At 46.8% G+C, this 72,089-nt stretch overlaps 1 pseudogene; it reads right to left on the bottom strand.

Moving 5' to 3' along the window:
• Positions 1-35,559: 35,559 nt before the first annotated feature.
• Positions 35,560-66,786, bottom strand: LOC147727958 (phosphatidylinositol 4-kinase beta pseudogene; annotated as a pseudogene).
• Positions 66,787-72,089: the final 5,303 nt, after the last annotated feature.

The raw sequence follows: 72,089 nt of genomic DNA, 5'->3' as shown, positions 1-72,089 counted from the left end.
TCTGACCTGCTTCCTGGTCATCCTCCTCCTTTAGTTCTTCTCCTGGTCCTCCTGTTCTTGGTCCAGAACAGGTCCTTCAGGTTTTGGTCCTGCTGGAATTCTTGGTCCTGCTACCGGTGTATTTGATCCTGGTACTTCTGGGTTTGGTTCTACTCAATGTCCTGGTGCTATTCATGGTCCTTCCAGTCCTTCACCTGGTCCACCTTGTCCTGTCCCTTCAACCTGGTCTCCATGGTCCTGATCCTATTGGCTTTTATCTTCCTGGTCTTTCTTGTCATGGTTCCTTTGGTTTTGTCTCTTTGGATATCCGGTACTAGTCCTTGTGGTCCTGATCTTCCTGGCAAGATCCTCCTAATTGTTCTGGTCCACATCATTCAGGTCTTGATTTTCCGGTACATGGACCTCCAGGTCCCATTCTCAGTCTTCCTTGCCCAGTACCTGGTCCTCCTTTGTCTGATCCTGTTCTTGCCCATTTTGCTCCTCCCAGTTCTCTTTGTCCTAATCGTTTTGATGCTGGAACTCCTGGTACTGGTTGTCCTTGGTACAAGTCCCTTTGGTCCTGTCCTCAGGGTCCTATTTCTCCCAACACTGGTCCACTTGACCCAGGTCCACCTGTTTTTCTCGCCGTAGCCCCCCAGTACACTTACTGACAGTGCCGCCCTGGTCCCTTCCCTATCCTTGGTTTTAAACCTCATGGTAATCTTGGCCTTGGACCTCCTGGCCATAATCGTATTGATCCTTATGTACTCCTGGACAGAGGTGCAACTTGAGCCAAATTTCGGAGGGGGGGCTGATAAAAGATTTCAGGGGGGGCAAATTCTTCTAGCCATAGGCAGAGTGGAGATGCAGGGGCTTTAAGAAAGGGGGGAAACAACAAAGCCTCATTAACATGCAAATGGTCTATTAAAGACCTGTGAAGTATTTGGGTGCAGCTGTGTGTGTGCCCGAGAAGTTATCTCAGCCCGGGCTGCCACACACGACGGGGGGGCTGAAACCCTTTGAGCCCGATAGGCGATGCACACCTGGTCCTTTTTGCCCTTTTATCTATTCCTCCAGGTCCTGCCCATTCCGATCTTTTTTTCTTGTAACAAACTTTATTTTGCCATTGTTCAAAGTACATTCCAGTATAACAATGATTCTTGGCATTTTCATTTTAGGTGTAATATCAACACATCTTTCTCCATAAGTGGATATACATACTCCAATCCTCGCCAACCATTATTTACATGGTTTGAAAATGACAACTCTATGAATGTAACGTGCATTATCTCGCCAATAAACCGTTTACATCTCTAATGTACCTTGACATGTATTTATACTTTTATTCCCTAACTAAGTTACTTACCCCCTCGCTCTCCCTCCCCTCTTCCTGGTCTGTCTGTGTGTCTCCAGTTATTCTGTAACATATTCTTAAACGAACTTGGATTCCAACCTACATCTCTGGCGTACCATGGGCCTTCCCTCGTCGTTTATCCTCTTTGGTGCTGGCTATGTGTTAAGTGGCTACGTAATCAGGAGATTGGATCCGGAAATGTAAGTGGGATATCCATTTGTGTGATTTCCGCTAGCATGATATCCCATTCTATGGAGATGGGAGGTTTTCTTAAACCCCTCACCTGCCTCCGCCTCATATGAGTTCCAGCAAGTGTGTCTAGAGTGTGAAATGTGGTCAGGGGCACCATCAGGGGCAAATTGACGAAGAAGTATAAGAGCTGGGGTAGCATTACCATCTTGGAGATGGCTACCCTACCCATCACGGACAGCGGCAGGGATGTCCAGAAGGAAATACTAGAGCGCAGTAAAGCTATGGTCTTCATTAAATTACCTTCTAGGAGGTCTAAATGAGCCCTGTACACGTCAATACCCAAGTACTTAAATGTATCTAATGCCATGGGAATCCGTAAGGTACCAAATGGGGGTTTGTCTGGGCGAATACCCTCTTGGAAATAAATGGCATGATACTTTCCTGCATTAATCGCCAGCCCTGATATAGTCTCAAACACGGAAAAAACACCAGGGAGCGAAACCGTCCCACCGTCTAGGTCACGTAAATATCTGAGTATGTCGTCTGCATATATGGAGACGAGGTGGGTATTATCCTGTATGGGGATTCCCAGATCTCCAGACGATCGTCTCAGAGCTATGGCCAGTGGTTCTAACGCAAGCACAAACAGGAGAGGGGAAAGCGGGCACCCCTGCCTAGGACCTCTGTGTATTGCGTATTCCGGGGCTATATACCGTCCCGTACGTGTTCTCGAAGTCGGTTAAGCATAGAGTAGGTGTATCCATCTCATAAAATCCTGGGGGAGACCATAACGCGCAGGGCTGCACACATGAACTCTCATGTTATGGAGTCAAACGTTTGACGTAAATCTAACGCCAGACATCCTGCCTTGTCATAGTCACTGGGAACAGCCCTCATTACATGGTGGAGTCTCCTAATATTGGGTGAGGTGCTACGTGCAGGAAGAAACCCACATTGATCACTGTGTATGAGAATAGAAAGAGCGGGAACCAGACGATTGGCTAATGGCTTACTAAGAACCTTGTATTCGGTAGCCAGTAACGACAGTGGTCTATATTTGGACATCTCAGTGCTGTCTCTTCCGGGCTTTGGGAACGACACCACCATAGTTTGCATCGTGGATGGCGGTAATCTACCAGCCTCCCAAGCTGTTTTATATAACTCCTCTAGTTTAGGCGTTAAAACCTCCGAATATATAGCGTAAAATTTGACGGGCAGGCCGTCTAGGCCCGGGGTTTTATTGCGGTTAAGGCCTTTGATTGCTACTTTTATTTCCTGTTGGGTGATGGGGCCTAAAAGGCTCTTCCGCGTAGTTTCTTTGAGCCTGGGAAGCTGTAAACCATCGAAGAAAGCGTCTATCAGACTCTCTTCTATTGGAGCTGGTGCTGCATACAGAGTACTGAGGTGTTTACAAAATGCTTCATTCATTTCTAATTGTGTATGGATCAGTCCCCTCTGTGGTGAGCGGATACACGTGTTCACAGGTGTTTCCAGGTTGTTTTTAAGTAATTGTGCTCGTAATGTTCCTGATTTGTCTGTGTCCGTGTGTTTCTGCTGCGTATATGCTCGGTAATCCATGAGTCGAAGTGTTTCTAGAGTCTCTGCATGTTTAATACGGGCCTTCTGAAGAGATGCCCTCTTGTCCTCATCAGTTGTCGCGACCGGCTCCAACTCTGACATCAGGGATTCTGTCTCTATAAGTCTTTTGTGTGCTTATTGGCGTACCCCTACAGTGGTACCAATCACCGAGCCCCGAACCACCACCTTGAATGCTTCCCAATCTATGAGGTTGGAGGAGGCTGTATTCCAGTTGTCTGTGAAGTAGGTATTAATAGTACCCAATAATAGGGTCCGAAAGGGGGCATCCTCTAGGAATTGGGGCCATAGTTTCCAAGTTGGAACCGGGCCGGTACCCTGCCCCATGTTGGGGTAACTTCTAGGGGATTGTGTTCTGAGAAAGTTTTGGCTCAATATATAGATGTACCTGTGTAGCTATTGTGGGAGAGCAAAGAAATCTATCAAGTCTGGTATGAAGCTGATGTACCGGGGAGTAAAAGGAATATTACTTGTGTATGGGATGAAGCATTCGCCATGCATCTATGAGTCCCCAGCCCTGCATCCAAGTGTGCAGAAATTCAGCCTGTTTATGTGTACTGGCTCCGTGTAGTGGTGGATGAGATCTGTCTAAGTCAATGTCCAGGACCGTATTGGAGTCACCCTCAGTATCCAGGGAATGGTATCCCTGCCCAGACCAGAGAGGAATTTGTCTTGATCGAAATTCGGCGCATATATACTACCAAGTATTCCTGGCAGACCATCTAAGGTGCCCTTCAAAAGTATATATTGTCATCTACACGTCGGTCCACTTCCACAAATGGGACTCCATGGTGGATCCAAATAGCCGCCCCTCTAGCAAAGGTTGAATAATTAGCAGTATACAGTCGGCCTCCCCAATTTTTCCGCCCTTTTTGCGGCTTCTGTCTCCATCAGGTGGGACTCTTGTAAAAACACTATCTGTGCTTTCCTCCTAAGAAGGTAAGCATGTATTCTGTGTTGTTTGCTTACGGCTCCTAATCCCCGTATATTCCAGGTCAGTAGGTTGTATGTGCCTAAGCCGGTTTGTTAGATCTTAGCGCCGCCTTTGACACCGTCTCGCACAGGATTCTTCTGCACCCCCACGGAGGAAGCTGGCGTCGTCGGCCCTGCTCTCCAGTGGTTCCGCTCCTTTCTTGCTGACCGATCTTTTTGCGTGGCCGTCCCGCCCCATCAGTCTAAATTCTACCCTCTGGATCTTGGGGTCCCTCAGGGATCCTCGCTGAGCCCCACGTTGTTCAATCTTTACGTGAGGCCGCTGGCTGAGGTCGTCAAGCGGTGGGGTATGACTATGGTGTCTTACGCCGACGACACTCAGCTGGCGGTCACGCTCAGCGGGGATTCAGGTTTGGATGCCCCAAGATTCCAGAATGGACTACGGGCGGTTGCCAGCTGGATGACTTCCAACTGTCTCCAGTTGAACGCAAAAAAGACGGAAATTATGATCTTCGGCAAGCAAGCGGAACTCTGGGGCGATATGTGGTGGCCTTCAGAGCTAGGTCCCACCCGACTCCGGTCTCGGAGATAAAAAATCTCGGGGTGTGGTTAGATCCTACCCTCAGCTTTGTCTGCCACACAAAGCGTACTGCTGCTTGCTGCTTCGGCATCTTGCGCGGCTTAAGACCTGTGTTAAAAAATTTTGACGCCTCGACCAGGCAGCTTGTGGTGCAGGCGACGGTGATCTCTCGGCTCGACTATGCCAGCTCCCTTCTGGTAGGGACAAATCAGGCCGAAATCACTCGTCTTCAATGCATGCAAAATGCGGCCGCCAGAGCAGTTGTGGGGTTACCCAGGTTTTGTTCCGCTGCCAACACCTTGCGCTCTCTTCATTGGCTGCCGATTAAGCAGAGGATTCAATTTAAAGTGCTCTGTTTGTCTCACAAGATCCTCAAGAGCTCTCCTGCCCAGATTCTTCTGAATCTCTTGTCTCTCTATGCTCCGGTCCGCTCTCTACGTTCATCGGACCTTGAACTTGCAGTAGTCCCCCCGGTTTAAGCGTAGCCGTGTTGGCGGCCGCTCATTTTGAGTACATGCTGCGGCTTTGTGGAATTCACTTCCTTTAGAGATACGTGCCCTTGGTGATCTGTTCTCATTTCGTAGGGCCGTTAAGACCTTTCTATTTCCTTAATTTGTCTTCTCTTTATTCTGCCCTTTTTAAGCTGTGTTATGTTGTTACCTTGTCGGGCGCCAGGACGCTCCTTTGCTGGAGCAGCTGCGCGCGTAATAAATGCTCATAACATAACATAACATAACATATGCAAGACATGTGTTGTTCTCCGTACAGCGCCGAGCCCATGGGTAAATGCAGACCAGGAAGACCCCATCCCTTGCAAACGGCACAGCCAATAAACAATGCTGAACCAAACATGAACGTAAACATACAAAAGGCATAGAACAGTGCCTGCACTTTGTGGGGGGTAAGCGCAGCACGCCGTACTGCTGATAAAATGGGTGTACATTGTGGCTCTACTGAGCCCCAGGGGGGGATCATACTTCTTAAGTCATATTCAGTAGTGCATTCTACAATAGATGTGTCCATGTTGGAGACCAGGGGGGTCCGCTATAACATGATGCCTACGAGTACCGGGTAGTGGGTACAAATACGTGGGATCACACTATTCTAGATTATCCATCAATGCATACCTAAGGAGAGACCATGTTAGAACAGTACATAATATTGGTATCATCAAATTTTTTACATGCACATATCATCAGGTTGAACAAAAAGGATACTGGTCAGCGATTGATATCATGACCGTGTCCGAGTAGTCAACTGTTCTGCGATCCTGATGTGTGAGAAAGGTCACGACCATCTCTCAATTATCCAGCAGGCCATCTCCTGTTTGTGGCGTCGCCAAGGGAAAAAGGGTAATACTGTGTTCTGAATCCGAGTGCACAGTACTGTCCTCCGAGTCCGTTGAAATCTGTTGTCCTCACGGAAGGATCCAGCCACCGCCAACGCCTCCTCTCTGTCCATCTTCTTTTGGGCCGGGGACGGGCCCAATCTTGTGGAATTCCTCGAGCCCCCTCCCCGTCCTCCGGGCAGCTGTTGTTGTGATTGTACTGGGTCTTGTCTCACCGAGATGGATAGTTTCTCTTGACTATGGTCTAGGTCCATTACCTCGAGCCATTCTTCCACATCGGTGGGGCTGTCAAAGAAATAAGATTGCTTATCATGGATGACTTTGAGCCGGGCAGGGAATAATAGGGCATATTTGAGTTGAGCCACCCGTAGTTTTTTCTTTACTGCTTGGAAAGTGGTCCGCTGCCGCTGTACCATAATCGTATAGTCCGGGTATAGTGAGATCCGCTGGTTTTCAAATTGGATGGTTGTCTTTTCCCTCACTTTCTGGAGTAACATATCTCTGTCCCTGTAGTTCAGGATTTTGACGATCAAGGGGCACGGGGCGGGCCCCCACTCTTTGTGCGCCAGTCGGTATCTGGTGCGCTCTTTCCACGCAGAAATATGGGGACAAGACTTTAGGGGCAACATGTTCTTTGAACCATGCTTCCATGAAGTCCGCTAGTCTCATTCCTTTGCTTCATTCTGGCAGACCAATAACACGGACGTTATTACGTCTGTTTGCGTCCCTCCGCGTCCTCAACCCGGTCCTGGAATCCAGTAACTTGGTGTTGCAGTTGTTTAATTTGCATCGCTTGTTCCGTGAGTTGGGGTTCTATGCTCGTCAGTGCCTTGTCATGATCCCGCACCGTTTCGGCGAGTTTACCGTGGTCTGCCCTTAATAGAGTAAGGCCAGTGATCAGGGCCCCTATTTGCTGTTCCATTATCTTCTTGGAGTCGTGGATCGCCTTCAATATTAAGTCTAGCTTCTCCATGTGGGGCTCAGTAGGGTCTGTGGTGAAAGTGCCCGGCCCCCTGTCGCTGTAGTCCTGGGGGCACCCCCTGCTGACAAGCTGGTGTCTAAAACTTTGCCCCTTGGTCTGCTCATCGCAATATCCTCTCAGCTGCAAGTGTTGATGCTGATGTTATGGGCCCCCCCACCGAGGACCGGCACTCTATTCGTCAGTGATCAGTCCTGTATCCACTCCTTCTCGCTATGTAATGCTCTGCTGTGCCCTCAAGTCTGCTGGTACTGTCTGTCCCTTGTGGATTGTCACCCTCGGTGTCACGCTGCATCCGAGTGCATTCTGCAGCCCCCGGGGGGGCCGTTGCACAGTTGGGTGTCTCACGGAGCTCCACAAAATACACACGTCCTTTAGTGCGGAGGAGAGGGGGGAGAGAAAAACACACTTATTAGCTTGTCCTCCGTCACCGCTGAGGAGCCTCTGCCTCCCCTTGCCGACAGCTCAGGCTGTCCTCTGCACTCGGCTCCCCCGCTGCGCAGCTCCTCGGGATTCCTGCAGGCCGCGTAGAGGAGACGGCAGACCGCGCACAGAATATGGAAGGCAGTGAAGGCCTACCGCTCTCAGCTCGAGTCGCTGGCACTGCATCCCCCACCACTCCGTAGTGAGATGCTAGTCCCCTCTCACTTGGCAAATGCAGGCGTGCTGATCGGTGTGGCCCACAGACACAGGCGCGCCCTCCAGAGTTCCTCCCGATCAGAGCGGCGCGGGTCTCAGTCCGGCTCAGCGCCCTCAGCTCTCACTGAATAGGCCACACTCCGTCACTGGCTTCCAAGATCGCTGTTCTGTTACCGCCACATCACTCCGGGGGTGAACACTGTATCTTGACTGCGACGGGGAGGTTCCGAAGCCCCCAGGCCTCATTGCATAGACGTGGTGCGGTGATATTCAGAATATTGTCCCCCCCAGGGTCCGGAGCTTCACTAGACTGCGACCGCCATCTTAGGCAGCTGGCCACGCCCCCAGCCCATTCCGATCTTCTTGTTCCTGGTCCTGTCATTCTTCTTGGTCCTCCTCTCAGTCCTGGTCCCTTTGTTGGTTCTTATGGTCATGCTCCTGGCAGTCTTAGTCTTTCCCTTGTTCTATGTGGTCCAAGGACCAAATGTCTTTTCTGCCACTTTGGCGTTTACCTGGTGGAATGCGGATTATCGGAGTGCTTTTAAAGTAGGATTTGCAGCCATAACCCAACTGTGCCCTCCTGGCCCAATTTTAGTTGTGGTCTCTAACAGTGTGGGGCTTGTTTGAAACCTTTTTCCAGGTTTGATTTTGGTTTCCAATACTGCCTGGTCCCCATGGTCCTGGTCCTTGACTTCTTGCCTCTTATCGTTCTGATCATTCTCATCCTGGTGTCCCTGGTCCTCCAGGTGTTGGTACTCATAGTTATAAACTAGAACTGGGAGTGGTGGGGAACCACTGACCAGTACTGGAGGGTGCAGAGGTTCTTTCACCTTTTGGGAAGGAGGGGGGATAAGTCCTCCTGAACTAAATCAGAGCAACGTGGCTTGATGGGAGAGGGCTCGCCCTAACCTGACTCCACGTCACTTGGCACAGGAAAGGAAATTCTTTTTTTTTAAATAACCCTCACACACTCTAGTAGTTTTATGCCTGATCATCGGGTACACCCTGACTCCTAAAGGTTAGAGTGGGCTCCACCTTGTTCCAGGGAGCTCTTAAAAGAAAAGTACTAAGCGGCGTAGCTACAGATTAAAAATCCCTTGATTTGCTGAGTGGTGGGGGATGATGAAACTAATTAACAAGGGGTGTTTAGGATACAAACGTTCTATAATCCTTCATTGTCCAACATGTTTCAGCTCTACTCTCAAAGGCCTAAATAACAGTAGCAGGCGGTGGTGGGAGTGCTGAAGGGTGGTGGGGCGGGGCGTGGTAGGAGCAGGGTGGGGGCAGTAAACTACAGCATACCGCCGAACAGAGGTAAGAAAACAAATACATAAATAAAAGAAATTTCATTGTGTGCGTTGCATTGCCAAATGCAATGCAGCGCGTGCAACAAAATTTGTTTTATTTATTTATTTGTTTACTTACCTTTGTTCGGCCATATTCCATAGTTGACTACCCCCCACCGCCTCACTGCCCCGCAGCACTCCCACCACCGGCCTCTACTGCTAAATTGGTTTGTGGCTTTCATCAAGGTGACATGACTCACCTCACCAGTTTTCTTTAGCTATTTGCGGTGTTCTATTTATATAAAGTATGCAATGAAGTGCATGCATAGGCAGTAAATATGCATGCCCCTTTTCTTTTGATCCGACCCGTAACAATAAAGTAGAGTATTTTAGGTTTTTATTTGACTTGTAAGGTTTCAATTTACCTTATGGCAACTTGTGAAGCACATCCTTTTTTTCTAGTTTCCCCTGGTGGGGAAACTAGCTCCAGATGTGTTCAGTGTGAGTAGTTAAGGGATGATGAAGGAAGAAATGCTTTACACCTGGAGGCTGCTGCTCATGGTGAAACACATAGTGATTTTGTGTTGGTGTCACTGAAATAAGGCACTTCTAAAGCTAACAAGTCAAAGGTTATAATGTTTAAGACTTTAAGAAACATATTTTGTATTCTGACTCAGTTTACCATATAAGATAAAAAAGTTAAAATGATCTTACCTTCTCCGCTAGAGATCACATACTTACTTCATGAGAACAGTAGACCATGATCGTCAATTGTCTGACCTAAATATGCAAAGAAAAGCACATTAGAAAATCTATGACAGAGGCAATGCAATTGCTGTATCTTCAGCGAGCATCAGCCTTAAAAAGGATGCTGTGCTATCATTTCTTCATACACATAAGTTGAATGAACCAATTTATCTGAAAGACACACGTTAGTGTTAGAATCCTTCCCTTAGAATATCCCCAGGCGTCAGACTGGATCCAGAATGTTTTCGCTAGCAGTACCTCTGTGCGTCAGTAGGTGGTGTCGTGCGGCCCCGCGTCCATCGCTGGCATCTTATGCGCCGAGATAATGTGACGGAGACTACTTAGGCGCCACCCATGCGGGCTGACGTCAGTTCTTTCTGTTTCCGCGCCAGTAAGCTCAGATACGGTTAGAGCACTTACCTTAGTCACTTTTTTACTATCTTTTTGAGACTTTTGTCTCCTGTGAGTTTACTCTGGTGCACGTAGGGATGCCTGGTTTTAAGTCTTGTGGGGCCTGCCGTTGCAATATGCCGGTGGCGGACCCCCACAATGTCTGTCTCTACTGCCTGGAGAGCAACCTGACTCCCGGTCCTGTATGGACTGTCTGGCCATGGCCCCAAAGGCCTTGAGGGTGCGGTGCCGGAAGCTGCTTGAGGTCCGCAACTCATCCCAGTGCCGTTCACGGTCCAGGGTCCGCTCCAGAGAACACTCGCGGGGCCACCATCATTGCTCCTCGGGCTCCAAGTCTTCACCCTCCGATTCGGGTAAGAGACGACACAAAAAGAAGTTGAAGAAAGGTTGTCGCTCTCCGACGTCCCCCCGTCAGTCCTCGGATGTGGACATGGGGGGCAGGGCTTCTGCCCCTGAGGCTCCTTCGGAGCCTGGGAGTCCCGTGGTCTACCCCCTTATCCGGGTCCGTCGGCAACTCCTGCACAGGTGCAAGAATTTCTTGCTACCATGGACCGCCTGTTTAGGCCTCGGGCTCCTGCCGGCACACCCTTGGGCCCCGCGGTCCTGTGTTAGGATCCTATAGGGCCGTTGGCGCTGGTGGAAGCTCCTGCGCCGCAGGATCCTGCGCCACTGGCTCCGGCCATGGCGCCCCAAGGTCCCACGCTGCCGGCTCCGCCTCCGGTGCCGTGGTGGATGCCATTTGTTCCGCCCCTGCCCAGGTTCCAGGACAATTTTGTCTCTACCTTGGATCCGGATTGGGACACGGCGCCGGTTCGACCCCATCCGGCACCGTTCCCGGTGCGGTTTGTTCCTTCCCCGGTCCCTGCCCTGCCGCCGCAGTCTGTCCCACATACAGCAGAGGATGACTGGGAGGGGTCCGAGGACCCTCTTGCTCGTCAGTGGGACTCTGAGCAGGTTTGGGTGGACGAGTTAGAGTAGGCCGGCAGCCTTGATGTCTCCACTGACCCGGGGTTTGCCTCTCCTCGGCCGACCATGGAGGAGGGCGTTTCTTACACAATGGTGCTCCGTCGGGCAGCTGAGGTCCTCAACCTTGATCTCCCTACGGTGGCCCTAATCTCCTCACTGAGGTGCTCCAGGCGGTGTCCACTTTGTTGGAGCCCCTGCTTCCATTTAATGACGCCCTCATTGACTTCCTCCTGGGCACTTGGTCACGGCGGGCTACAGGGGCCCCTGTGGATAAGAACGTCACCAGGCATCATCGCCCGGTGCCGGGTGACCCTGCCTTTCTGACCACTCATCCTACACCTGAGAGCCTGGTCATCGAAGCTTCGACGTCCCAGAGTGCCTTTCCCATGGCTCTGCCGGATAAAGACTCTAAGAAGCTGGAGGAGTTCGACAAGCGGTTGTTCTCTTCGGCCAGCTTAGGGCTGCGGTCGGTGAACACTGCATGCCTAATGGGCCGCTATTCCCACGCGGTATGGGATACAGTTGCACAGATGTTGCCTGAGTGTCCTGAAGAGACCCAAGCTGTGCTGTCTCAAGCTGGTGCCGAGGGTAAAGATGCGGCTAAGTTTACCATTCGGAGTGGTTTGGACACCGCGGACTCACTAGGTAGAGCCATTTCTACGAATGTTGCGCTTCGTCGCCACTCCTGGTTGAGATTTACCAGGTTCTCGCCAGATGTCCAAAGCTCACTCATGGACATGCCCTTTGATGGCACTCGCCTGTTTGGCGACAAAGCCGACAGTGCGCTGGAGCTTTTTAAGGACTCACGGGTCACGGCCAAGTCCTTAGGTCTTTCCACGAGAAGCCCAGCCACTCCTTGTTTTCGTTCCTTTCGTGGCCACGGAAGGGGCGCCCAGATACGTTCCTTCAGCAAGCCTGTGCAGAACCAGCCTCAGCGTGGACGCTGTCTCTGCAGGGTCGGGTCTGGGAATTAACGTGGGGGTCAGTCCACTTCTACCCCTCTGCTTCTACCTCCAAACCTTCCTGATCCGAGCTTTGTGGGGCACTCCACGCCAGTGGGTGTCAGGATCCACCATCACCTCCCCCACTGGCATGCTATTACATGTTGCAGATCGTCCATGAGGGTTAATCCCTTCACTTTCAGTCTACCACTCCAGCCATGCCACCTCAGTACCACCGCATGTAGGGGGAACACTTGGCACTTCTCCAGCAGGAAGTCACGGCCCTCTTGGCCAAGGGGCCCTTCAAGTGCATTCCTGGGCCAGAAGTAGGGAGTGGTTGTTATTCCCACTACTTTCTGGCCCCCAAGAAAGACAAAGGGGTCTGCGTCCCATCTTGGACCTCTGGAACGTAAACCGCTTCCTCCGGAAGGAGAAGTTCAAGATGTTGACTTTGGCTCAGGTCTTGTCTGCTCTCGATCCAGGAGACTGGATGGTAGCGTTAGACTTGCAGGACGCCTATTTTCATGTTCCTGTCCTGCCGGTCCACCGGCGTTATCCGCGGTTCATGATAGGCCACAAGCACTTTCAGTTTACCGTGCTCCCCTTTGGCCTTACCAGCGCCCCTCGGGTGTTCACAAAAGTGATGGCGGTGGTCGCAGCTTATCTGCGCAGATCGGGGTTCTCAGTCTTCCCCTATCTAGATGACAGGTTGTTGAAGGCGGGGTTGCCCCAAACAGTCGTCTCCCACCTCCAGACTACGGCGACCTCCTGCATTTGCTGGGGTTTTCCATCAATGTGCCGAAGTCGCACCGGAGTCCCTCTCAGAAGCTCCAATTCATCGAAGCGGTTCTTAATTTGGAACGGTTTCGGGTCTATCCTGCCGAACAGCGGGTCCGGGATATTCAGGCTCTGATTCCGATCATTCAGCCTCTATCCCGGGATTCAGTCAGGATGACCCTTCGGTTCCTGGGCCTGATGGCCTCCTGCATCCTGCTGATACATCATGCCAGGTGGCATATGTGGGCTCTGCGGTGGGACCTAAAGTTTCAGTGGGCGCAGCATCAGGGCCACCTGTCCGACCACGTCCAGATCTCTGAGGGCACTGCACGACACTTACAGTGGTAGCCCACAAACCACGATTGGGTCAATGGCAGATCTCTCTCCCTTCCCCAACCGGAGCTCACAGTGGTGACAGATGTGTCCCTCCTGGGATAGGGTGGCTACATGGGGGAGGTGGAGATCAGGGGCCTCTGGTATCCAGCAGAGTCCCGGCTCCATAACAACCTACTGGAGCTGCGGGCGATCCGACTTGCTCTGAAAGCCTTGCTTCCCTCTTTCCGGGGACAGGTACTGCAGGTGTTCACGGACAAACACCACCGCCATGTGGTATTGAAACAAACAGGGCGGGTGGGGTCGTGGACCCTTTGTCAAGAGGCTCTGCACCTTTGGACATGGATGGAAAATCAGGGCATGTCTCTGGTGGTTCAACACCTGCCAGGCTCCCTGAACGGCAGGGCGGACAAACTCAGCCACAGATGCATATTGGATCACGAATGGCATCTGACCTCGGACGCGGTGAAGGTCTCTTTCAGCAGTGGGGAGAGCCTTGGTTAGATCTATTTGCCACCGGAGAGAATGTGCAATGTCATCAATTCTGCATGTTGGAATTTCCAAGGCGGCACTCGCTCTGAGACGCTTTTCGTCGTGAGTGGACCGTCTCTTGTACTTTTTTCCGTCTATACCACTTCTGCCCAGAGTGCAGAAGAAGATCAGGCGCAACCGGGCCCAAATCATTCTTGTGGTTCCGGATTGTTCATTCGGACAAGGTGGTGTTAAGAACCCGTCCTTCTTTTCTGCCCACGGTTGTCACGCCCTTCCACATCGAGCAGACCATCACTTTGCCCACCTTCTTTCCGCCTCCGCATCCTTCGAAAGAGGAAGAGAGGCTCCACCGTCTGGACCCAAAACATGCGCTCTTGTTCTATTTGAACACACAAGAAGATGGACGGAATGTTGCACAATGGCAAAACATTCACCCCAGTCACAGATCTGGGTTTAATCCATCGTTATTTTGTTCACCAAGCCACCCCTGTTCAGACATGGCCATATGCAAATCAGTCTTGACCCTGTGACTCATGGGAACAGTCCAGCCTGAACTGCCAAGCCATGTCTTCACTGTACCAGAATCAAGCATCCTAGGACCAGTTTCTGGCTATCAGCCGTCTTCAGCCAGGATAGCTTGACTCCAGTGGCTTAGTGAGCAAGGGACCCACGTCTGGGCATACCCTTCCCACATAGGGTGAACAGCAAAACACACAAGAAGATGGACAGAATGTTGCACAATGGCAAAACATTCACCCCCAGTCACAGATCTGGGTTTAATCCATTGTTATTTTGCTCACCAAGCCACCCCAGTTCAGACATGGCCATATGCAAATCAGTCTTGACCCTGTGCCTCATGGGAACAGTCCAGCCCGAACTGCCAAGCCATGTCTTCCCTGGACCGGAATAAAGCCTCCTAGGACCGGTTTCTGGCTATCAGCCGTCTTCAGCCAGGATTGCTTGACTCCAGTGGCTTAGTGAGCAAGGGACCCAAGTCTGGGCATACCCTTCCCACATAGGGTGAACAGCAAAACACACAAGAAGATGGACGGAATGTTGCACAATGACAAAACATTCACCCCCAGTCACAGATCTGGGTTTAATCCATCGTTATTTTGCTCACCTAGCCACCCCAGTTCAGACATGGCCATATGCCAGTCAGTCTTGACCCTGTGTCTCATGGGAACAGTCCAGCCAGAACTGCCAAGCCATGTCTTCCCTGGACCGGAATCAAGCATTCTAGGATCGGTTTCTGGCTATCAGCCGTCTTCAGCCAGGATAGCTTGACTCCAGTAGCTTAGTGAGCAAGGGACCCACGTCTGGGCATACCCTTCCCACATAGAGTGAAAAGCAAAACACACAAGAAGACTGTTCGGGCTGGACTGTTCCCATCAGACTGATTTGCATATGGCCATGTCTGAACTGGGGTGGCAGAGTGGGCTAAAGAACGGTGATGGATTAAACCCAGATCTGTTGACTGGGTGTGAGTGTTTGATTGATTCAGATGCTCCGTCCATCACCAGCCCCTTTTGTACCGCTTTGTTCGCCATAAGTTGGCAGGGTATGCTGAGACGTGAGTCCCTTGCTCACTTTGCCACTGGATTCAAGCAAGCTTGGCTGAAGACGGCTGAAATGCCAGAAACCGGTCCTAGGAAGCTTGATTCCGGTCCAGGGAAGGCATGGCTTGGCAGTTCCGGCTTGACTGTTCCCATGAGGCACAGGGTCTGACTGATTTGCATATGGCCATGTCTGAAGTTGGGTGGCAGAGTGGGCTAAAGAAAGGTGATGGATTAAACCCAGATCTGTTGACTGGGTGTGAGTGTTTGATTGATTCAGATGCTCCGTCCATCACCACGCTCTTTTGTACCGCTTTGTTCGCCATAAGTTGGCAGGGTATGCTCAGACGCAAGTCCCTTGCTCACTTTGCCACTGGATTCAAGCAAGCTTGGCTGAAGACGGCTGAAATGCCAGAAACCGGTCCTAGGAAGCTTGATTCCGGTCCAGGGAAGGCATGGCTTGGCAGTTCGGGCTGGACTGTTCCCATGAGGCACAGGGTCAGACTGATTTGCATATGGCCATGTCTGAACTGGGGTGGCAGAGCGGGCTAAAGATTGTTGATGGATTAAACCCAGATCTGGACTGGGTGTGAGTGTTTGATTGATTCAGATGCTTCGTCCATCACTACCCCCTTTTGTAACGCCTCGTTCTATCTGAAGCACACACAACAGTTCCGGGTGGATGATCCACTCTTTGTTGGCTACGTGGGCCCCAAGAAAGGTCGGGCTGTGCACAAACGAACCATCTCTCGGTGGGTAGTTCTGTGTATTAAAGCCTGTTACTCCTTGGCTAAAAAGGATCCTCCTGTGGGGTTGCGTACACATTCTATTCGGGTGACAGCAGCCACTACTGCTCTGGTACGGGAGTCCCTTTTCAGGATATCTGTCAGGCAGCTATGTGGTCCTCGCTGCATACCTTTACCAAGCTTTTATTGCCTTGACAGCCAAGTCCGGAGAGACAGCTTCTTTGGCTAATCTGTTCTCCGAGACGTCCTGGTGTGATCTTGATTCGCAGACCCACCACCGGAGTTGGTATTGCTGGGGTATCTATTCTAAAGTAAGGAATCTAACACTAGCGTGTTTCTTTCAGATGAACAAGTTACTTACCTTCGGTAACGATATATCTGTAAGAAACATTAGTTAGTGTTAGATTCCTTCCTGCCCCACCCATCCTCCCCGTTCTGTAAACTATTTTCTAGGGTTAAAGTCATCCCTTTTAGGGCCCTAGATTTATGCACCAGTCGTCAGTGTCTTGCATGGCTCTGCGTGCCTGGTGCGGAAAGTCGTGTACAGAACTGACGTCAACACGCATGGGTGGCGCTTAATTAGTCTCTGTGACATCATTTCGGCACATACGATGCCAGCGCACGGCGCCATCTACTGATGCACAGAGATACTGCTAACAAAAACTTTCCGGATCTAGTCGGACGCCTGGGGATATTCTAAGGTAAGGAATCTAACACTAAATAATGTATCGTTACCAAAGGTAGGTAACTTGTTCGTCTGTAATGTCTGTATGTATTTACTCTGTAAAGTAGGCTGTGAGACCCCAATATTTGGTTATTCATTGGGCTTGCTTTTTAATTAGTGCGCGTACTGTTGTAGAATGTGAACGAACATTATTCTCAAAGGTCATATTTAAAATTATTAGTGGGAGAGGAAATCCGAGGATATTCTAGGCTAAGAAACACTATATAAATATATATATAAACACATACACACATATATATAAATATATATAGACATATATATATATATATACCCGTAAGTAGTTATAGTTATATCACCCGTAAGTAGATATAGTTAGGACCCAGTTTCAAAAGGAAAAGCGTTAAATTGTTTTGCTAATCATTTTGGTGCAGTTTGATGAACCTTCACGGACTTTTCAAAGCTAGTTTGCCACTTTCACCTCAGCAGCTGTCTGGAAAGTTTTGGGGTGATTCATCAAGCAGTCGGAGAAAAAGGGGAGTCCCAAACCGTGTTTCCCCTCGCAATTTCCCATAGGTATTTTAAAAACGCCCACAGCTCGAACCGCTGAATGGAATAACACCAAATTTGGTACAAAGCTAGATCTTTGTCCAGAAAGAAGGATTTTTGTAACTTAATTTTTTTTATATCTAGAGAGGCTCTAGATATAGATCGACCAGATGCCATGGTGAGATCTGATTGGCTGCCACTTCATCAACCAGGAAGTGGTGACCATCTTGGGACTCGGGACTCATTCAGAGTACCAAGAAAAATGCAAAGAAAAACCACAAAGGGGCAGGGTAGGAATACCCTGACCCCTATGTCTTGTGATTGGGTATCTCAGGGAACCCGCCTGGAGCCGAAAATGATTTTTTTTATTGTGCCGTTAATTCACAGAGGATCCGCGGCAAATGAAAATTAAAAAAACAAGCACAGTTTCTTCCGCTTATTTTTGGTATGTACCACGGGTGTGCCAGGTCTCAGGGGATTTAAATATGCATTTGAGGAGGGAGGCATGCATGGCCACCCTCTCCAGGCCATTTTAGGCTCTGGGGACCCCATTCCCTTGGTCCCGCCGACAATAAAAAAGAGAGGGGCACGCAGCCCACCTCACCACGGCCAATTTAGGCCCCAGGCCGTAGAAATAAACCAGGATGGGTAGGCAACCCACATCCTCGGTAGATTTTGGCCCAGGGAACCCAATTTACGGTAGACCGGCTATTCTTAAAAAAGGAGAGTGGCCACGGGACCCCCCTCCCAGAGCCATTAATGGACCTTAGGACCCCCTCCCACAGGCTGGTTCCTGATATGTCCCAAAGTGCCAACCCCCAGGACATAGTAGCGGGCAGGGAAACTTGTGTTTGCTTTTACTTAGCAGGAGCAATTTCAAAGCTCCCGCCAAGTCAGAGCAAACACCAAGTCTGCTCCCAGCTAGCAGGAGCTTTAAAAATGCTCCCGCCAGCTGAAGCTGACTTCCTATATGTTTCCCTGCCTGCAGTGATGCAGGCTTGGAAACAGATCTGAATGTTGCTCCCACCTCCATGGAGCAGCATTTTTAACTGCTTCCTACGGACGGAAGCAATGGCAGCTCCGCTGGATGCAAGGAGCCGGCTGGGGACGCAGGGGCCTTGGGAGTCCCACTGTTGCCCCAACAAGGTTTTGATGGGTGCCCTGGGTAGGCACCAGGGCCCCCACACTTTGTTTCCCGAGGGGAGATGGGATTCCAGGGGGTGAAATTGGCCTGGTTCATGTCCACCTCCCTCTTTGATAATTGGTTGGGTTCCAAAGGATGGGATGCGGCTGTGTGCCCCTTTCCTCTTAACTTTGGCTAGGCCCCGATGATGGGGTCCCCTGGGCTGAAATAGTTCCCGGAGGGGCTACGTGCTCTCTCCCATATTTTAATAAGGCTGGGCCCCGGGGGATGAGGTCCCGGGGCCAAAATAGGTATGGAGGGCGAATTTTCCCCTCCCCCTTAAATATAATGGTGGTCCATGGCACCAAAAACCAAAATGGCCCAGGGAGGGGTTCATGTACCATTTGCCCTAAAAACATGCCATGGGCCCCTGGGGTGGGGCCCCGAGGGCCAAAATCACCCCAGGGAGGGGCCACAAAAAGTGCTGGGCCCGATGATGCGTTCCCCGGAGTCAAAATCTGCCCAGGGAAGGTGGGGCAATGCCCCCTCCCCCTAAAAAAATACACTGGGCTCCAGGGGATGGAGTCTCTGGGACCAAAAGCAGCCCGGGAAGAGGCTCACAGGTTGGCTGCCTTTGGGGGGAGTTGGCCAGAGGGCCTGGATGCAGGCCAGGCCCTGCGACCAATCAAAAACACTAAAATTATACTGAAAAAAACATAGGTTACAGGGAAGTTATAGTTAGGGAACAGAATAAAAAGAGTCTTAGGAGTTCACTAAAAAAACAAAGGTTACAGAGGCGTTATAGTTAAGTTCAGATTTTACACACACAGAACCAAAGAAATTCAGCAGTTATCAGGGATGTGAAATTTAATAAAATATCTACTCGTCCATGGGGCAGGTTGCTTCATAAATCTACTTGTCCTGTAGCAAAATCCACTTGACCCTTTTGTGCCATGTACTGGGGTGACAAATTATGGCAGCAATCTCATTCTATAAGAGCTCTGAAACAGCCTCTCTATTTAGGCCAGGGCTCCATCCATAGTAGGGTTTGATTACTAGCAATTCCCTTATGTTGCCACATTTCCGCCTTTCTACATACTGGGGCGAAAGGTAACGGTAAGCAAAAGTTCGAGGTTGGAAAGCCCTTTTGAGTCTATGCAAACCTAACAACATGCATGTTTTAAGGGTTTTCACCAACTCTTCCCTAATCTTTTCCCATACCGAGAAAGGTTGGAAGTTTACTCCTGACAATAGCAAACATGAAAATTCTTCCAGGGTTGGGGAAAAAAGTGGTTGGAGGGAAAGTAAACTTACAAACACTCAGATTTTCGCGCAAGCAAATCTACACCTGCATATTTGCTCATGCTTGAATGCAGTTCGCAAATATTTTCTAGGAGTACTGTGTCTTGGCCTACTTCTGTAAAGTCATGTGAATTCACAAAAGCCCTTTATCTGCACTTAATGCAAGGACATGGGTGCACTTTTGAGACTTTATTTAATATTTGGGCCCTAACTAGGTCTGGTGTTAACCATGACCTTTTGTGTTTATTAAAATGCTGTCTCACTCTCTCTGTCTAACAGCTAGCTTCACTGTGAGTGACAGCATTCTGTTCTTTCACAAGGAGCATATCGACACACAGTCGTTTTGTTCAGTGCGGGGAACTACTGTGGCAATGTTTGCTTTTTGAGACCTATTTTTTTTGCTTTTGCCAATGTTTGTTATAATGGTGAGAGCCTGGAAGCTCCCACACCAATAAGGGTTTACAAAAACTAGACCAAGCAAGTCACACACTGACAAAACCAAAACCTGACCAATAATTTCAGACCTACTTGCTTTACCAATGCTTGTTTATTTTTATGTTTCTCATAATCTTAGTAAACTGGTTACACTGATTTCCCATTATGAATATTTTTTGGCAATACTAGCAAACAACACATTTTACGAAATGATGGTGCAAAAAAATGAAACCTAACATTTTACAGTAGCTTAGCGAAATGTTTTTGCAATTGTTTGTAAACCATTTTATTTTGAAAGCAGAGAATCATCAATATTGCTTTCAAGCTTCTGCAAATATTTGCATCTAATCAGAGAGCATTCTGGGAGCATTATACATAGCTTCATATTGCTAAACATTGAAAATGTGTGTACACATGTACACATTTTTATACTGAAACCACTGTCAGTAGTGCAGTCTGAGCTTACAACATTTACTTGGAGCGCTCATCCTAATAATAAAGTTTGAACAGCATTAAAACATGGTCACAAATATTACCTTAACTGCAGGCAATGCCTTTTCCTGATCCATAGTGTGGTACTGTAAACTGCCAGCCAAAGGGTTTGTGCTGTAGGGAGTTCGACCTACTTGTCAGAAGGACAAAATACACATGAAAACTTGTTGCCCTTGACCCCAAACAATATGTCCCGGGCTTCGGGCTATAGGAATTCCACATCCCTGAGTTATAGTTATAGTTATTTCAAGTAACTATAACACATTACCTAAGGTAACTACAACTCGCACCCTCGCAATGCACTGCAAATTACCCCACATATTACATCACTCATAACATCTTCTATGACACCATTGATGAAATATCACTGCTACATTTAAACTTATTCATGAGAAAACTGTGCATGGCGGGCACAAGTTATAGAAAACTAGTTCTTGGTCGAGAAAGAGTGCTTTTTGTGTTTTGGTGTAAATCCATCCAAGAGGTTTGAGAAAATAATGCTCAAAAACGTTGTAAATCTTGAGACATGGAGCCTCTGCGGATCCCGACAGATCTCAAGCTGGGATCTAATTGACTGCCATCACCTCAACCAAGAAGTGGTGGCAGCCATCCTAGGACTTGGGACTCAGTCCTAAGTCCTAAAAAACAGTAAAATAAATAAAGACATAAGGGGCAGGGTAGTGATACCCTGAACCCCACGGTCTGGTGGTGGGATGGGGCCAAAAAAGTTAATTTTAAACTTTTTCTGTGAATCCGCTTCAAAATGTTTTTTAAAAGCCTAGCACAGGCTATAGTGCTTGTTTGTGAAACCCCCCCCACACAGTGGGCTAGGGCAGGGGAAGAGGGGTTTATTTTTATTGGGGAGGAGAGCATGCATGGCACCCCTCCCTGGCCGGTTTCACCCGGGACCCGATGACCCATTGTCGTATTTCATCACGTGGCTCCCCTCTCCAGGCTGAGTTCGGCCCTGGGAGCATCCCCCAAGGCCCAGTGTGTTTTTCAGGGGGAGGAGTGCACACAGCCCCAAGGCCATTTTTGACCCAGTGGACCCCATCCGCCGGGGCCCAATGTCTTTTTAAGGGAGGGGAGGGAACAAGGCCCCCTCCCAGGGACGATTTTGGCCCTGGAGCCCCATACTCCGGAAACAGTTGTATTTTTTAAGGGGAGGTCCATGAGCCCCAAAAGGCCTCAGGGACCCCATTCCCTGGGGCCAAAAACCAAAGTAAAAGGAAGTAGGGCTGTGCACTCCCACCCTCCATGAGCCATTAATGACTCTTGAGACCCCATACTCCAGTGCCGGCTCACTAGCAATGTCCCTGGGAGCCCACCTCTGGAACATAGTTGTTTCCCTGCCAGGCCAGTGTTAGCTCTTGCTTGGCAGGAGCATTTTCAAAACTGACGCTATGTAGGAGCAAACACAAAGTATGTTCCCAGCCGGCGGAATCTCTGAAAATGTTCCTGCGTTTTGAGAGCAGACTTTTGCACTGATGCTGGCAGGGAAACAGCTCTTTCTTACTCCACCTAGAGGGGATGTGGTCCCCAAGGCCTAACAAGGCTCCTGGATTGGGGTCACGCAGCCACCCTACCCTTTCATGAAAATATCGCCATGGGGCATGGGGTCCCCTGGGCCTAAATAGGTTAGGGGGGGCCATGCAGCCCCCTCCCCTTTAATTAAATAAACTGCCCTGTGGGATGGAGCCCCCAGGGCCTTACTAATGAGGCTCTGGGAGAGAGGCCAAGCAACTCTCCTCCCCTTTAAAATAAAAATGGCCCTGGCGGATGTGGTCCCCAGGCCTAATATAGCCAAGGTAGGGGGCACATGGTCCCCCTCCCCTTTAAAATAGTTATGTCCCTGGGGATGCAGTCCCCAGGGCCATAATAGGTTCTGGGAGGGGGGTAATGCAGTCACCTTGAAGAAGGGGAATCCCATGGTCAGCTGAAGATTGTTTACAGTGTGGGGTTGGCTGTCTTTGGGGGGTGGCCAACCTCCCACCGTGTGTAGCCGTGTGTAGCCAATGGGCATGGCCCATGGGCTGCATGTGGGGGCTTGCAGTGTGGGGTTGGCTATCTTTGGGGGTTGCCCAGGCCCTGTGGCCAACCAGTTGTCATGCATGACCAAAGGCTGTGCGTAGTGTGGGGTTGGCTGCCTTTATGGATAATATATATATATATATATATATATATATATATATATATATATATATATATATATATATATATATATATTCCCTCGCCTCCGTGTGAAAGTCTGAAGTCTGATCACGCCTAAAGTCACGGCACCACACCTTAGCGCAACTTTTTTTATCGCTGAGCCTGCTTTGCTAATAGGCAATAGCTGTGTTAGCGACTGCTTTCAGTCGCTAACAGTTTGGGTACGCCAACTTTGCATGTCATTTGTGATAAATATCGCTGACATGCAAAGCGGGCCCCAAACCAGTCGCTATCGCCTAAAAGCTGCCGCTAACTGTTGTTAGCGACAGCTTGCTAATAGGGCAATAAAAAAATTGCTGCTTTAGCGGCACTTTTTGCCGTTAAAGTGGTTATTTTTTTTAAAGCCCTTGCTAATATGCCCCCTAGTTTCCATAGGAAAAGCATTTTTTGATTTGCCAATATCTTTGGCGCATTTTGACGAATCTTCGCAAAATTTTCAAAATGAATGAGTCGGCCCTCTCAGTTTCTTTGTTGAAAGTTTCTGGGTGATTTGTGAAGCGGGGGCCGAGAAAAAAAGGGGTCCCAAAGAGCGTTTTCTCCATGTTAATTTCCATAGGACTACAGACCGAACTGCTGACGGAATTACACCAAATTTGGCAAAAATGTAGCTCTTGGCTCAGAAAGTGCCCCTTTTTTTAAAATAGTGTAAACCCTTTCAGTAACTTTTGAAATACTAAAGGAAAAAGAAATATAGATATCTGGGTGGAGCCTAACCACACATGTCCTCCCCAGCACGAACTTCATTCTAATTGGCTGCCAACATTCCAAACCAGGAAGTGTTGGCAGCCATCTTGTGCCTTGCATCAAGTGATACTCAAAAAGGTGAGACATACATTGCAAACAAGAAAAGGGGACAGGGTAAAAACACCCTGACCCCCCAGGCCCATAAAAAGCATTTTTTGGGGGGGTGGGCTGGGGTCGTGCCGGTGTGCGAATCCGTCCGTAAACTTAAAAAATGAAGTGTGGGCTTCCTTGCTTTGTTTTTGAAAGCCCCCAGGTGGGCTAGGTGCCGTGGGCAATTTGATTTATGTAGGGGGCCCCCCCGCAGCCCCAGGGACTGCCACCTCCCCGGGGCTTTCTAATTTATTCACGCAGCATGCGGCCCCCGCAGCCACGGGGACTGCCACCTCCCCGGGGCTTTAAATCAATTGCTCTTTGGGCAGCTGTGTAACAGACTTGTTAGGGAATATGCTGTTTCTGTTTTATAACAAACAAACCGGCGAGTGTAATGATGCTAAGGCACAAGCCCTAATGGACGGACAGCTCAGTGTGAAGAGAGCCTGCTGCAGAGACCACGTGTTCTAGCACCCCGTTTTTCATCTTTTAGGAGCAGGAAACCATGCTGCTACATCAGTTTGGCAATTTTAGACTTTAAACTACTGCCTAATTTACGCTGGGGTCTACCAGAATGCACTTGGGCCCTTAATCATTAGCACTTGCCCTTTGGGTGTGCTGTGTAACTGACTCGTTGGGGAATATGCTGTTTCTGTTTTATAACACACAACACACAAACTGGCGAGTGTAATGATGCTAAGGCACTAGCCCACATGGACGGACAGCTCAGTGTGACGAGAGCCTGCAGTGACCACATGTTCTAGTGTTCAGCTACCAATCAATAGCTATGCACTTATCCAATCACTCAGTGAATACTCATGCATTTATAAAATCACCATGCACTATCCTTGCACTCCTCGAATGACCCAGGCAGTACTCATGCACTCCTGCAATCACCCAGATACTAACCATGCACTCATACAATAATCCAGGCATTACCCATAAACTAATGCAATCAGTCAAGCATTACTCATGTACTCTTCCAATCTTCTATACATTACCTCCATACTCATGCAATCACCGAGACATTAACCAAGCAGTTACAAAATTTATTTATTTATTTATTTTATGTAGTTTATAGAGCGCACAGCTATCCCCGAAGGGGTGTCCCGGCGCTAAAAACCTGAGCCTCTAAAAGGGGAAGAGGGAGCAAAGAGCAAGGAGAAGCAGTAGGGTGACTCAAAGTGCGGAAAAGAGCCAAGTTTTGAGTTTGGCCCGGAAGACGGATTCGGAGGGACAGAATCTCAACTCGATTGGTAGGGAGTTCCACAATTTAGCGGCAATGACACTGAACCCTCTGCCACCCATTCTAGATAATCTAAAACGGGGAGAGATCAGGAGGCGGAGGTCATTGGATCTCAAGGATCTGGTGGAGCGGGATATCGAGACACGTTTTTTCAGGTAGTTGGGCCCGCGGTCGTTGACGGCTCGATAGGTGAGGGTAAGGACCTTGAACTGGATGCGGCTGGCCACTGGGAGCCAGTGGAGTTCCTTACGATACGCAGAAACAGATTGGCGGTAGGGGATGTTACCAATCAGTCTGGCTGCAGCATTCTGGACAATCTGCAGCCGGCCTACCAGATACTGGGGGGCACCAGCATAGAGGCTGTTAGCATAGTCCAAGTGGGACGTGATGAGGGCTTGAGTAACTGTACGGCGGGAATCCAGGGGGAGATAAGGAAGAATTTTTCTGATCATGCGCAACTTCAGGAAGCAGGCAGAGGTCACTTTATTAATCTGAGTTTTGCATGATAGGGAGTCATCAAACTGGAAACCCAGATTCCAAGCCGAGTGAACGGGAGATGGGGCGGGATCCAGCGCCGTGGGCCACCACCAAGTAGAGGGGATGGAGGCTTTTTGATTGAAAAACAATACCTCCGTTTTGTCTGCATTCAGTCTGAGATGATTAGCGGTCATCCAGACACTGATGTTGTTGAGGCACTGGCGGAAGTTGGCGAATGCGGAGTCCGAGTGGTCCCTAAAGGAAAACACCAGCTGAGTGTCGTCAGCATAAGAGACCACCCTGACTCCATAGGACTCCACAACGTCGGCCAGTGGGGCAAGGTAGACGTTGAAGAACAGGGGGCTAAGGGCAGAACCCTGTGGCACCCCGCAAGACAGGGGTTTTTTCTCTGACTTGAAGGGTCGCAACAATACCCTCTGACTTCTTGTCGAGAGGAAGGACTCGATCCAGCTGAAAGCGGTGCCACCAATGCCTATCTGTTTAAGTCGGTCAAGGAGGATAGGGTGGGAGACCGTATCGAAAGCTGCGGACAGGTCGAGGAGGACCAGCATGGCCTCCTCGCCCCTGTCCACGCATTCCCGAATTGTTTCGGAGACTTCCAACAGTGCCGTCTCGGTGCTGAATCCAGCTCTGAATCCGGATTGTGATTCGTGCAGTAGAGAGTGGTTTTCCAGATATTCCGTGAGTTGCAACTGCACGGCTTTTTCCAGGACTTTTGCGGGTTTAGGGAGAAGTGAGATGGGGCGATAGTTAGCAAAAACAGTGGGATCTGCATCCGCTTTTTTTAGAATGGGAATCACCAAGGCCTCCTTCCAGGTGGTCGGGAAGAAGCCAAGGTGGAGGGAGGCATTCCAGATGGAAAGGAAGGAGCAGGCTAGCGAAGGCGCCAGTTCTCCCATGAGTTTCGCAGGGACAGGATCTGAGGGGGCGCCGGATTTGCAATGGATGAGTAACCTGATGGCATCATCCCGATTAAGTTTATTAAAAGAGAGAAAGGACGGGGACTCTGGGGGACTAGTGGGGGAAGGCGTGGGGGCTAGCCCTGTGGGGAAGGAGACACAGAGTTTATTTATCTTTTCGAGGAAGTAGTCTGAAAGTCCCTCGCATAGAGCCTGACTCGAGGTGTTCTGAGGAGCCCTGGCCGGAGGATTGATAAAGTCTTTGACAATGCAAAATAGGGTTTTAGATGAGTTTTTGGCCTTGGTGATTTGAGAGGCAAAGTGATCTTTCATAGCGAGTTTTTTTTGTTTGAGGAATTTTGTCAGGGTAGATCTGTATAGAAGTTTGGCTTCAGGGTCATAGTTTAGTCTCCACTTGCGTTCGAGAGCTTTGCATCTGCTTTTCTCCTCACGGAGGGGGGTAGAAAACCAGGGAGCAGAAGGTCGCGATCTAGTGGAGGTGATAATTTTCTGAGGAGCAATGGAGTCAATCGCACTGACGAGAGCAGCATTCAGCCTAGAGACATTTTCATCTATATCAGAGGAGAGATACTCCGTCTGAAAGTGGAATACCGGGTCCAAGGTGGCACATGTGACCTTGTGCCACTTTCTACCCAGCTCCTTCCTAGGGGCCAGGAGGGCAGTTTTTCGTCCGAGGGCAAGGGAGAAGGGGATGAGATAATGATCAGTCCAGGTGAGAGGGAGGGGTGGGAGGACAGTGATATTCGAGAAATTGGCGAATATGAGGTCCAAGGTGTGGCCAGCCACATGAGTGGGACCTACGACTAATTGTTTGAGATTCAGGCTTTCCATAGTTTCCAGCAGATTGTTTGCCTTCGCGCAGAGCGGGTTATCTACGTGGAGGTTAAAATCACCAAGGACTAGGAAATATTGGTGTTTGAGGGATAAATCAGCCAGTTGGTGGAAGAGGGCAGTGAGAGAGGGGGAGGAGGCGGTGGGGGGGTTATAGACTAATGAGCCCGCCAGGATAACTGCCGCGGAGTCGGATATAGAGAAGTACATGGCTTCAATTATACCAATATTAGTAAGTTTGGTGAAGGTCAACTGGAGATAGGATTTAAGAATGACGGCTAGACCGCCTCCAGACTTACCGCCAGCCCGGTTCAAGCATTTAATATCATAACCCAAGCACTACCCCATGCACTCCTCCGATCACCCAGGCACTACTCATCCACTTATGCAATAACTCAGGCACTACTCATGCACAGCTCCAATCACTCAGGTACCACCCATGCATTCATGCAATCATCCAGGCACTACTTATACACTCATGCAATCATCCAGGTATTACACATGAACTTACAAAATTAACAAGGCATTGTGAAAGCACTTTTCCAATCACCCAGGCACTACTCATCCACTGATACAATTACACAGGCACTGCCTATGCCCTGCTGCAATAACCCATGCACTTCTGCAATCAACCAGCTAGTAACCATAGACTTATCCAAGCATGTCACCAATACCCAAGCACTTATAAAAACACTACACACTACTCTTCCACTCTTGCAATCACCTTGACATAATCCATGCACTCATGCAATCATCCAGACATTACCCATACACTAATGCAATCAGTCAAGCATTACTCATGTACTCTTCCAATCTTCTACACATTACCTCCATACTCATGCAATCACTGAGACATTAACTAAGCAGTTACAAAATCACTGAAGCACTATCCCATGCACTCCTCCGATCACCCAGGCACTGCTCATCCACTTATGCAATAACTCAGGCACTACTCATGCACTGCTCCAATCAACCAGGCACTACCCATGTATTCTTCTAATCACCCAGACACTCCTCATTCACTCCTTCAATTAACGAGTCAGCGGACGTGCACTCCTCCAATCACCCCAGCACTAGTCATGCACTTATGTAATTACCCAGGCATTACCTATGCACTCATGCAATCACTCCGGCACTACCCATGCACTCATGCAATCACCCAGGCACTACTCATGCACTCATGCAATCACCCAGGCACTACTTATGCAGTTAAAAAATTACCCAGACATTACCCATGCACTCATGCAATCACTCAGGCACTACCCATGCACTCATGCAATGAACCAGGCATTACCCACACACTCGTCCAGTACCAGTCAGCAAAAAGGCAGGGGGTGCCCAGGGCACAGAATGACTTTGCCTCTTTCTGCACCTCTGATGGTTCTTTCTGCATATCACTTGCTTCTTTCTGCTCCGTTCGTCCTCTTTCTGTGCATGCCCTACCTATGTAAGCATAGTTAGAAATTAGCATTTAAAAAACCTTAGAAATTCACTGAAATAAACAATAGGTTTCAGGGACGTTATAGTTAGAAATTAGCATTTAAAAAACCTTTGAAATTCACTGAAAAAACCATAGGTTTCAAGGACTTTATAGTTAAAAATCAGCATTTAAAAAACCTTAGAAATTCACTGAAAAAAAACATGACACTCATTTACCCACTCATTCTTCAATATACCTTGCCATATATATGTATCAAACATATTTAAACTCTTTAGAAACACTCAGTCACTGGATGATGTCATCAGTGATGTCATTTGAGATGTCATCAGTGATGTCACTGGCCATGTCATGAGGGATGTAATATGTGATGTCATCAGCAGTGCATTGCGGGGGCGCGAGTTATAGTTAGCTCAACTAACTATAACAGACTAATTTCTCTGGTTTTGTACAAATAAAATGTCCACCTAACTATAACGTCCCTGAAACCTATGTTTTTTCAATGAATATATATATATATATATATATATATATATATATATATATAGACACACACATATATACATATCATATATATATATATATACACACACACACACACACATATATATATATATATATATATATATATATATATATATATATATATATATATATATATATATATATATATGTATATATACCCACACACAGGAGAGAGTGATGGTTTCTGTGTATAAGCAACTTAGCTCAGGGGGCAGTCCCATTTTCAATATTTGATTAGTAGCTTATTCTAGCAGCAGAATGAAGGAATAGGGGTAGGTATCCCCACCTCTAAACTTCACCAAACTATTAGATCCTAGATCATTGCTTTCCAAACTTTTTAGAACCAGAGCCCAGTTTTTATAACAACAAACGTTCAAGACCCACCTAGCTTTAAAGGACAGGAGGAAGAGCGATTTTTTTTAATATAAAAGTAGACCCGCTTTCAAAATGCTGTGAATTGGCAAAATATCATACTCTTTAAAAAATGTTGTGTACTCTATAACAGCAATTGCTTGTAAACGTCATGACCTTGACCATGCCTTTTGATATGATGTTATCGGACTGTGGCCAAGTTACTGATCTGCCCAAAAAAATGGCAGGTGGTGAACTACGCTGGAGCTGGATCTTTTTTCAGAGTGGGTGCTGGCCTATGGCAACTTTACTAAAATCACAAGGCTTTTGAAAAATCTTGATGTTGATACCAATCAATTTAGCAAATTAAAAAAAAAATTCTGCAGCACAATCCGAATGTATCAGGTATCAGAGCACTTTACATGAGCACCAGTTGTGTTACACAAGGACACATTCATCATTTTTGTTAGGCATGGGGAAATTAAGTGATTTGCCGAGAATCACGGAACGTTGAGCGTCATTGCTGAGACTCAAACCCAGTCCCCAGATTTGAGATTGACTGCCTCACAGGGAAGTTATAGTGTTAGACTCAGATTTCATGTGCACAAAATCATATAAATTCAGCAGTTATAGTTACCTGAGCTAACTATAACTTACACCCCGCAATGCACTGCTTATGACCTCACATCTTACATCATTCATAACATGGTCAGTGACATCATTGATGATATCTCAAATGGCAACACTGATGACATAACTCATGACATCATCCAGTGAGTTTAAGTATTTTCTAAGAGTTTATGATTGTTAAACATTTATACTAAGCTACTAGATAAGTTATATTAGTATACTATGTATACTACTAATGAGTGATACTATCATTAACATGTGTGAGCTGAGTGGGTATATGACTAAATGTATCAGTGTGTGAGTGGGTGTGTAAGTGCATGCATGAGTGACTGTATGGGTGAATAAGTGGCTTTGTGACTAGATCTGTGGATTGTGTGAGTGGTTGTGTGAGTGGTTGTGTTTGTGTGAGTGGTTTTATGGGTGTGTATATTGCTGCACAGGTGTATGAGTGGCTGTGTGGGTGAGTGAGTGAGTGTGTGTGCGACTGTATGAGTGAGTGAGTAGGTGTCTGAATGTCTGTATGAGTGAGTAACTGGGTGTGTAAGTGGCTGTATGTGTGAGTGAGTGCCTATTTGAGTGTTTGGTTAAATGAGTTAGAATGGGAGTCCTTTGGAGAGTGAGCATCTGTGTGAATGACTATATGGGCGAGTGAGCAGGTATGTGAGTGCTTGTTTGGATGTGTGAATGGGTATGTAAATGGTTGAGTGGTTGTGTGAGTGAGTATATGAGTACTTGTATGGCTGCGTGGAGAGGATAGGTGTGTGAGTGACTGTATAGGTGAAGAAGTCTATGTGTGAGTAGCTGTATGGGGGAGTGCATGGTTGTGTGAGTTCATGTATGAGGGAGTGAGTGGGTGTATGAGTGGCTCTATGGAGAAGTGAGTAGGGGTGGGAGTACTTGTATGGGTTTGTGAATGGGGATGTGAGAGGTATGTGGGTATGTGAGTGGACATACAAGGGATTGTATTGGTGTGTGAGTAGTTCTGTGGATGATGTTATGAGTGATGTTATGAGTGATATCATCAGTGATGTCATTTGATATGTCATCAGTGATGCACTGACCATGTCATGAGAGATGTAATATATGAGGTCATAAGCAATGCATTGCTGGGGCATAAGTTATTGTTCGCTTAGGTAAATATAACTGCTGAATTTCTATTGTTTTGTATGAGTGAAATCTGAACAATAACATCCCTGTAACCTTTGTTTTTTATCAGTGAATTTCTAAGTATTTAAAAATTCTATTTCCTAACTATAACGTCCCTGTAACATTTGTTTTTTCAATACATTTCAAGGGTTTTTAAAATTCTATTTCCTAATATTACAGCCCTGTAGCCTTTGGTTTTCAAGTGAATTTCTGTGTTTTTTTAACTACTAGGCGCATTTGCAGAGTGGTGGAGAAAAGGGACCAGTGACTCAGGCCAACTCGCAGCAATCCCGCTGTGTGGGACTTACTGCTGGCAGCAAGAGGGCTTCTTGGCCAGAAGGACCCACAGCATCCAAAGGGATCTCAATCCTCAAACAAGTAGTGTGCCGAGAGGCGCTCTTGCAGAGTGTTGGAGAAAGGGGGGTGGGGCCTCCCATCAGCTCTCAGCAATCCCACTGCGTGGGACTTACTGCTGGGAACAGGAGGCCTTCTTAGCTCCCAAGGACACTCAGCAGCCAAGGGCACTTGATCTCCTAACCAGCAGAGCACCAGGAGGGACGTTTGCAGAGTGGTGGAGAATGGAGGCAGGACCTGCCACGAGCTCTCAGCAATCCCACTGTGTGGGTCTTACTGGAGGTATCAGGAGGGGTTGTTGGCCCCTAAAGACCCTCATCAGCCTAAGGGACTTCAACCGCCAACCAGTAGTGCACCAGGAGGTGTGTTTGCAGAGGGGTGGAGAAAGGAGGTGGGCCCAGTACGCTTTTGGCAGTCCTGCCGTTTGGGGCTTACTGGAAGTATCAGTTGGGGTTGTTGGCCCCCAAGGACCTTCTGTAGCCAAGGGGACTTAGTCTCTCAACCAGTACTGCGCCAGGAGGCCTGTTTGCAGAGTGCTGGAGAAAGGGGGTGGGCCTTGGGTGACCTCTCAGCAATCCCGCAGTGTGGTACTTACTGGAGGAAACAGGAGTAGTTGTTGGCCCCAAAGCTCCCTCACTAGCCAAGGGGACTTCATTCCCCAACAAGTTGTACACCAGGAAGCCCCATTGCAGAGTGGTTGAGAAAGGGGGCGGGGCACTGACAACTTCCCCTGTGGCTGGCGTTTAGAAAAAATTATATATTTTTGCCATGGAGGAGGGGGCCCCTCCCTGGGCCGATTTCGGCCCCAGGGACCCCATCCCCTGGGGCATGGCCTTTAAAAGAATATTTATTATTAGGGAAGGGGGGCCGCGTGGCACCCTCTCTGAGGCGTGTTTGGCCATGGGGACCCAATCCCTGAGGCCCCACCATTGCACTATGGGGAGAGGGGACCACGTGGCCACCCCCAATTAAATTAATCATAGAGCCCCGAGGAGTTGGCGGTCCCTGGGGCTGTGGGGGGGGCTGCACAGGCTCCCCACCTTAACTTAACACTTGCCCAAGGAGGCTGCTCCAGTTGAAAATTAAACAAAAAAATGCTTTTATTCCTACCCTGCCCCCTTCTCTTTTTTTTAACCTTTTTTTGTGGTACACAGCTCAAGCTGAGTCCCAAGATGGCTGCCAACACTTCCTGGTTTGAAGTGTTGGCAGCCAATCAGATCTCAGCACAAGATCAGGAGGGCTCCCGTATCCTTTGGGTCACTATATCTACCGATTAGGATTTCTGTTAATATCTCTAAAACTACTGAACAGATTTACACTAAATAACAAAAAGGCACTTCCCTGGACCAACATCTACCTTCCTGCCAAATTTAGTGTAATTCCGTTCAGCAGTTCAGGCTGTAGTCGTGTCTAAATGTCCTATGGGAATTAATATATGGAAAATGCGTTTTGGGACCCACCCTTTTTCTCTGCCCCCGTTTAACGGATCAGCACAAACATTTCAAAACAGCAGCCGGAGTGAGAATCATACTAGTTTTGTAAATCTCGCTAGAATTACATGGAAAGCCTGTTGGAAAGCAACTTTGGGGGCCCCTTGCAGGGCCCCCTTTCTACCATGGCCCGCTATGGTGCCCCCTGTAAATCCTTGCATCATATGGCAGGCACCATGAAGGATTTACAGTGACTCCCATTTCTCTATGGGAGCTTGTGCTGCGGCCGGTCTCCAACTGCCGCGCCAGTTCCCATAGGAAATGGGAATCTGTGACCGTACCATGTGTGGTCGCATTGTAATTGCCGTTTCGGACCACCGACCCGAGGTCGGTCTCAAACCCGCAGGGATGTCGACCGACATCCTAATTAGGTTCTTACTATTCCCACTCCAGTCGGTGCAACAGTAGGGAAAGTGTTGGATTGCGGAGGGGTCAAATTTACTATTCCCACTCCTGTCTGTGCAGCAGTAAAGAGAGAGTAGTTTACTACAATTAAAACCGTTTAACAACTACAGTAAATAACAACAAATATAAATATTTCAATCTATAATATATATACATTTTTTTAAAAATAAATGCGCATTTATTACATTGTTTAATAAATTTTTTAAATAAAACAAATAATGATATAATTAAAATACCACACTATGGGGCCCATTAGGATGGCGGGCCAATCGCCCCCGCCAGGCCGGTGGTAACCATCGCCGGCCTGGCGGGGGGGATCTGCCCACCATTTGTCCCGGAATGACCACCACCATATTAGTATGGCTCTGGGGTCCGCGGCAGACGGAAAGACCGTCCGCTGCTTTTCCGACCCGGTCAACTTGCGACCGGGGCGGAAAAGGGTTTCTATGGATGGCGGTGTCTTTCAGACACCGCCAGCCATATTAGGATGGGCTTTTTAAAATGCCTTTCCGTGGCGACATTAAGGCATGCAGAGTCTGCATTGGGGGCCCGATGCAGGCCCCCATGGACTCTGGGGGTGGGGGGTGCACATGGGGGGTACCTATGGTACCCCCCAGCAGTTCCATGCACAGCATTGCAGGCACTGCGTGGTGCCTGCCATGCTGTGCATGGAAGCGCACTGCATGCCTTCCTGCGATTGTGGCGGCGGTGCTGAGTGCACCACCCACCACAATGGTAGGAATGCAGGATGCGCCCGCCAATGTGGCGGGCGCATCCTAATGCCAGGCACGGGACCCCCGCCCTTATGGCGGGCGGGCGGTCCCTGATACCGTGAGGATGGTGGGCGGGCAAAGTCCGCCCGCCATCCTAATGGGGGCCCAAGTTTCTACAATTATACCAACCAACAAATATAATTTTACTTACAATTAAAACTATAATATAATAACACATAACATAATTAATAACACATTTTTTAAAGAATACACAGCTATTTTTATGTTTATTATTAAGTCATTTCCTAAACATATACCTTTAGAAAGTAAACAACACACACCTAAAATATATTTTACAATTCTGATAATTACAACATTTTAATAATTATCAAGTAAACAAATAATAATAATTAGGTAATAAGAAAATAATTCGATTTCACTAGATTCATCTTATTTTAATACAAAGAAACAGGAAAGCGTCGGCATTCAGTGGCTCATTGCTCTCTTTAAAAAGTAATGATCCCTTTGATCCCCCCACCCTCCCCCAATTCCACCCTTTGTGGACAGTAGTGCAACAAGTGTCTCACAAACCTACAGCTTTGCATCCTGCCACCTTCGACGGGATGTAACCTAGCTCATTTCTTTGGGATCACCCTGTGCGGGTGGGTTCCACAGTGGACTGTCGACCTGTTTCTGCATGTGGGTCACACAGTAATTCTTCGGTGTGTTCTCAAAAGGCACCAGCGTCCTCCCAGATCTGCCAAATATCAGATAGAGATCTTTAAGAAGGGTTCAACATGTCTGACAAATATCTGGTGCTGTAAAGTATGGGTCCTCTCCCTAACTTACTAAGCAAGGAAGGGCTATTGAGAAATTGGGGATCGGAGGCTGAAAAACAACATCTGACAGGAAAGATTTAAGGAAACACAAATAGTTCTCTTGAAAAATAATTGCAACCCCGTAAGAAAGACAGGCATGAAAAGTCATGGCTAAGACTGTACAAAATACCACATAAAAGTTACACACAAAAGTAATGAGACATTGTTGTCTGGGAGTTCAAGTCTTTCCTCACTCTACCAGTCTAGGACCATGCAACTTGCACAATTATTGTAGCAAAGCCAGGACACACATAAGCAGAAGAGGAAGGATGGCATAAGGGGCATCTCAGTCATTCCAACAAAGGCCATGAAAATGAAGGTTAGGGGTGCGAGGCCATTCAGGATGGAAATAGCCAGTCCGAGGCCTGTGATGATCACCTTCATGATGCTGTAACCACTGAAGAACATGCAAGTAAGGCAGGACATCAAAAAAGATCATTTCAGTGAACAAAAGATGGGATCTAGGTTATTTCAGAAGAGATGGGCTCTGGCAGAAAGCTCCATCTTCATACAGTGCAGAGTGTGACAAACTGGTCCGCCCAGAGGGAGCGAGTACTATTTCTTGATTATGTGCAAAGGCGAAGGGGTAGTAATGCTGATGGTGCTGGATGGGGGAAGTCCTATACAGGACCAACCCTACAGCGTCTTTCTTTCAGGAAACACCAGCAAATGTTTGAAAGCATGATTGGCAAGGCCGTCTATGAGGCTTTCAGAAGTCCCAAACACAAGTGAGAGGTGTCTGGAAGATTGCAGGCATAATACTGTGTTAGAAAGAGGGCAGTGGTCTTTTTCTGGATCCTCAGATCTATTAGGGTCATGACCTTCCCTTTCTCAGGCATGCCCTAAACATGGACACCAACAGTTCCAACATGATCCTTTAGTTTGCGGACATTCATTGTTTTCCAAATTGCATTTCTAAAAAGAGACTGGTAAAAGGTCAATTGGATGATGCCCGTCAACGCCGGGTGGGGCACAGTCTCTCCACTTGGGAGCAAAACCTTGCTTCTATTGGTAGCGGTGTCCAGGGTATCACCCAGCACCTGTGATCTGGAGCCCGGTGGCACAGGAGAGAGGTCACATAATGCAGTTCGTCAGGTACTGGAATCCATCGTACAGCTTGGTGGTGATGGACCGCATACTACCATCAACAAGCTGCTCCACCAGTAGCTGCTCTTCGGTCATGTGCATGTGAAATCACTCTTTCAGGTTGCGAATGGTGCTGGAGCCATGAAAGCAGGGCAACTGGAAACCTTGCTGCATTATCTCCACGATCTGCACCACTTTGTCCATGTGCTTCCGAGCAGCGATGAGTCCCTGCAGCATCAGCTTCTTGTAGTAGTTGAACATGTCACCATCAAGGCCTCCCATCACATCAACAAACTCAGAGGTGAGCTTGAAAGCAGATGTCTCAAAGTCAAGGTTTCTTGGAGAGCTGGAGAGAATGAACCCAAAGTCAATGTGGATGATGTGCCCCTCGGCGTCCAGCAAGATGTTCCCATTGTACCGGTCCTTGACCTGTAACAGGTAGCACACCAGACAATAGCCGGCACAGCTTTGTACAAAGTTGCGCTGAGCAGTCAGGAAAGCTTTGGTGGTATAGTTGTCATGCTCTTGGAGGAAGTAGTCCAGCAGCAAGAGCTGAGATTGCTTCTTCACCCGATGGATAGAGACAGCGTTGACAATGGGCTCAATCATGCCGCTGTCGGAGGAGATAACCAGGATTTAGTATGGTTTGATCCACAGAGGAACACGTTCCTGCTCCCAGATTACCTGTAACTGTTTGAGGACTTGGAAAGCTAGCAGCTCTTGGCGGAGGTCATCCCCACATTTCACAATTACGGAGAGGAGTCGCCAATTAGGAAAGTGCCCGTATGGGGAACCTTCCCGGATCCGCCGGACTTTCTCCTGCCAGGGCTTCTTCAGAGCCACTGCGGATGGGTCATCAGGATCTCTTTGAAACTTTGTTGGCGCATGTGCAAGGTTCTCGGACAAACGTCGTCTGATATCTCCAGCAGCGATGAAGACCGGCTCCTTGCTTTCTTGGCTGGTGATGCTGTCCACGGAAAACTGTGAAATATTGTCACAGCTGTTGGTGTGGACCTCGGGCAGCTCCACCTGGAGCTTCCCAATGTCATCCACAGACCAGGCTTCGTCGTCATTGTCATAGTTGGGAATGGTGGGGAAGCTGCTGGCCCTCTGCTCATGGGTTATCCCACATTCCAGAAGGTTTCCCACCGAGCGCCTGCTCATGATGCGATTCTCTGGAATACGGACAGGTACCACCGAGGTCTCGAAATTTTCACATTCAAGTACTTCGACATACACCAGATATGGAGCCTTGTCCTTGGAGTTCAGCACCATGGCCTGGGTGTGGGGCACTCGTACGACATGGTGATCGAAGGCGGCAGTCGGCAGCCAGACCTGGGCCGGAAGCTTATGGTTCAGCAGCGACAGCTCAGAGATGAGCCGCTGGGTCTTCTGCTCCTTGGTGGGCAGAGTGGCTAACCGCTTTCCAATCGCCATCATAGACTTGATGAACTCCCGCTCAGGAGCCAAGCGTACGGGCTCATCATCGTTCTTCACTTTGGGGTTGCTTGCTGTTTGCTTCAGGCTGCTGTTCAGACTGATGCTGACCGTTGCATCGGATTTGGAGCGCTGATGAGTTCGTTTGGAAGGGGACAACCCCTTGTCAGGGGCTGAACTGAGTGTGGGCAGCTCCCTCTTCTTGTGCGCTGGCTTCAGCTCATCAGAGAGGATGAGTTTGCGCAGCTTGATCCCACAGGAGTGGCGCTGGGTAGGGATGTGCATGTCCGAGGAGTAGGCGCCAAGTAGCCAGGCACACTGCAGCAAGAAGTTGATACTCTGCCGACAGCGGTGTATGATGTACAGCTTAATGGCATGCCCAACGTCTTTGTCCATGTGGATGTACATGTTGAGCAGCTGCGGCAAGTAAAAGTCCACATCCTCATTACGGAAATAAAAAAGTTGATTTCCAATGTAAGCCTGCACCCCAGACTCCTTGGAATTGTACAAGTAGGATATGGCCATGGAGATGTCAAAGAGTTTAGACTCAAAGAGCCTCAGCAGCCAGGACTGCTTGGCCGAATTGTTCTTTTGTCGCCTACTGGCATTTTTGACAGTATTAATGTCAATTGGTGACTCCTCCTCCTCTCTTATTTTTGTGGGGGTCCCCACGGTAGTTTCGAGGTTTTGATGCCCATTTCGCCCGTTCACATCTCCGTTCACCAGCCCAGCCTCACCATGATGATCGCTGTCCTCTTCCATTGATTCGCACCCATCGATCTGATCCAGATTAGATTTATTTAACTTCCAGCCCTCTATCTTTACAAACCCAACAATATGCACCTAATATATTTAAGAAAATAATAATTACATAATTTAAATAAGTAATTATCAACTATGCAATTAACTAATAATAAAATATTTATATTTAATTACCTTTTCACCCTTTACCACTACAAACAGCATGCACCTCATATATAACTTAAAAGATTTCCTAATAACAAAGTTTACTTAATTATCAATTAAATAATAATTAATAATTAACATGGATTATTCATTAATTCCTTCACACTCTTTACCCTTTATGAAAACCACAACACACATCAAAAGGAATAATAAATAAGTAAGGTAATTATACACTTTATATAATTAATGATCAATTAAATAACTAATGATAAATTCAAATAATTATAATTAAATTACTTTCCACCTTATACCCCTACAAACCACACAGGCAGAACTTAAAACATCATGCAATTAAAAACAATTAACATGCAATTGACATAATTATCAATTAAATATGTATTATTAATTAAAAGGGAAGTATTAACTATTATTAAATTACTTCCCAGTCTGTACCCCTAACATAATTAAAATAATTATGTACACAGCTAACATAATTAATTATTAATTAATTAATATTGACTTATTATTTATTACGTATAATTAAATTACTTCCCACCCTACACTCCTACAAACCCCACAACCTGCACCTAAAATGTAACACACTAAAATATTATTACAGAATTATTTATCAATTACATAAGTAATAGTTAATTATATTTAGATTACTTCCCTCCCTGTACCACTATAAACCCCACAACCCGCCACGGCAATAAAATACAAACAAAACAAATACATTACATTTAAAAACTGCTAAAAATTTAAAAATTATATTAAAAAACATTAACAGTAATTATACATACAATTTCTAGCCTAGTAGGTCTCTTGCTATCCTTTTACAAAGGCTACCAGTATATTTTGTTCATTGTAGATCACGCTACTAGGTACCCAGATGCTATACCATTGACTTCAGTAGTAGCACAGGCAATGAGTTCTTTTCTAGGGTGGAATTTCCCTAAGAACTCCTGACTGATTTGGGAACACCGTTCCTGTCTAGGGTAATGGCACAGGCATGCAAGATTCATGGCATACAACAGATTTGAGCCTCCATTTACCACCCGCAAAATGGATGGCCTGGTTGAGCAGTCCAATTGTACCATTAAAGCAATTTAACAAAATAGATTTTAGTTTTCTTTGCTGTTCATGGCCAGGCCCAGTGTTCCACCGGGTTCTCCCCATTCAAATTGTTTTTCGGCCAATAGCCTAGGTCTTTACTAATTATGGCTGCTGAGCACTGGTAATACGAGGTTGGAACCACTGGAATATGCAGCAAGTTCAAAATCCAAGGTCAACACTCTCTGGGAAGAAGTATAGCTAAACCTAGCCAAAGCACAGAAAAACAAAACACTAGATATGACAAACTGTCTAGGGTAGTAGAACTGAGTGTAGGGGATACGGTCTTGGTGTTGTTTCCATCCTCTGACAGAAAGTTACTAGCCAAGTAGCAAGGTCCATTTTCTATTCTGGGACAAATAACATGGTAACATACTGGGTAACGGTGGCCGTAGAGCTAAGAGGGGACAAAAATCTCTCATAAACCTTCTAAAGAAATGGGAAGATCCGAACATGCAGAGCCTCACAGGACACCTACTTTCTTGTTGACAGACTTTCAACCTTTGGAAATCACATTTTTCCCTATAGGACAGACCACAAATGTAAGGAAGGTTGGACTAGGGCCCTTCCTTTGTTCTGAGCAGGAAAGTCAGCTGCGGTAAGTGTTGGGGATGTCTTTTCTGTGAAAAACAACTCTCATTCAGCATGATATTGTCACTAAGGGTAGTCAGGTGGTGAGGTTACAATCATATCGGATACCAGAGGCCAGGTTAAGTGCAGTAGAAATCAAGGTACCAGTATGTTAAAAGAAGGAATTACAGAACCCTCCAACAGTGTTTGGTGTCCTCTGGTTATGTAGGTTCCCAAACCCTTAGGTTTTGCATTGACTTCCACCAACTAGTAGGTTTAAGTTTGATACTTACCCGATGCTCGAGTGGACGAATTGATGGAAAACTTGGGGAAGGCTCTGTGTTCCTATCCACCCTTGTTCTCACTAAAGGATACTGGCAGACTCCCCTGACTAAGAACGCTAAAGAAAACACTACTATCTCAACCTTCTCTAGTCTATATCAGTTCAGGATTCTGCCTTTTAGTCTCCATGGGGCCCCTGTGGCCTTTCAACGGCTGATGGACCAGATCTTATGCCTGCATCAGCAATATGCGCAGCATATCTGAATGATACTGTTATAGTTGACACCTCCTGGGTTGTCCATCTCCAACACTTAATGGCTGTCTTCACTGCTCTCCGAGAGTCCGGACTTACAGCAAATCCAGAAAATGCAATGGGGCCACCGACTCAATTCGCAACATGGGGGATCACATCCGAGCTGGTATGATCAGTCCACAGGTGAATAAGGTCAAGGTCAATAGAGACATCCCTAAATCTTTTTTGAGGTTAGTGGGATTCTATAGACGGTTTATCCCCCACGTATTTGAACTGGCATTCCTTCTCACGGATCTACTGAAAAAGAACCAACTTGCAAAGATAACCCATTGGTATTTAGATCAGCTATGGAGCTTTGACCTGTTGAAGGAAATACTGTGTACTTTCTAATGTGCTCAGACTTTTAAAAGTCTTTTGTCTTACAGACTGACACATTGGGTAGGGATCTCAGTGCAGTCCTGTCCCAACTTCACCACAGAGGCCTCCTACAGCCTGTGGTTTATATAAGTGGAAAGCTTCTTCCTCGAGAAAGGCCTTATGCCACCATTGAAAAGGAGGACTTGGACATAAAGTGAGCTATGGAGGCTCTCTGGTATTATTTGCTAGGATTGTCGTTTGTTTTGCTTACGGATCATGCCCCTCTCATTTGGTTGGCCCACCACAAAGATTCCCACCCCAGAGTCTTACATTGGTACTTAGCGCTCTAAACATTCTGATTTCTTTGAGGTTCTAACTGCTGCGATTCTAACCCAGAGCCATGTCTCAAGCCAAGCAACTGGGGGTCCCATGCTTCACTGGGCACCAGAGGAACAGAGACACACTGACCGCTGGAGTCAGGAGTTGCAAAGTAGGCCCCAGAAGCATAGGATAAGGGATCCGATGAAGTCCGGAATAATAGATTTGAGGTCCTTGCCGCTTCGGCTCTAACCCAGAGCCATGACCCTAGGCAAGTAAATGGGGGTCTTATGCTTCATTGGGCACTAAGGTGGAGATACCTTGTGGGGATGTGAGGCTCATGCTAGAGGGTTTTGAGGAGGCACTGCTACAAAGGATGTTCACTACTGAGCACTAAAACCGTCTTACCATGAGACTTGTGGAACCAGGACTCATTTTTTTGTTTTTGTATGTTATGGATCACAGATGAAGGGCTGCAACATCACAAAATAAAATTATGGACGGAGTGTTAAAACTTTTCAAATACTCTTCCCCCCTCCCCAGTCACAGATCTGGGTTTACTCCATCACTATTTGGCCTGCTTGTTACCCCAGTTTGGACCAAGCCATATGCAAGTCAGTATTGACCCTGCTCCCCATGGCACCAGTCCAGCCCGAACTGCCAGGTTAGGTCCTCCTTTGGACCGGAAACAAGCATACTGGGTCCGGTTTTGGGATATCACCACTCGTGAGCCAGGCTAGCTTGAATCCAACGGCGCAGTGAGCAAGGGACCAAGATCTGGGCATACCATGAGTCACTTAGGGCTCACATAGCAACATCTCAAAATAGAATGATGAACGGACTATTGAAAGGGCTGACCAACTTATAAGAGGGTAAGCCTGATACTTAGGAGGTATATTTATTTATTCTCCCAAGGGCTGTCAAAGGTTATGAGAGCATAGCAGAGCACTGGACAGACCTTAGGAACCCAACACATAGAGACCTCCAAGGCAGACTTTAGAAAACGGAGAAAGTAATTTTCATAATTTATTACCAGGTGGTTTGCACCTTAAACTTCTACTTGAAATGATAACAGTAATAATATTCACTTTAGATAAATAGCAATCCATAAAGCATACAGCACAAAAGCATTCATAAAACAATATTTAACAATCAATTAACAACTAATATTTCATAATTTATTTTGCAATTAAAATGTCTAATATGCCATTGAAGAGATATCCTCATGCCAATGCCCCATGTTATGTAATATGAAACCGTCCTTCAGACAATATTTTCAATTGTTGACTTATTTCTATATAATATGGGGCACTAGATGACCTTGAGTTTCTCATGCAGATATTCAAAGCCCAAATCAGGTGTTCTATAACATTTTTCTTAACTGTTTATTGATTTTTAAGCAAAAGACAAGAACATTTGTTCTTATACAACATGGTGGGGTCATATTAATATTATATTTAGTTTTTTATTGTTTTTCTTAACATTTTCCAATATAACATGCAATCTGAGCTTACAACATGAGGCTTTCAGGAGCATAATAAAATCGTACATTATACATACAGTTAGGAGACGTCTAGCCACAGTGATCAGTCCGAATTGTAGGCCCTTTCCAGGATGACCCAGTGGGTCCATCATATCAAATCTACTGGAACGCCGTCAGGTCCAGGGTCCTTACCACCCAGACTGAGAGCGAGAGCTCTATTCATTTCTTCAAGCGTGACTCTCAAATCTACCTTGTCAATATGTTCAAATTGGGTACCATGCGAATGTGAGACAAGATTTCCTTGGTCCTTATAGACCTTTGAAAATTGCTCGATCCAGGATTCCTCGGATATAGAGATCTCAATTGAGGGACCCTCACCAACTGTTAAAAAAGGGGCCCTCGCTGCTCTCCAAAAAGCAGCACCATCTTTCTGTTTCACTGCGCAGTGGATGGATTCCCATCGCTTCGTCTCTCATGGTGCTTTTTCTCTCTTTAATAGCCCGTTTGCATCCCAGTTCAACCACGCAGCACCTGTTGGGAGGTAAGTATGTTTGCCGTTGGGGCTCCGTATCCGTGTCTTGTTGCATGGTTCCTTATAGGGCAGTGAAAGCCAGTTCATAATGCTCTGTCCACCTACACCACACCCGGTCAAATTTATTGGGATAACCTCTGGCTGCATATACAGTTTTGTCCACCCCCATATATGTGTCCATCCCAGCAAACCACTGGGCTTTGGTAGGTATAGTAGGCGACCCCCAGGTTTCTGCCATATCCTCTTCACCCCTATCAACCCAAATGTGCCAAAAATTCACTTTTTCCTGGGGAGATCATAGTCACCAGGAGTATGAATTGGGGAGTATGGGGTATCTCCTCTCCCAGTACAGCACTATGTTCCTGCAATATTGTGTCCCAATATGTCTGAATCTCTTGGAAGTTCGACAGAATATGGTAACACTAACCTTCAGCCTCTCTGCAACTAAGACAACTAGACAAGGGGATCTGCCCCATGTTATGAAGATTAACCCTGCCTAAGTAGACCCTGTGTAAGTTCTTCAATTGAATCAGGCGGAAGTGTGATCTTATGGCAACCTCATGATGCATCAGGGCGGCCTCCCGGGTCACATCTTCCATCTCACCCAAGTCCTGTTCCCACTGTTGTCGTTGGCCCCATAGGTTGTCTGGAGCATTATTTATAATGGCTCTTTAGAGCGAGGAGACCAACCCCCCAAACCCCTCAGCACGATGGTTACCGGAGCTGGAGATTTCCTAGTGGGACAGACTCTGGCAGGACTTCCCAGGCTATCCCTTTGGTGGGGAGAATGTGGCATAGTTTTGTATAATCGTATACTTGTGTCTGGGAGAGGTATCCCGCCTGGAGGTTGACAAATGACCTGACCGCTCCGTTCTCTTTAATGTCCCTTATCTTTGAGATCCCAGATCCAAATTAAGTCCCATCTGGCAAGGTTCTTTAGTCTTGGTACCTCCTTAAGTAGTGATCTTATCCATAAATGAGTTTCCTTTGTGACACTCCCTTTCCATCGCATATGGATTTGTATCCTATCCCAGGTCACCAGTGGAACCCGGACCGAAGCAGGCAGGGTCTTTCTGTCTTTGCTGTCATAGAATTAGTGCTCCCAGGTGGGTTCCACCATGGTGCATCTGTCCAACCGAACCACTGGGTCTGCAGCCAGAATGTAGAGCCAGTCAATAATAATCTGGAACTGGGAGGCCCAGTACTATGCCTGTAAGTGCAGTAGGGCAACCCCCCATAATACACGTATCAATTGAAGGTTTCAGGGCAATCTGAGGGTCTGTCTCTGCCCAAAACAGTATAGTTGTATCTCTGTTCAACTTTAGAAAGTAGGATTCAGGGATTAGATGGGGTATGTTCTGCATAACATACAGCATTTTGAATATGGCTGCTCTACCAAGAAGTGTCAGAGGTAGCGTATCCGCCCAGGACAACCCTTGATTTGAATATTAGAGATCAAATTCGATCAACATCACTGTTTCCCTATCGAGAAGCGATCATCTAAAAATCTAAATCTCTCTCTGCGCTGGATCCAGTTGATTCATTCTTATGCTGTATATCCAACATCGTTGATTCACTTTGAACAACATTCTTACCCGCTTCTGGGAATTATTCGTCTCAGAATTAAAAACAAATTTCAGGGTCAACAATCTCCAAATGCTCAAAATTCAAGTCCTGATGATGGTCTTGTGAAGTTATCCTAAAAGACCGAAACGTCGACCGTTGAGTCTAATTCTGCTTGTTATTTTGTAACCACTTTTGATTTTCAATTATTGTTTTGGAATCATTGTGTTTTCATTAGTAAGCAGCATAGACTTATTTTGTGATATATTATAGGAATATTTAAAACACACTCCTTTCCATATCGCATTTGACTTTTTCTGTACCCTATGTATTTTTCTTTGTCATAAAGATAATAATAATCTTTTGATACAATAATACCTGGTTCTCGCATTTTTTCACTGGTTCAATATGTTAGTGTGGTAACATTATTGATGTGTTTTTTCAAAAATTGTTTTAGTCACTAATTTGTTAAAGTGTGGACACTTGACTCAGTACAGTTCCTCTCACCTATGTCATAAAATTGTTTTATAAACAAATCCCTTGCTGGCCCATCCTCTAAACAGAGGTAGCGTATGACATCCAGTTATGTTTCTCTGCATCTCCATTAATGGCCTATCCAGGTTAGCCTTCATGAATTGTTCTTGGGTCGTAGTCACAAAGATTTTTAAATATATCATCCTGACATCATCGACCGGTAGGGGAGCCTCAACCGTAAGTCCTAGGTCTCAGTTCCCCAGTTAACACAGATTTGTACCAGTTGATTCTTTATCTATAGCAATCTCCGAAGGCACCAAAAATGTCAAGGAGGGATCCCAGCCTGGTTTCGGGATCTGGAAGATGGAGAAGGACATCGTCGGTGTATAGGGAGATAGTGCCTTTCTCTCATTCCTCTATGGCCCCACTACCACTATTGTCATTTGCAGGCTCAATCTGAAATGTTTTAACACCAGGATGAAGTAAGGCTGGTGGAAGGAGTCATATGCTTTCTCAGCAACAGTAGAGACTATAGCCCGGGGGGTTCTCCAGCTGTAAGGCTGGTGGATGGAGTCATATGCTTTCTCAACAACAGTAGAGACTATAGCCCGGGGGGCTTCCACCCCGAATGGAATCAAGCCTGTTATAAAGTTGCTTCAAACTCAACCAGGTACACATGTGGGGCATGAACGCGTTTTGGTCAAAGTGATTAAGTAATGTGATGATTTTTTTGAGTCTACGGGTCAATATGGCTAATAGTAATCTCGTCTCAACAATAAGGAGCGAGATAGGGCTGTAAAACCCACAATTTGTCTTTGATTTATCCTCTTTATGTATTCCAGCAATTATTGTGTGTCGAGGTTCAGGCGGTTGCCACCCCTATGTGCATGCCTCTAAACATTTGTAGTAAGAGTAGGCCTAGCAGTCTTGCCATTGTTTTGAACAGCTGTACTGGCAGTCCATTGGGTCCCAGTGTCTTGCCACTCAGTGTTGCAGTGAGTGCCTAATTGACCTCCTAAAATGTTTGATGACCCTCTAGCCAGTTCCAGGTCCTCCTGCGACAAGATTGGAGGCACACTTTTAATAGGCATTGCTCCATCTATTTATCATCTGTCTGTGGCCATGCAGTGTGCAAAAAACAGTAGTATTGGGTAAACTCCTGGTCTATTGCTCTATTGTTGGTTAGTGTCTCCCCTGTCAGGGTAACAAGTTCCCCCACTTAGCGTGCCTCTTCCTCCCTGGGACTCAGCCAGGCCAATAGGCACCCAGATTTTTCTCCCATGTCATACAGTTTCCTTAGGGTAGCCACGTAATGACTATGGGGTGCATCTTCCGCTGTGGCACGATACTCCTCTCTAGTAAGTAATTTTTTTTGTTCAGTTAATTAAAACTCACAAATTAAAATATCTTGGGCATTAAAAATACATAAAATTATCCTTATCTCAAATTATAACTTGAATTTTAAAATACAGACTTTCATACTGAGCTTATTAATGTTATATTATAAGTGGAGGTCATATCAGGTCTCAGTTTTATTGTCTATTCAAGCTTCTTAAAGTGTGTAAAAAAAATAGATAAAGTGCTTGAGCTTCAGGGTGTAAACATGGATTTGACAAGGCTGACCCACATGTAGTTTGGGCTGTTAAAGTGTTGATTAAAAGTAGTCCAGCTGCTTGCTATTCTCCAGTCGCCTGTGGCTTGTGCTTGAGTCTTTCATCTACTATGTCAAAATACTTTGTAAGTCGACAGTTTAGCTTTTATCTCTTCTGGGTTAAAGCACAATTTTACCGCCTGCCTGCAGATCTTGATGCCCCTCTGGTTGAAAATTGATCGGGTGAAGCACTTCTTATGTCCATCAGACTTGGGCAGATGCAAATAATGTGCACTAGATCCCCTTTTCCTGTTCCACAAAGACTACAGGACTGTTCTCTAGTCTCCTTTTCCAAGGCGGCAGATGAGGGAGGATTGGTAAAATGCCAAAGCGCAACTTAAAAAGCTGTGAGTCCTCTTGGCTGAAGTTTCCTTATCTTCTGTTATGGATATCGTTTTTGTTACTTTAGTTACAACCTTTTTAAAGCTTTTACGATCTATAGAGGATTCCCAGAGATTGGTCAGTTTGAGTCTTTTTAGTGAGTCGACCAGATTTCTAGCAGGTGATTTCTCACAACATGACAGCTCGGTCCAAGTATGCGCATTTAGAGATCCTAGCTCGGCGCTTCTGATCTTGTGACAGCTTTTTATATAAGTGCCTCTTCTTTCCATTGATTGCTTCTGGTCTGAATTCTAGGCATATTTGGGCGGGTGACACATAGTTTGGTAGCTGAAAGATTGCTCTGTATAAGCTAACAATCATTTTATCCAACACCATCGCATCTTTCCCTTGAATTGGTTCGCTCCCACATGTTAGCAATGGCTGTAATCGTGCTCAAATCACCTGTAGTAGGGGATCTAGGGTTCGGTCTGTTAGGGCTTTCTTCAGGGGCTTCATTGTGAGGTAGCTTAAGGTGCCATTCCGATGCAAGGCCTCCATTTGGGGTTTATACGAGCCTCTTCTGTCAAGTAAAACTCTGAGGTACTTGTAGTTAGTTACCCAGTCTAGGCTGCACCAGTCTAAGTACCACATGATTTTCTTCGTCCTATGGTAATTCACTGTCGTCATTTTTGTTTTCTTTACATTAATGTTTAATGCATTAGGTTGCGAGAAGTTATTAGTGGTATCCAGCAGGTGTTGGAGGCTGATTGGGGTCCGGATTATCAAAACCAAATCATAAGCGTATAGGAGATTGGACAGCAAGATTTTTCCCAAACATGGGGCGTGTGAGGTACGGTTGTCCAATTCCACTGGAAGGTCTGCTAAGAAGATTACCCTCTTTATGTATAGCAGCAATTATTATATGTCGAAGTTCAGGCGGTTGCCGCCCCTGTGGGCATGCCTCATTAAACATTTGCAGTAAGTGTAGGCCTAGCAGTCCTGCCATTGTATTGATCAGCTATCCTGGCAGGCCATTGGGTCCCAATGTTTTGCCACTCTGCATTGCAAAGAGTGCCTCAGTGAGCTCCTCAAATGTCTGATGACCCTCTAGCCTGTTCTAAGTCCTCCTGCAACAAGCTTGGAGGAAAATTTTGCAAGGCAATGCTCCATCTCTTGATCATCTGTCTGCGGCCATGCCATGTACAAAACACAGTAGTATTGGGGAAACTCCTGGGCTATGTCTCTATTGTTGGTTAGCATCTCCCCAGTCAGGGTAACGAGTTCCACCACCCAGTGTGGCTCTTCCTCCCTGGGACTCAGCCAGGCCGATAGGCACCCAGCTTTTTCTCCCATGTTATACAGTTTCCTTTGGGTAGTCATGTAATGACTATGGGCCGCATCTTCCGCTGTGGCACGATACGCCTCTCTAGTGGCAGTTAGCTGCCAGAGGACACTTGCGCCAGGTAGTGTAATAGCATGTTGTTCTAATGCCTGGACGTGGCATTCAATGGTAGCCAGTGTAGTGCTGTGGCCCATTTTTACCATACATGCCAACCATCCTGATTCAGGAAGGAGCCTACCAATTTCAAGGCTAGTATCCCACCTCCCGATACCTCCATGAAAAATCCCGATTCCTCTGCCAGCTTCAGCCGACTTGGACTGGTCTTGTGTGATTCGGAGTATGCGGTGTCAGTAACCTGCTCCTGCAGGCAGTGCACAACATGTTTGTCAAGCTCTCTCTGCCTGCCATAGTGCTTTCTCCGTCCTCCTGACAGGTAAGGCAAAAAACGTATATTTGCATTTCACAAAGCCGATCCTGCAGCAGCACACTTGCAAGCCCATACATGCCAATAGACCCAAATCAGGCCTCAATAGAAGTCAATAGTAGAAATACATCCCCGCCTATTGTTTGAAAATCTCCCACTTCCCTTTTTTAAAAATATTGGCATGTATGTTTCACGTGCCGGCAGTGTTTGGATTTTGTTCCACAGAACCGTCTTGGAGGCCTCCCATATTAGAATTGGGTAGTACACTGAGTTAGGAGTATGTCTCAGAGTCCAATCATAACTGCTTGGCAGTATTTGGGTCCCAGAGTTCCCAGGCATTGAAACTCGCTGACTCTTCTGCACAGTAACCCGCCATCTAGGGTGACTAGCAGCAGCGAGTAATCAGAGATGCCCCATGTGAGGTATTCTGCCTCCCCCACAGCTGAGAGTTCCCCCATAGGTGCAAACAGTTGAGTCTGGAAAATGTTCTTCTAGCTTCAGAAAAGAACGAGTATGCTGTTGCTGCTGGGTGCCAGAATCTCCGCAAGTGAGACAGTCCCAGCGCCCTAGTGAACTGGGACTACTGTGTAGACTTAGGGTCTCCACCCAGTGAGGCCTGTGTCCTGTCTAGGTCATTAACCATAGTGTAGTTGAAGTCCCCTCCCTCAAGCGGCAATGTGTCCCCTGCCTCAGAGGTATTGGGCCTACTTTTTCCATTGTTTCACGCTGCAGGCAAGGAGGGGCGTGCACGTTGACACAGGTGTATCCTTGCATGCCCCTGATCCCCTGTACCCCAAGGATCATCCCACTATGGTCCATCCAGACCCTGGTGGTTTTAAAAGAGGAGTGGTCCTTCATGCAAATATTGCCACTCCCTTGGGTACCCAAGAAAATCCAATGTGGCCAAGAACATACAGTCTGCTTCAGCAGGTGGGTCTTCTGCAAGAAAATTATATCAGGTGGCACTCGCTTGATATACTGGGCCACACCTCCCCATTTGATTTTATTCCTAAGGCCGTTCATGTTCCAGGTGAGGATTTTGAGACAGTCTACCCCTTGTTCAGGTATGGTCTGTGAATGGTTAACACTCCAACCCCAGGATCACTCCCTCGGATCCCACCTATGGCCCCATCTGCCTGACTCGCATCGCTAGCGGCTGCTTACTAACTGAAAAACGTTTTCTGCAATCTCTCCCCAACCCACGTTTCCTGAACATAAGCCAAATAGTTCTTACTCTTCAACCAAGGAATTATCTGTCACCCTCCTGTAGCAGGTGGAATCTGATTACATGGTTTCCCCCACTTTTTTCTCTGGTGTTTTGATGGTTTTTGACTTAGTTTGGCTGGGGTCCTGCTATTCTGGACCCCAGCCTAGCTGATTCCTCTCTAAATTGATTGCATGTACTTTAGGTACATTCCAGATTGGTTACTGGGTTACCCTTGCGTGTCCCTAGTATATGGTACTTTATGTACTAAAGGCATAGGTACCCCAGAGGCCCCCCAGGGGCTGAAGCATGTATTATGCCGCCCCTGGGAAGCCTTCCAAAATGGCACCACAGGTCTGCTACTGCAGCCTGGGTAAGTTGGTGCATGTACCCCTTACTAAGATATAGGTTACCTATATCTACCTTTAATCACTGACACATATAAGCCTATAAGTCACTCCTATGGCAGGCCTTATCAATCCTGAAGGCAGAGTGCTTGGTTTTGTGTGAGAGGGTGCCCATGCATGAGCAGGACCCCTCTGCAGCTTTCGGAATCTATTCTCTGATGCTGCTCTGTGATGCAGCCAGACCATATACTCCTAACTACATTATAACCTCGTGGTAAATGCTAACTTTGGAAGGGCTGCATGGAAACATGTTGTGTTTGGTGTCAAATCCTTTGGAATCCTACCCCCCCCGACAGTCCTGGCGTCGGGGGTAGAATTCCACCCTTCTAGAGGGAGAGACATGTACACACTGGCCTAACTGGTAATAGTTCATAAGAGCCCTGGCATCACAAAATGGGTGCCACAGAGACACAGGTCTGACCTCCTGCTGCTGGAAGAAACTCCGGCAGGGGAGGCCTGGACAATAGGTTTCTTGTCACAGGGAGGTGTAACCACCTCCCAGACAGGCTTTAGTGTATTGGGGCTGGGCGGGTGCATTCAGAGAATGCTTATCAGACAGTGTTGGGGGCACACTTGGTATCCCTGTGCATAGCCCAGTTCAGACTGGTTGCAGGGGCCCTCAGCCCCTGCTCTGGCGTGAAACTGGACAAAGGGAAAGGGGTGTAACCACCCCTCTCCCCAGACCCTCCCATAGGTGGGCCCCCAGAGTATGTCCAACCCCCTATCTTAGTATAAGTATGGGACCCCAGTCCTTAGGACTTCAGATTACACCTGGACGAAACTCTGCAACATATATCCTGGAACTTCAACATTCTACACGACTAGAAGACGGAAGAATCTCCCTTGGGGTCAAGGAGTGACTCCCCTGTTCAAACAGGCACCAAAGAAGCATCTTGCTGGTCTGCATTTCTAAGGATCCCAATGGATTTGTGACTCAAGACATAGACTTTCAGACTCCTCAGAGGCCGACACGAGATCCCAGCAAAGTTGAGACCCGCAGCCCTCACAAGTGACGTGGGACCGGAACTCCTGAACACAGTGCACATTTGCTGGTGCATCGACTTCCCAAGCTTTCCGAAAGTGGTGCATTGGGCTACTTGTAGTCCAAGCCCCGAGCACCATCTGCACCGAAGATTGTGGGTCTACACTCCATGAGAGTTCCGTGGGCCCCCTCCAGCATTTCCGCTCGAGGCTCCTTTGCGATCCCTGGTCTGTCGACTGGTGGGTCCCCACGAAGGTAACTCTTCTGTTTCTTGTGCTTTCCTGGTTTCTCCGGATGTGCCCCGACTCCCCTCCAAAGGGTGAGTCCCTCAGACTATGCTAGTCTGCACAGAAGCCAATCTTTGCTTTCTGCGTGGGTTTCTTTTGCCAAGGCTTGTTGGGTCCAATCCGGATACCGACACTGCAGCACTCGACATCCTTCGTGTGACAACTCGAATCCAGCTCCTGGTTGTCGCCGACGCATCCTGGTCCTCGTGGCTGAAGAGTCAAGCTTCACCTTCTTTACCTAAAATCACCCGACATCGGTGGGCATCTGCTCATCGCCTTCCTGTTCACTGGCTAGTGACCCAGGCTCTGTCCCCTCTGCTTTCAGGTTCTTCTCATCCTTGATCAAGGCTTGGATCCACCTGGACACTTTCGACTTGGTCACCAGCAGCACTTTGCAGCTGATCGCCATTGAAATCGACGACGAAACCCGACACCAAAAGACACCTATACACCTGGCTTGCCTAGGTGAGGTAACTTGAGTACTCCGGTGCTCCTGTGGGTATAGACTCTAGAACTGCCTAGTTCTAAAGGGGTTTGCTCTGAGTCCTCTTCTAAGTATCCTTTATCTTTAAAATTCCAACAGCGACTTTCCCCATAGAAGTTAATGGTGATTCGCTGCTGTGTTTAGATACTGCACGCGTCCCCCGTGGGTCCCCTGTGTCACTACCTTGGGTGGTTCCTGGTGGCCCCAGCGGTTCTAAAGGCTCTAGGCCTTGTATCTATGTCAGTCGTGGTTCTTATACCACTTTCTTAATATATGGTTTTGTACGCCCCCAAGGCTCAACGTATATTGTGCTAATTTACTGTGTGCTAAATAAGTTTACGGAATGTACTTTTGCCTCTAACCTCAAAAAGAGACTAGAGGGATGGGTTTAGAATAAACACATATATGTTACATATATACCTGGTGTGGTTCTCCTTTTTATTTGGTCATTCATGAGATTATAGACTGGTAAAACAAGCTGCTTTACATTCCTTCAAGACGTAGCCTAAAGGCTGCTCTCCACAGCTACCACTAGGATAGCTTTCTATATAGGTTGTCTTTAAACCTACCATCAATAAGGGTCATTTGGACTGCTGTAAGGTGCCCACTAGAACAGTGGACAGCATGTGCCAAGCCAACTTCTCACAACTCCCTTTTCAATGCCCTGGAAATCAGGTAATAAGTAGGCATGGGCGGGGAACTCCACTCTGTTTGCGGAGTTTTCCACTCTCCATGGAGCACACGGAGCGCTTCGCCGAGTTTGTTCCTCGCTCGTGCTCACCAACATTAAGTTGCCGAGCGTGAGCGAGGAAAATCCAATGCTAGACAACCTCCCAGCGAGATTTCTCAACGTGGGCAAATAAGGATGGTCGGGACTGCTCACGTAGAGAAACCATCTATTCGCATTGAGGAAGCTGCTATTTGAGTAGACTATCTTCCAGAGCGGCAGAAAGAAGCAGTGCCCTCTTGCACTGCGCATGGTGTTGTTCATGCTAATTTTCCAGGGTGGGGCAAACACCTGGCGCTAACAGTCAGCATGAACATTGTGACCTAATGCACTCCAGTCAGGTTTTTGGTCACTCCACAGAGTTCTGCATAACAGAACTCCACGAACTCCGCCCAGACCTAGTAATAAGCAACAATGCAACAACAACAAGTTTAACTCTGACTCCAGAGTGTGCATGCCTCTGTGTAGGAGCTCAATCGGTCTCTTAGAAGGAGTACAATGTTCAGAGGGGGTTGGTTCTAGCACCCAATTGTTTGTGTGTGGCTCCTTACCATTTCTTGTGGGCCAACACCCCTTTACCTCTGGAACTGGTGGACTAGTTGTTTCTGGCCTGCAGGTGGCAGTTTCACCCCGCGTGTCCGCTGTCATGGGGTTTAACACTGGGACCAGTCGGAGGAGTAATTCTGTGTCGTTGTCTAGTGAGTCCAGGAAATCTATGAAGTCTCCAGACTACTTCACAACTCAATCTCCTGTCTCTCTCAGTACTATGCAAAAACAACAGTTGATGGACAGAATGCAGAACAATGTCATACATGCACCCCAGTACAGATATCTGGGCCTAAATCCATCGTTTTTTTGCTCACCATGCCATTCCAGTTTGAACCCAGCCATCTGAAAATCAGTCTTGACCCCATGCCCCATGGGAACAGTCCAGCCCAAACTGCCAAGCCATGTCCTACCTGGACTGGAAACAAGCATCCAAGGACCGGTTTCGGGCTTTCAGCCCTCATCAGCCTGGATAGCTTGATTCCAGTGGCATGGAGAGCACAGGACTCACGTCTGAGCATACCCGTCCCACTCGGGGTGACAAATGCAAAAACAATAGTTGATGGACAGAATGCAGAACAATGTCATACATTCACCCCAGTACAGAGATCTGGGCCTAAAACCATTGTTTTTTTGCTCACCATGCCATTCCAGTTTGAACCCAGCCATATGCAAATCAGTCTTGACCCTGTGCCCCATGGGAACAGTCCAGCCCGAACTGCCAAGCCAGGTCCTCCCTGGACTGGAAACAAGCATCCAAGGACCGGTTTCTGGCTATCAGCCGTCTTCAGCCAAGGTATCTTGACTCCAGTGGTGTGGAGAGCATGGGACTCACGTCTGAGCATACCCATCCCACTCGGGGTGACAAATGCAAAAACAACAGTTGATGGACAGAATGCAGAACAATGTCATACATTCACCCCAGTACAGAGATCTGGGCCTAGATCCATCGTTTTTTTGCACTCCACACCACCCCAGTTCAGACATGGCCATATGCAAATCAGCCTTGACCCAGTGCCTCATGGGAACAGTCCAGCCCGAACTGCCAAGCTGTGTCTTTACTGGACCAGAATCAAGCATCCTAGGACCGGTTTCTGGCTATCAAAAAAAAAACAAACGATGGATTTAGGCCCAGATCTCTGTATGACATTGTTCTGCATTCTGTCCATCAACTGTTGTTTTTGCATTTGTCACCCCGAGTGGGATGGGTATGCTCAGACGTGAGTCCCATGCTCTCCACACCACTGGAGTCAAGCTATCCTGGCTGAAGACGGCTGATAGCCAGAAACCGGTCCTAGGATGCTTGATTCCGGTCTTGTAAAGACATGGCTTGGCAGTTCGGGCTTGACTGTTCCCTTGAGGCACAGGGTCAAGGCTGATTTGCATATGGCCATGTCTGAACTGGGGTGGTGTGGAGTGCAAAAAAACGATGGATTTAGGCCCAGATCTCTCTACTGGGGTGAATGTATGACATTGTTCTGCATTCTGTCCATCAACTGTTGTTTTTGCATTTGTCACCCCGAGTGGGATGGGTATGCTCAGACGTGAGTCCCATGCTCTCCACACCACTGGAGTAAAGCTATCCTGGCTGAAGACGGCTGATAGCCAGAAACCGGTCCTAGGATGCTTGATTCCGGTCCAGTAAAGACATGGCTTGACTGTTCCCATGAGGCACAGGGTCAAGATTTGCATTTGGCCATGTCTGAACTGGGGTGGTGTGGAGTGCAAAAAAACAATGGATTTAGGCCCAGATCTCTGTACTGGGGTGAATGTATGACATTGTTCTGCATTCTGTCCAGCTTTGAGTGCTGTTTTTTCCTAAACAAAATTTGCAGAGCGGAAACCCTAAACATTGCACCCATATGGCTAACCTCACTGTATTGAAGTTAGTCGCCGTAGTGACCGTTTGTGGTCCTCCTCCAGGGGATGGCGGAGAAGGTCATGATCGCAGTCCCCTTGTGGGATGGTGGCAAGGTGTCCAAGACATAAATAAGTCTGTCTTACATGTTGCATAAAAGCTGCCCAGGAGGTTATCTATGTACTCTGTTTTCACATATTCCTTAAGAATGAACTTGCATATATATTCAAAGTTGAAGGTCCTTTTTTAAGATAATAATTCCATTCCAGTATAATTGACTTGTACTATGTTGTTGGTCAATATTATCCTTAACAAATCATAGCTCCCTCTTTCTGCCTCTCCTAAACCAAATTTGTTGCAATACAGAGAAGCTCAACATGATTCCCTCTTCATACATTTGCTTTATTGAAAATATTTTCTTCTCAATCCATGTTTTTCAATATAAGAATCTGTTATTATTCTTAATGAGTCGAGTTCCCCATACTGCCTTTTCAGGGAAAACCTTATAAAGTGTTACAATTTTCCTTCAGAGGTCTTCCAGATTCTATAGAGTTGTCTTAGAATAAGCATAGCTTCATTTTTGTTTAATAGTTTATTTTGAGAGATAACTTTTTTCAAGAGGAAAATACTTTAAATTATCCTTTCCTATATTTTCTCGAGTTGGAGTCTCATTTGCAAATTATCAGTGCATGTATACGTCTGTCGAACTCAGTAAACGACACATAGGCACTATCCACTTAGATGTTGGTTAAGAAGAAGAATTAATGTTCTTCTGTTTTCTCAGCATGACGGCATGTCAGGCACGGGTTGGCTAGCTATGTGTTTCAATAATGTCTGCGAAGTATAAGTGCAAAGCAGAGATTGTGGAAGCTATTTGGTTCTTACTCCTGAGGATACCCCATGTAAATTTAATTTTTTACCAGGACCCCAGAGGTAAGAGCTCGCCATTTTTTTAATTTCTTTAAATTCTTTTTTATTAATAATATTATTTTGTTTGTTCTCTTAGCTTCGTTGTTAAAAGATCTGTAATCTGAACCGTGCACGAGGTCAGTTTCTTCGACTGGCACATGGTTTAGTGGCAAACTGGAAAATCGCTACTTTCATCTTGTTATGTAATAGTACGTAGGACTCAGGGTTTAAATTGGGATGAAAGAACAATTACAGATTCTAAGTAACTGATTTTACTAGAGGCAATCCTTCACTGAGTAAAATGTTATTCTATTTAAATCTATTCCTGTTATTTAATATATACAAATGTTATTGGTGATGACTGTTCCTTGTGAATCAGCAGATCAAAGAAGTTACATAATTACTCTAACGGTCGAAATGTGGGGCTCGTGGTCACTTTCTACGTGTTTATTCATTGTCATGACTTCTGTGTTATTTAGATTGCGTCAACAATACATAATAAAAAAAAACTGATTTCTGCATGAGTTTGAAGGTGTATGTGAGGGGGTATCTGATCTGGTTCTGTTACTGCATGCACAAAACTGCATTAAGGTAATAAAAAAAATTGGGCGTGCAACTCTAGTGAGATCCTTAAAGGAGGGGGTGATAAGATGGATATATCTTTAAAACCTGGTCTTGTTCCTTCATAGGCTTTGTGATCTCCTTAAAGGGTTCAAAGTAGAGTTATAATTACCAGCTATTACTAATATGCTTCTGCAGTGCTTTTCACTAATGCTGGTTTTTTTTTAAGATTCGTTAATGGGTCATTCAATGGAACGCTCCAAATGATTCAGTTTGTGATCAGAGGGGAAGGTAAACAGTAATTGGTATATGTAAGCACTTTTAGTGCTTTAGAATGTAATTTCACTTTCACTCAAATAACCAGACACCTTGACGGTTGCCCTTTCCTAATGTGTATTCCATCTATTCATAACATTTTAAACAGTTTCAGGTTCATTGAACATGCAGAATTTCTGCATCAAGTCAGTGATATTTCAGAATGCCATCCATAACTTAGAGTAGGATTGTGGAATACCTCACACCTGTTTATCTGCAGAAGAGACATCCAATGCACCCGCAGGCGGTGTGTTAATTATGGAACTAGCCAACCGTGCCCCCCATTGTAATACAGGATAAGATATACTTGCATACCCATCATCCTAGCAAGAGACCAGCTAATCAACCTGATCAAGAATTGATGGGGCACGCTGTATTTTTGTTTGATAGGCAAGTTCCTCTTACTCCAAAGAGTGTGATTTGAAGAGCTGTACTCCATGATCACATTGTCTGCTGAAAACCCCTTTTTGACCACTTGTCAAACTGTGTTCTTTCACCTTAGAATTAGAAATGGCCGAGGGACTCCACTATAATTGAATAGTTGGGGGGCTATGGGATTGTGATCTAAAGTCAGTGCTCCACTGACCATCTCCTAAGGCAAAACTCATCATCTGAAGTTTAACCTAATGGAATTTATTTACCATCTCTTTTGCACAACAGATATCTGATCAAATTATCAAATAGCAATATCTAACATGCCTGATCCAGTGTCTTGATTTGGTGATTAGGACCCCCTGATCCTTTTTTGCTGTACTCCAGGGCTGGGAACCTTTACCATGAATACCGAGGGATCATTACAGTCCTTCCTCACTCGGAATTGTCTACTTAGTTGTGCTACTTTATATCATAGGAAATACTGGAGCCTACTGTTCTTGTCTGGGATTGCTTGGAATTTGGGAAACTAAATCCATATTTTAGGTGTACTTATGGAAGTAGGCCGTTGAGCATAGATGATAGTTGAGTGCTCGGAGGGAGAGTATTACAGATAATCACATCCATATTTGGTTTGTTGGACATGATTGACTTCTGAGCCGCCGGTTGGCCTTGCGACCATAATTAGATAGAGCCTACAGACAAACTCTCAACCAGTTTACTACTACCAATGCAAGGTTATGTCAGTGCTTTTATTTTTGCTTAAGCAGCCTGGATAATATTTTAACTTTTTATACAAATTGTTTAGCACCCATTTCCCCCACTAGAATGTGCACTCTGACCCATGTGAAACATCCAGGAGTCCAGGTAATGGCTAGTATTGAGGGTCTCTACCGTAATTTCTTAGGGAACTATTCTCAGCTTGAATCTGTTTAGTTTGCACTACTTCTGTACCCAAAATATAATCCTATAGTTCCTTGAAAGTATTAGTACTTGGAATATTTATTAGAAGTGGGGAGCCAGGGGGAATTTTAGATATTGCAATAGTGGGGCTACCCCATTAATGCTTATAGCCCCAATGACCTAAATCAATTTGCCATCAATAATGTTTGCTAGCCTTCCCTTTTTGGTACTAAAATGTAATTTACTTTGTTAGCCATGGGTCATCACAGAACTAGATTTACATACTGGCTTGTTCTTTGGAGCAACGCCTTCTAGATGTGACCTAGCTTTAAAGGGGATAATCTGGGTGCTGAGGAAACGCACTGTGCACTATCGCCACCCCATTCCTAACATTCCTCCAGTCCAGATTTCACGCAATGTGGTATTCTCTTGAGATAACACCTTCTAGAAAAGATTCCACTTCATCTATGATGGTTGACAATTAAAAAAGAGGTGTATCTGACACTAGATATGCTCTTTTGCGCTTGTTCTCCCATGTTTGGAGTGCCGCGTTTTCATTTCTCATCACACATGGAAGAAACATTTTGCACAGTTTCTAGCTAAAAGGTTCCCTGTCAGCCCCAATAGTATTGCAGTAAAACCATGAGCACATCACAAACAGAAAGGGAGAGTCAACAGCAGGATGGGAAGAAGGGTACTGACTCACACATTAGGTAAACAGAGTCCGAGCTCTTCTGACACATACTCCCAAACCTTTCAGGCAACCGCTGATCTAGCTAAATACAACCTACAAGGTGGAAAGGTATGTTGGAATATTCTTCAATTACACAGATTTTTCTGTGTTGAATTAATCTATACCAATATGATAGATTAAGGCCAAAATATAAATATAAATGTTGGTATAGAATAATTCTATATAGAAAATTCTGTGCCATTGAATTTTGCCTTTACATGAGTTCCATGTGAATGCTTGTCCTAAATTCTACTTGATACACATGTTCACATGGACATTAGCGTTGCTCTTGTTTTTGTTAAATTGTTGGAATAATCTTCAAGGTACCTGATCGCGCTAAACTCCCCAGGCGAAGGCCGGGAGCACCTTTGTTTTAAAACTTTTAAAAAATTGTATTTACTTGTGTTATTCTGATATCTGTGTAGTGAAATACTACTTACCATCCTAAACAGCCCGGGCAGCGTTCCTAGCGCCGGCTGCATCGTCACCATTCTCGCCAGTCCGCCGAGGATGCAGGCCACGCCCCCTTTTAAGCCACGCCCCCTTGACACCCTTAAAAGCGCAGGCTTGCAGTGCGCCGCCCCAGATCGCGCTAAACTCCCCAGGCGAAGGCCGGGAGCACCTTTGTTTTAAAACTTTTAAAAAAATTGTATTTACTTGTGTTATTCTGATATCTGTGTAGTGAAATACTACTTACCATCCTAAACAGCCCGGGCAGCGTTCCTAGCGCCGGCTGCATCGTCACCATTCTCGCCAGTCCGCCGAGGACGCAGGCCACGCCCCCTTTTAAGCCACGCCCCCTTGACGCCCTTTAAAAGCGCAGGCTTGCAGTGCGCCGCCCCAGATCGCGCTAAACTCCCCAGGCGAAGGCCGGGAGCACCTTTGTTTTTAAACTTTTAAAAAAATTGTATTTACTAGTGTTATTCTGATATCTGTGTAGTGAAATACTACTTACCATCCTAAACAGCCCGGGCAGCGTTCCTAGCGCCGGCTGCATCGTCACCATTCTCGCCAGTCCGCCTAGGACGCAGGCCACGCCCCCTTTTAAGCCACGCCCCGATTCCGGCTACAACATGTGCTGCTACCGGAAGCGCAGCGGACGAGCGCAGCGGGAGCGCCGTTTGCGCGCCGAAGGCGCACCTAAGGCAAGCCCGTCTGCGCCCGTCCGCGACCAGCCGGGACCAGGGGCCACCCCCCCTGCCTCTCCCGCTCTTCCGGTCAGGACCTATAGCCCCACGGCGATACGGTCCATTGGAAGCAGATTTACTGCCTCATGTACCCGTACCTTCGCAGCCATATCCCTCCCGTCCTGCTGCCCTGATTGCAAACACTTATTCCGAAAAGCCCCAGCAGGCCCCCCGATATTAAAATACTGCATGCTAGCACTAAATTGCCGATCACTACCGAAGCATAGCACCCAAATGTCCATACTGATAGAGGAGCGCGAGCCAGATGTTATTTTCCTAACAGAAACCTGGCTCACCACTCATTCTGACCCTGACATAGTCGCAGCTCTACCAAGTGGATACCACATCGTCAGATCGGACAGACCAGTAGGGAGAGGCGGCGGTCTGGCTATTATACTCAAAAACCAGTACTTTTGCCGCACCACAACGGAAAGCATTCCCGAATGCGAAAGCATAGAATTTTGCATAGAGTTCAATGCCAACACCTCCTTTTCTGGCACCCTGATCTATCGTCCTCCTGACCCTTCAAAACTGTTTCATAGGTCGCTCCCAGAGATCATCGCTAAAAGAGCTATGGCTGTGGCTAACTACACAGTCCTGGGAGACTTGAATCTCCACTTCAACTCCCCCTCAGATAATATTGCCAAAGAGCTAATAGACGACCTGGGAGCTTTGCAGCTGTCCCAGCTGGTCACAGTTCCAACTCACGAGAAGGGCAACCTGCTTGATCCAATTTTTAGCAGCTGCAGCGAGCTGACTGTCGACTCTCCTTTCCCCCTCCCATGGACGGACCACCTCCTGATACCATTTTCCTGGACGACCCACAAGGCCCCTCAGTTACCCCCACGGACAACACTTAGGAGAAACTGGTCAAAACTCCAGTTGGAATCCTGGCTGCTTAGCCTAGATGCCACTCATCCGCCCCCCTGCTCAGACCCTAATGCAGCAAACGGAAACTATGTCAGCTGGATCACGAACTCACTAGACACGATCCTCCCTCTCCAGAGATCCTCGTCCAAAAAGATGCAGAGATCAGCGCCTTGGTTCTCTGACTCCTTAAGAGAACTTAAACGCCGTTGCAGGCAACGAGAGAGAGCCTGGCGCATGGACTTTCTACCGGAAAAAAAGGACGCATATAAAGAGGCAATAAAAAACTTACAGAGATGGAATCAAGACGGCAAAAGCATCCTTCTACTCTAACAAAATCTTAGAGGCCAAATCAAAACCCAGGGAAATTTTCCAAATAATAAAACACTGCTCAAATGTCACCACTGCCCCCCCTCCGACAAAATCCCAAGTTCAATGCAACGAGCTTGCGGACTTTTTTCACAATAAAATCCTGAAAATTTACGCCACCTTTCAAACAGGAGTCACAGGCCCAGAGACAACTGCCCTGCCCCCCCCGGATCACCTCCTTCCCTCGTCCAGCCAACCCTGGAGCACTTCCCTCCCCTGGACCTTGACACCCTCGGTAAAATGGCACGGCAAGTCAAATCGGGTTCCCCACACGATCCAGCCCCACCAGAAGTTCTGATGCAAGCACACGAAGCCACCTTGCCTGTCATCCTGGAACTCCTCAATACATCTATAGCCACAGGTATTGTTCCTACAGCATGGAAACAAGCAATGGTACGGGCGCTGCTAAAAAAAACAAATCTGAACCCTGACGATTACTCAAACTATCGCCCCATCTCTCTCCTCCCTTGGGTCGGCAAGGTGTTGGAAGAATATATAAATGTCCAACTGGTCCAGTATATTGAAAATCATTCTCTACTGGACACATCCCAGACAGGTTTCAGGCCAAAACATGGCACAGAAACCGCCTTAGTAGCAGTTGCCGAGGAAGCTCGAAGGGCTCTGGATCAGGGAGGATCAGTGGCAGTGATCCTCCTCGATCTCAGCGCTGCTTTCGATACGGTCAGCTATGCCACCCTGCTGAACCGTCTCCGGGACATCGGAGTCGCTGGCGATGCCCTAAGGTGGTTCGGCTCCTTCCTTTCCGACAGATCATTTCAGATCTTCGACGGCGACACAATATCATCCAGCAGGCCCCTCAGCTGCGGAGTACCACAGGGCTCCTCTCTGAGCCCTGTGTTGTTCAATGTCTATATGAGACCGCTGGCGTGAATCGTCGATCCGTACGGCATCAAAATTGTGTCGTACGCCGACGACACTCAGCTAGTGGTATCATTGGCTCAAAAGAACATCAGCAACCCTCAGGGAGGCCTGCTGAGTTGCCTGGAGGACATCAAGGAGTGGATGACTAGCTCCTCCCTCAAATTAAATGGAGATAAAACGGAGCTCTTGCTTTTAGGTCCAGCATCGCCAACATCTTTTATCTCCTTGTGGCCCCAAGCCCTGGGCCCTCCTCCCACCCCCAAGGAAAGCGTCAAGAGCCTAGGAGTGTGGCTGGATAGCAAGATGTCCTTTTCCACCCAGGCTACCAAACTATCCGCCACCTGCTTCGGTATCCTCAAAACCCTAAGGAAGGTCCTTCCATTGCTGCCTCCAGAAGCCAAGAAAGTGGCAGTTCAAGGCCTCATCCAGTCCCGCCTTGATTCAAACAATGCTCTATACGTGGGAGCTCCCGAGATGACTCTCCGGAAACTCCAGACAGTACAAAACTGTGCAGCACGCACCCTGTTAAAAATTCCCCGAGCCCAGTCAGCTAGAGCTGCACTGAAAAGTCTTCACTGGCTGCCAGTAAAATACAGAGTGTCATTCAAGGCGCTGTGCATCGCACACCGGGCATTCTGGAAAACAGGCCCCGCTATTAACAGCAAGCTTGTCATCCCCTACCTCCCAAACAGGAATCTCCGCTCCTCTGATGCCCTTCTGGCAGTGGTTCCCCGCGCAAAGAGAGCTAGATCCGGGGGCAGGTCGTTCTCAGTGAATGCCGCAAAACTTTGGAACGCCCTCCCCCTCTCACTCCGATCCAACCAGGACCTGCTGTCATTCCGTAAAAAGCTGAAAACCCTACTATTCACCCAAGCCTCAGAGCTCTAATGTGTCACGTCACCTGTCCCGCGATCCTTACACCCAGCGCTTGGACGCCCTCGGGCAGCAATCGCGCTTAATAAATCGATTTCCAATTCCATAGCCGCAGAGACACAGGATTCAGCCCAGCTCTTCTGACCTATATTTGGATGTGGAAATGTCTGGGCTTTGCCCGTGTGAAGCTGCAGCATATCGACGCTGCACTCAGCCTTGGTCTTGTTTCTCCTGCAAGTTCTACCCCTAATAGGATTCTGGGGCATGAGACAGTGACTGGATCCTGACTACTCCAATCCATGACTTGTTGGCCTTCAGAAGACTTCCATGATGGAACTCGACCCCAAGCCTGGCTACACCAGTTGATAGAACTGTACTAGATGAGCAGGCCAGGGGAGGCAGATAGTGCTGGGCAGCAGCAGCATAGCTGAGTCCCAGAAAAGAGGAGAGGGCTTCAAGTTAGGACTCTCATGGTGGAAGAGAAAGATTGAGACCTATTGGGTTATCCCATAGATTCACAACCATAGAGCCTAGTTTGCTTCTGGATGAACTGGACTCAGTGCTTCACTGGTGGCCTAACATCACCCTCACAGGCTAGGCTCCTATCTTTTCTGGAGAGACACTACATAGTATTGATATGGTAGCATTACAGTGCCTATGAAGGAAGGGCTTCTCTTCCTCCAGGGAGGACTCTACCAAGTTTTCAGATTGCTTAAAAGTGCCTCCGGAGGATGGGTTACTGTTCCTCCTGGGTCCAATCCCCTATGGTTACTGCTGGCTTAACAGTGCCTCTTAGGTTTTTGGGCCTCTATTGCTTCTAAATGTTTTTCATGTCTCATTTTACTTGTCACTTAGGGCCAAATTTATGCAACGTGGTGCAAGAGCAAAACAAACCTTAAATCATATTTTTAAAGCCACGCAAAGCCACTTTTTGTTGCGGCTTTGAGTGACTCCAAAAATATGGAGTAACACAACGCAGCACAAATCGCTGCATTGCGTTACTCTACCTTGGGTAGACGTTCCATGGGCGTTGCATGGGTGTTCCTACACAACTCCCAATGTTTGTGATGCATTTCCACATTTACAAGACCTTGTAAACCTGGGAATGCGCCCAAAAGACACACCCCCCCTAGGAGAGACGTAACATGGAGAAATAACTTCATTTCCCCTTGTTTCTTCCTCTTTGTATGTATGCTGCATTCTGAAAACACCTCTCTGGGTTGTTTTTGTGCATGAAGGTGCCCCTTCCCGAACAAAAACAATCCTGCCTACAACACAAGCACCCTTGCACCATTGTGGAAGGGTTCCTCTGCATTGGCGCTAGGCTGCCAAAACGGCGCATTTCTGCCCTTTCTCTGTGACGCAGGACTGCACAGCTAGGTGACTGGCTGCGCTGCCTCATGCCACAAAACTCATAAATATGACCCTTAGTAATTGCAGTAGTTGAGTTCTAATTGCACTTGGGGACGCCCACCATAAACCTCACCTGGGAGAAGTGTTTTCCCTATCCAGACATGCAAGTGCTGAAACACGCTCTCATACACAACAATGATAATCTAAAGCCACCTTTGAATTCAGAATAACAACAAAGATTTTGATACGCCTAGAATCTGACATGGTTAACCTCAAGTTTATAAACGGTACTTACACCTCACACTTACTTAACATTTCACTTCATGGTTAAAACGCTGCTACACATCATAGAGCTAATTCTGGACAACACTCTGCGAATCTCACTCACAGCACCAAAACTCAAAACTCATAGATAATGCTACCAATGACGTGTTCTTCAACCATGCAACGGAAGATTTGCTAACTAACTTCTCGTGTACTTGGAGAGCAAAGTTTGGTGCCTCGAAAAAAGGTAGGAAAACCTCATAAAACGCCACAATAGAAGGCTTTACTATTATGACCCTCACTTATAGTCCAGAATTGTAACAGGATTTAGCAACCTAATCAGGAAATAAAAGTACAACGGACAACGGCAGCTCCTGGCCTTTTTCTTCTAGACAGAAGCTTGTTAATTAGAGAAAACTATGCAGGGATTTGTCTGGAAACCCCGATTCCCACTGTAATTCCCCATTTCTCATGGGCAAATATGGAGGGGCCCAGAATTCCCACATCCCCGGGGCACCAATATCCTTGGTAATAGTGATGCTGGAGTCCTGCCCCATTCGGATTCAGGCCCTGTATGAGGTAGGCCAGAGTGGCATTTACTCTCGTCACCATCCCAACAATCCTTTATTTCCACCCCCAACCACTTTTCAGGCATCACCTCGCTGCTCCGTGAACACCGCCCAGGATAGGTATTACCTGCATTTGTGGCCTTTCAACGCCCTCTACAAAGAGATAATCAAATTGCAAATTCTGTGCAAAGGCTTCTGTGTCTGCCTTGTAGTGATCTTCGGCAAACCTGCTGATACCAGACTCATTATTGGTCTGTTAATATCACATCATAACATTCGTTCCATGGGGTCATTGTCACCAACATGCCAATCTATCTGCTTTTGGTGGGTGGGGTGAATGCAACGTCCTGTTTGCAGCCACACTAACTGTATGAATATAAGTAGAGCTCTAGGGAGGGCATGGTAAAACATTTAAAGGCAACATTTAATGTAGCACATTTTGTTAATGTAAGTGAATTTGGTCGACACCTGGTAGCATAAATTGCCTAAAGGATAAGGTCATAACATCAAACTAAAAATCAAATTAGTAAGCAGTATTTGAGCCATCGAGTGAACGAGCGAAATATTATATTTCTGTATCAGAACATAACACAAAATAGTACAACACAACAGTCTACATGGGCTAAATAAGAAATCAGCAGCGGGGAGCTTCGTTCTCAAACTATTAGACTATATTACCTACATGATCAAAGTCCTGTGTGACAACCTGAGACATTGGATTTTAGGGCATGTATACGTGTTACCTAGCGACTTTTTTATGTTTTATCTTGTCTGAACTAATATAACACGGCAGTATAGGCTGACGCTATAATATGTTAAATTATGTTGATTGTACTCTAAAATTCACGTGCATATGCAGCTTGCAATATTTTATTAATGCCGTTTATTGACGTTACTACAGTTAAAATAGTTTCACAGATTTTCACAAACCACTGATTGATTGAAAGTAGTATATCTCTAATCCCAAAGTCTGCATCTTTTGAGTAATTGTATTCCTGGTTAGACTGCGAGATCCTCTTACCTGTTTCCTCAGAAGTGGAGCTCCCTGGCTTGCTGACTCTTCATCAGCTCGGACTGCACAGCAAGTCCCACAGGAGGCACCTTTGGGGACCGCCATCTTCCTGTCGGAAATCCTTGATGTTCTGCTCACTGAAAGTTATACTTGGTCTTGGTTGCTATGGGCCGGGTTCTAAGCTGTATTATCATGTAGGCGCTGACATCACAATGCCTAGGATTACTGTGTGTTCTGATGCAGGTGACATCTCTTGCACTGGTTGATGGTCGAAATGCGGCTGAATGTCGAACAGCATAATAGTCTTAATTTGAGTGCAACATTTCCCTGCGTCTTCCTATAGGATACTTAGGATCTTGTTATAAGGGGCCTGTAAATTACGATATGTAGGGAAACTCCTGTTATCGCACTTATCGATTATGAGTTTGGCTTATTTTACCACATTGGGTAAGTGCCGGATACAATAATAACTCCATCCCAAGACAAAATTCGGTACATCAAACCAGCTGGTATTGATCGGAGGAAAATGCCTGCTTAATACCAGGACATGCTAATTTTCGTGCAGTAAACTCCAAAATCTGCATGTTATTCTCTTTTTAGAGGGAAACCTCATAATAAGTGCTATTTATCACACAAGATAAACATACCCAATGGCATATGAGTTTTGCATTTGTGATTACTCCAGCTTTATACCAGGTACGCTAAAAATTCTATCTCCCATTAATTTTTGGCCGGTCAAACTTTTGAAATTTAAAGGGAGAACAACGTCCGGTCATTATCGCTGATTTTGCTGACCTAAGTCCGAAATCTGCATGCTATGGCCCATTTCATTGCCAAAACACGCATCCAATAAATTCCGGACACCTCTCTATCAGATTTTTTAGATGCTATAAGTAGGGTCATAGAGCGTTCAGGTCACCCGACTCAGATTACCATACTCACCTGGGCCCATAAACAACATGTGATGAGATTTTAATCAGGTAATCTGTGAATTTACTCTAATCAGTGATTTATAAATTTCATTTAGGACCTATACCATTGATTTACCAATCCTTGTCATCGGTAACTAAAGTCCTAAGGGATCAAAGGAGTTAGAATAATAGGTAGAATAATAACAATTGCACTTATAGAATAACCACAACTCGGGAAAGGTTTAAAACTCTTTGTCTAAAATGTTTTAAATTGTCATAATCCAAGCATTGAATAATAGAAAATTATCAATTAGGAAAATAATGATTAGAATGAAATAATGCAGAGTTCTTATAAAGCAGTCTTTACGCATTTGACAAGAGGGTGGGAAAAGAGAAGGAATCAGAACAATAATATATGACAATATGCAACATTTCATCATTTAACATTAGGGTGGGAAGAGAGAAGGAAACAGAACAATGACAGTACACACATTTTATATTTACCTAGAATGGTGTGAAGGACTAACCCTGGCCACGGGTCAGTTTAGAGGACAGAACCCCGAAAGTGCAGGCACCATAAAGGCAGGCAGGTGCAGATCGGAATCAGGACAGGTAAAGCCAAATTGGATCAGGACAGGAATACCACAGGCTAAGACCGGCACCCGCAGTTAAAGTTGAAACGCCTGTTACTCCCTTTCTGCAGCTAACAGCCAGAACCAGCAAGAGTTATCAATTTTTCCAACAAAGTGCTTCGCCAGCACTTCAGCTCTCACACCCCAATCTGGGTTTCGAACCTTCTGACAGAGGGCTCCGCCAGCACCTCTGCTCCCGATCACCTATTGAGTGCGTTGGGTCAGTGACAGGTCAGCTATTCGGACAAGTCGGACAAACTAACTAGCTAAGCCTATTCTAGTTATACTATTTTCCAATCGGTGTACCACCCCCCAATGTTGCAAGTGTAAGGATCCCCAATTTCGATTGGACAAAAGAATGAGGAGAGGTCATCACACCATACCAAAATGAGACTTTTTGAATGAATATTATTGTTTGCGTTCCCACCCATCATTTTATTTTCCCACGTATGTTTTATTCCACCCGGCAGTGAATGTATCAACAATGATTACAATGTGGTCCATATTTTAATTCAGCTTCTTTCACAGGGTTCAGGAGTTGACGTTCCCAAGAACATCTTCTAGCAAGTCAGGAGTTGGCCGGGTTTCAATGCCAGTGCTTCAGGGTTGTGTTTCTTCTGCGCAGAAGCAGATTCTTTCAATATGGAGTTCAGCGATAGGCGTCAGGCCCAAAATGATTTACATGTAAAAATAGAAAAGAAACAGTTTGAGAACACGGAATAAATGAATGGACTGTATACCACTTATCTCTATTCTATTCCCATTACTTTATTTTAACTATTGCATTAGGAATTAGGCAGAACAAACAGCTTAGCAAAAGCAGCAGTGCAAGCTTCCTGCATGCGGTAACACAGAGCAGCCATCTTAGTTTTAATGTGCAGAAGCGAAAGTTTCCCTCCAAGCCGAGAAAGACGTCATGTCACATGAGCATGACAGACGCATGGGCAGTAGGAAATCCCGTGTAGCAGCGGCCATTTATAGTGCAAGCAGATTATCGTTAGTAGAAACACATATGCAAGCTTCTTCTAGATACCCAATGATTTTGTGAAATGCAATATTAATAAAACAAACATGTTGGTTAGCGCATTAACGTTATGTTGAGAGGACTGAATTCAAGCAAGTCGCATTATGTGCGAATTCTTGCTTCATCAATTTCCTCTTTGATGATATTTTATATCATCAACAATTAATGAAATAGATGCCAACTTTTCACATCTCACCCAGCTCAATTTCTTCAAACTTTCTATTTTGTTTTTTTTCATTGTTTGAGTGAAAGTTCTTCACTTTCTTGTATATATTTCCATTTAACTCTTCTAATTCAAGCTCATCAATATTTCTCTTTTTCCCTCTCTTATTTACTGTATATGTCTTTTTGTGCTTCCGACATTTGCAACAAATTATTATCCCTAAAATCAGTAGGCCTATTCCCACAATTGGAATCAGTATTCTACCTACAAAACTTTTACCTACATTAGAAAACCAATTACCTATAGAGAAGAGACCATCAGTAAGCCTCTTCCATGCACTATCAACCTCCAGTGGTTTGAGCGCTTTTTCCAAATGTGTAATATTTCTTACCTACCCTTTCATTTCAACACTTTTGTCAGGTATCTAAGTGCAACAATGTTGCGCTTTCAACATTCTACAGATTCTACCCTCTTTTGCTAATAATGTATCAAGAGCAAGTCAATTTTGTAAAACCATTGATCTGATCGCAACCAATTCGGTATTGACCATTAAGAACCCTCCAGCAGTATCAGTTGATCAGTTACCACTACTGTTGACAATTTGCAAATTCTTTGCGTATTCAGAGCCACTCCCACTGTAGGTATCAATGCACTAAATATATATCACCTACTATTTCTCCAAAACTAGCTCTTTTGCTACGTAGTAATCCATTAGTTTCTTCATTGTTTACAGTGATATTGTTTACATGATATATCTTTGGGAAACTATTCCAAAATAACAGCTCCCATACCGATGATCTGGCAATTTGTAATAAGCTTTGTTTCCGCATATAAAATAAATGCCAGGAAACACAGGTTCAGTTCCATTTTTGAAACCCCAACCCCCAATGACCTTATAATTGTGTTCACAGTCACTGGAACTGGAATATATTGTTATATTAACTTGTTCTTTCTCTATGGAGACAGAGTTTCCCTTTCTTTTCGAAATCCAGTAGCATAGCAGCATGAGTCTTGCCATTTGGGGTGATCCCTATATTTTCAGCCCACTTAGGGATTTTATGGTTCCTATCATTTGCTTTTCTTTGGAAATTATCTCTCCTTTTCTCAACCATATTCAAAAATATTTTTTCCTTTTCTCGTATTAAGCATGTTAAATTATTCTTGTGGGGGGCGTGGCCGGCCAAGATGGCTGGACAGACGTGATCTGTGTCGGCTCCCGGTCCGCGCTCGACTCTGGCGGCTATTATTGGCGGTTCTACGGACCCACGGACCATGCGAGTGGGTTTGTGAGGTGCTGACACGCAGTGGAGCAGTTGGGTGTGCAACTCAGCATACCAGACATCGGAGGAGTGCGTTTCCAGCACTTGGACTCCAGCCCGGTCCTGCCAGCGACTGCCCCTGAAATGGCGGCGGCCGCCTAACGGCAGCACGGGCTACGCTCGACCTCCCTGGGACCCGCTGGTGCCATTGAGACCACTGGTGATAGCTACCACGGCGGATGCGGGCCTGAAGGTAGGGGCGACCGACGGGGGGGCCACTGCACCCGAAAAACAGCACCTCCCCCCATGTGCCTGACCCTAACATGGCAGCTGGGAACTCCTGGGCGCGAAGAATCTGGCGCTGAAAACCCCCTGCGATGCGACCGGCTGTCCACCCAGACTCCCGTGCTGCCCCCTGCTTGAATACCAACGCTGTGGAGGGCCTAGGAAGACGACTACCCCTCACTTAAAGGTGCCTGATTTCGCCTCTACGCTGACGCTGGAGTACGGTCCCTTGTGGCCCCTGCGGAGCCCCCCCATCTCCCAACGTGCCATGTCGGTCCCTGGGTGACGGCCCTCCAGGGGTCCTGATGCCTCTGTGACGTGCGGGCTCCTGAGACTATACCTGATCGTCCGCCCCATCGTGACGCTCCCTTGCAGCACAGTGGGGGGCGAGCACCGAGGGGGATCTGATGGTTGGCGCCTCAACAGCCTGCTCTTACCAACGGCGATTGCCCCTACTTGCACTTTAGCGGCCTACATTGCGCCCAGGGGGGCATCGCCATATGCCTCCTAAGAAATCGACGGCAAAGAAGTCCAGCAAGGTTTCAGATTTTTTTTGTTCCCCCTCCTCGAAGAATAACACGTGGCAAGGGCGATTCTGGGGCAGCAGCGATGGCTCTCACAAAGGCAGACCTACAGACCATGCTCAAAGATTTTAAGACGGACCTTCGTAAAGACATTGCTCAAGCCATTAAATTTTCCATCGACCTCCTCCGGTCTCATCTTTCGGAACGTCTCTCCTCACTGCAACAGGATGTGGATTCGGTAGGCACGAGGGTCCTTGATCTTGAAGAGCACCACCGTGAGGAGGAACGTCGCGTCCTTGAACTACAGGGAGATGTCAAATCGCTCAAGGACCAACTATCACAAGCGCCTCTTAAGGCCGAGGATCTTGAGAACAGGGCCCAAAGGGAGAATCTCCGCATCCGGGACCTGGAGGAGGAGGCTGAGGGGCCGGACCTGGAGGCCTTCATCGTGGGCCTCTTTTCAGAAATAATCACCCCCCAGTCTCTCAAGATCAAGTTGGACAGGGTCCACCGGGTGAGCCCCCAGCAGCAAGGTGAGAGAAGGCGGCCTTGAGACGTCTTAGTGAAATTTCACTCATTTAAGACCAAAGAGGCGATTCTGCAGGCGACA

This window comes from Lissotriton vulgaris, chromosome 3_1, assembly GCF_964263255.1.
Source record: "Lissotriton vulgaris chromosome 3_1, aLisVul1.2, whole genome shotgun sequence".
In the NCBI taxonomy this organism is placed as follows: Eukaryota; Metazoa; Chordata; class Amphibia; order Caudata; family Salamandridae; genus Lissotriton; species Lissotriton vulgaris.
Note: the sequence above shows the minus strand (reverse complement) of the source record. Positions and strands in the feature narration are given on the sequence as shown.